Below are 72,089 nucleotides of genomic sequence, written 5' to 3'. Positions count from 1 at the left end.
TTGCTTTCAGTATCTGGTGTGACCCCCTTGTGCAGCAATAACTGCAACTAAACGTTTGCAGTAACTGTTGATCAGTCCTGCACACCGGCTTGGAGGAATTTTAGCCCGTTCCTCCGTACAGAACAGCTTCAACTCTGGGATGTTGGTGGGTTTCCTCACATGAACTGCTCGCTTCAGGTCTTTCCACAACATTTCGATTGGATTAAGGTCAGGACTTTGACTTGGCCATTCCAAAACATTAACTTTATTCTTCTTTAACCATTCTTTGGTAGAACGACTTGTGTGCTTAGGGTCGTTGTCTTGCTGCATGACCCACCTTCTCTTGAGATTCAGTTCATGGACAGATGTCCTGACATTTTCCTTTAGAATTCACTGGTATAATTCAGAATGCATTGTTCCATCAATGATGACAAACCATCCTGGTTCAGATGCAGCAAAACAGGCCCAAACCATGATACTACCACCATCATGTTTCACAGATGGGATAAGGTTCTTATGCTGGAATGCAGTGTTTTCCTTTTGCCAAACATAACGCTTCTCATTTAAACCAAAAAGTTCTATTTTGGTCTCATCCATCCACAAAACATTTTTCCAATAGCCTTCTGACTTGTCCACATGATCTTTAGCAAACTGCAGACGAGCAGCAATGTTCTTTTTGGAGAGCAGTGGCTTTCTCCTTGCGACCCTGCCATGCACACCATTGTTGTTCAGTGTTCTTCTGATGGTGGACTCATGAACATTAACATTAGCCAATGCGAGAGAGGCCTTCAGTTGCTTAGAAGTTACCCTGAGGTCCTTTGTGACCTCGCCGACTATTACACGCCTTGCTCTTGGAGTGATCTTTGTTGGTCGACCACTCCTGGGGAGGGTAACAATGGTCTTGAATTTCCTCCATTTGTACACAATCTGTCTGACTGTGGATTGATGGAGTCCAAACTCTTTAGAAATGGTTTTGTAACCTTTTCCAGCCTGATGAGCATCAGCAACACTTTTTCTGAGGTCCTCAGAAATCTCCTTTGTTTGTGCAATGATACACTTCCACAAACATGTTGTGAAGATCAGACTTTGATAGATCCCTGTTCTTTAAATAAAACAGGGTGCCCACTCACACCTGATTGTCATCCCATTGATTGAAAACACCTGACTCTAACTTCACCTTCAAATTAACTGCTAATCCTAGAGGTTCACATACTTTTGCCACTCACAGATATGTAATATTGGATCATTCTCCTCAATAAATAAATGACCAAGTATAATATTTTTGTCTGATTTGTTTAACTGGGTTATCTTTATCTACTTTTAGGACTTGTGTGAAAATTTGATGATGTTTTAGGTCATATTTATGCAGAAATATAGAAAATTCTAAAGGGTTCACAAACTTTCAAGCACCACTGTACGTTTACACACTTGCATCCTGTTTTGTTACACTACTGCTAATCTGCATTTTTTAGGCGCATGGGAAATTATGGAAACTGCGAGTTGGCCTAGTGATTAGCGTGTCAGCCTCTCGACCGGGAGACTGAGTTCTACTTGCGGTTGGGTCATACCAAAGACCATCATAAAAATGGTACCTACAGCCATCTGGCAAGGCACGCTGCAATAGACGTGAGTAGGGAAGTCAAACTCTTGTGGTTACCAGAGGACTAGACCCCCACTGTAACCCTAGCTGTATAGGCGAGAAGCCGAGGGCAATGGAAACGGAGATCGGCGCCGCACCCATACGCCTCAAAGAGCTGGTTAGTCCAGGGACAGGCAACTGCCTGGGGATACTTTGACTTTTTTGAAACTCTATGGAAGAGTAACCTGAGCACAGGATTAAACCAGGAACCCAGGACATTTTACTTTTGAGTACATGTTTTAGCTTTCATTCAAGTCTAAGTCTGATTACTTTTAATTGTGTAAAGTTTTGAGGAAACACCCCAAATTTTTCACTTGAGTATAATTTTCTGTACTTTATCTATGTCTGTAAATAGTAATAAAAAACCATGTGGGGAAACATAACACTGTACACAAGCAATTAAAGTATAAATCTAAGTTAGTTATAAGGTAGTCACACTAGAGGCGGAATGCCATCGGAATGAAAATATTCTTCGTATATTCCGGGATATTCCAAGTGCATTCTAAAAATTCTGACTGCATTCTGAGTGCATTCCAAACATTCGGGCCCATTCTTGTGGCCGGCCCGAATGTTTTGCTCAAAACATTTGAGGTGCATTCAAAGAGGAGAAATATCGAACAGCATTCAAAGTGTATTCTAACTGCATTCTGACTGCATTCTAAATATTCTTACGGCATTCCAACAGCATTCGAAACATTCTGATCGTGTTCGCGGGAAAAATCAAAATGGCAAGCCACTTCAAATCCTGCCAGAATGTCCCCAATGTGCCTCGAATGAGCCGGAATGAAAATTCTTTGTATATTCCGGGATATTCAAAGTACATTCTAAATATTCGAGCTCCATTCTCTTTGAATTCTTAGATGTTCGGAACATATTCGGCGGCTATTCCGGGAGCGTTCTGACTGCATTTGAGGTGAATTCATACAGCATTCAAGGCACCTTCCGACCAGACTTCGGGTGGTATTCGGGCAGCAATCGAACCGCACTTGTATGGCATTCGAAGTCAAATCAAATCAAATCAAGTTTATTTGTACAGCGCTTTTAACAATAAACATTGTCGCAAAGCAGCTTTACAGAATTTGAACGACTTAAAACATGAGCTAATTTTATCCCTAATCTATCCCCAGTGAGCAAGCCTGTGGTGACGGTGGCAAGGAAAAACTCCCTCAGACGACATGAGGAAGAAACCTCGAGAGGAACCAGACTCAAAAGGGAACCCATCCTCATTTGGGCAACAACAGACAGCCTGACTATAATATTAACAGTTTTAACAGGTATAACCCTCAACTGTCCTCATGGGGCCGTCCTTTACAGGAGTGGGGCGATAAAACTCCGACCAGACACAGGGCACCAGGATGGATCAAACAGGTCCGAGGGGCAGAAGAGGCCAGCATCTCAATTCCAGGATCAACATGTAACTCAGAGGGACAGATGGGGGGGGGGAAGAGAGAGAGAGAAAGAAAACACGTTGTTAGGTATGCCCTAAAAATGACAAGTATTAAATCTGTGTGGTAGGCTCGCAGAGACGAGAGTCTTTACATCAGGCATAACACACAATGGCATGTTAATATGGTAAAAAATATATCATGACCTGCTCTGGCTGGATGCTTGATTGGGTGATGGGAGCACACTCCTCAGCAATGATGAGATGCAGATGGGACCCTTAGGCCTGGCCAAGACAATTCAGTTACATTTCACCGGGTCTGGGACATGCGACAGAATGTCTGACGGCCGATTCCCTGCAGGCTACGATAGCCAGTCGAGGTCCCCACTGTCTCCACCAAAAGATTTCCTGTTGACTCCATGTAACTCAGAGGGACAGATTTGGGGTGGGGGGGAGAGAAAGAAAACACAGGTGGTTAGGTATGCCCAATGTCACCTGAATAAGTAGGAACAGTATACATATTGCACCGAGTACAAGCAGGGACTCCAGCAACTAACTAAGACAGCATAACTAAAAGGAGAGAGCCAGAAGGTAACACAGGCATGAGGGAGCCCCGGGACATAAAGCAGCCAGCCACTACACCGTCAACAAACTCGAGTGAGCAAGCGAGTGGGGACTGACAGCATCCATACATCCCAGTTTACCAAAACACTCTATGTCTGAGGACCCTCCAGATCTACTCCTTTACCTCATAAACACCATTAACAAAAGGCTTGACTAAACAGATATGTTTTCAGCCTAGACTTAAATGCTGAGACTGTGTCTGATTCCCGAACATTACTTGGAAGGCTGTTCCATAACAGTGGGGCTTTGTAAGAAAAGGCTCTGCCCCCTGATGTAGCCTTCACTATACGAGGTACCAGCAGATAGCCTGCACCTTTTGATCTAAGTAGGCGTGGCGGGTCATAGAGGAGCAGAAGTTCACTCAGGTACTGTGGTGCGAGACCATTTAGTGCTTTAAAGGTCAATAGTAGTATTTTATAATCAATACGAAATTTGATTGGGAGCCAATGCAGTGTGGATAAGACAGGCGTGATGTGGTCATATTTTCTAGTTCTAGTAAGGACTCTTGCTGCTGCATTTTGAACTAACTGGAGCTTGTTTATGCACTTATTGGAACATCCAGACAGTAAGGCATTACAATAATCCAACCTGGAGGTAACGAAAGCATGGACTAGTTTTTCTGCATCATGCAATGACATTAAATTTCTTATCTTTGCAATATTTCTGAGATGAAAGAAAGCTATCCGGGTGATGTTATCAATGTGAGTTTCGAATGAAAGACTGGGGTCAATAATCACTCCGAGGTCTTTTACTGCTGCACGTGAAGAAACAGAAAGGCCATCCAGAGTTACTGTGTAATCAGAAAACTTACTTCTAGCTGTATGTGGTCCTAGCACAAGTACTTCAGTCTTGTCAGAGTTAAGCAGAAGGAAATTTATAAGCATCCAGTGTCTAATGTCCTTCACACATTCCTCAATTCTATTAAGCTGGTGTCTCTCATCAGGTTTTGCAGAGACATACAACTGTGTGTCATCAGCATAACAGTGGAAACTAATACAATGTTTACGAATAATATCGCCCAGAGGTAACATATATAGAGAAAAAAGCAGTGGACCCAAGACAAAACCTTGTGGAACACCAAACTTTACCTCGGTATGTCTAGAAATATCTAGAAGTGCATTCTTAATGTTCTTACTGCATTCTAATAGCATTCTAGGTATTCCTACTGTGTTCCAACTACATTTGAACTGCATTCGAAAGCTAATGCACCTGGAATGTGCAAGAATCATTCGAGGCAGGTTTGAAGCACATTCTAAGTATTTGAACGGCATTCTTACAAAGCTGTAAGAATGTTGGTCAGTTTGAAATTTCTGCCCAAATGTGGCACGAATTTTGAAAAATTTTTCATTCCGGCTGGTTCTGCTTGATTCCTGCTAATTCCGAATAAGTGTGTGTGGTATTGGACCAGGTGGGTGGAGCACAGAAGCACGGCAGGCCAGAATTGAGTTCTCAATGAACTATTTATTTTTAACACTATGTGTGGCTTTTCAGCTCATTCACTCATTTCCCAGCCACGCACGCACACACACAAGTGTTCTGGTTGGGGAGAGAGGGCCCCCTTTCTCTGCTCTCCTCTCCTTTTAAAGGGCGCGGTCACTGGGGAATACACACAAACACAGATTAATCCCCATCAGGTGCAATGATTCCACCACTTACCTTCCCTGACTCTGCCCTCCATTCACAGACTGACGCTTGGCCACGCCCCCGCTGCCACATACCCCCACCACCCGGCCTGTAGCTGACTCCCCCCCCTTGATGGGAGAGGAAATCCGCCACGACCATCTGCGCCCCCGGCCTGTGGACCACCTTGAACTTAAACGGCTGGAGTGCCAGATACCAATGGGTGATCTGCGCGTTGGCATCCTTCATGCGGTGGAGCCACTGCAAGGGCGTGTGGTCCGAACAGAGGGTGAAAGGGTGCCCCAGCAGGTAGTAGTGGAGGGTGAGAACCACCCATTTGATGGCGAGGCACTCCTTTTCGATCGTACTGTACCTGCCATCGCAGACCGACAGCTTCCAGCTGATGTACAGCACTGGGTGGTCCTACAGAACAGCCCCCAGCCCTCTGTCCGATATGTCTGTCTGCAAAACAAAGGGGGAGAGAAAAGTCAGGGGAGTGTAACAGTGGCCCCCACACAGTGCAGCCTTTACCTTAGAGAAAGCCCGCTGGCATTGCTCCATCCACTGGACCGGATCTGGTGCCCCCTTTTTTGTGAGATCAGTCAGCGGGCTGGTGACGTCTGAATAATTAGGTATAAGCCTACGATAGTAGCCAGCCAGCCCCAGGAACTGTCTCACCCCCTTTTTGGTCTTGGGCCTCGGGCAGGCCACAATCGCTGTTGTCTTATTAATTTGGGGATGCACCTGCCCATTGCCCAAGTGGAAACCCAGATACCGTACTTCCACCCGCCCATTCGCACACTTCTTCGGGTTGGCTGTGAGACCCGCTTGCCTCAGCGACCTAAGGACGGCCCTTAGGTGTTCCACGTGCTGCGGCCAATCATTACTATAAATAATAATGTCGTCCAAGTAGGCGGCTGTGTAGGTGGCATGGGGGGGAGGTCCCATGTGGCAGTTCTCAATTAACTATTTATTTTTAACACTATGTGTGGCTTTTCAGCTCATTCACTCATTTCCCAGCCACGTATGCACACACACAAGTGTTCTGGTTGGGGAGAGAGCGCCCCCTTTCTCTGCTCTCCTCTCCTTTTAAAGGGCGCGGTCACTGGGGAAGACACACAAACACAGGTTAATCCCCATCAGGTGCAATGATTCCACCACTTACCTTCCCTGACTCCGCCCTCCATTCACAGACCGACGCTTGGCCACGCCCCTGCTGCCACAGTGTGACAGGGCGTTACACAGTGAACACATCTGTAATGAGAGATCCAAGCTTCTCTATGGTGTAGAAATGCTGTGGACTGTTCTTGGGGTGTTTATTTATATCTGTCTTTCTGATAACGCTGAGAAAGGAAGCATATTTTCTTATTTATTATTAAAAGCATTACTCATTGTGGCAGCAGGGGCGTGGCCAAGCAGCAGTCTGTGAATGGAGGGCGGGGTCAGGGAAGGTAAGTGGCTAAGTCATTCCACCTGCTGTCAATTAATGTGTGTGTGTGTATGTTTGTTACAGGGATGGAGCATAAAAGGAGGGAGAGAGCAGAAAAAAGGGGCTCTCTCCTGGGAGGACGATCCAGAAGCATTCCTTGCCCTCTTCGAGCAAGCAGCCGAGGCGTGGGGGTGGCCGCTGGAGCAGCGCGTGGCACGCCTCCTCCTGCTCCTGACTGGCGAGGCGCAACTCGCAGCACAGCAGCTCCCTGCTGACAGCTGACTGGTGTATGCTGACCTGAGGAAAGCCATCCTGCAGCGGGTCGGCCGCTCTTTGGAGCAACATTGCCAGCGCTTCCGGACGCTGGCACTGGAGGAGGTCAGCCGGCCATTTGCATTCGGCCGGCAACTCTGGGATGCCTGCTGGCGGTGGCTGAGGGTGGAAGACCGCGATGCCGACGAGATCATCAATCTGGTGGCACTGGAACAGTTCATCTCTTGACTTCCGGAAGGAATGGCAGAATGGGTCCAGTGTCATCACCTGGCATCACTGGAACGAGTCATTGAGCTGGCGGAGGACCATCTAGAGGAGGGTGGAATAACTTAGCCACTTACCTTCCCCGACCCCACCCTCCATTCACAGACTGCTGCTTGGCCACGCCCCTGCTGCCACATACCCCCACCACCCGACTCAGGCCGGGGAGCTGTCCGGCCTGAAGCTGACTCTAAACTCCCCCTGCCGGGACAGGAAGTCTGCCACCACCATCTGTGCTCTTGGCCTGTGGATCACCTCGAACTTAAATGGCTGGAGGTCGAGATACCAACGGGTGATCTGTGCATTGGCATCCTTCATGCGGTGGAGCCACTGGAGGGGCGCGTGGTCTGAACAGAGAGTGAAAGGGCACCCTAGCAGGTAGTATCAGAGGGCGAGGACCACCCACTTGATGGCAAGACACTCCTTCTCAATTGTGCTGTACTTACTCTCACGCATCGACAGTTTCCGGCTGATGTACAGCACAGGGTGCAGAGAAAAGGGGCTCCTCCCTTTTCCTGAAAAGCTAGTAGTAAAGGGAAATAAAGAGTTTGTGTGTGACCATCAACTGACCTGCTGTGCTTCTGTGCTCCACCCACATCAGGGACTCCCACACTCATATTATTGACCAAGTATCATTTAAAGTTTTGTCTTTTTGTTGTAAGGAGTAAACTTGTAAACTCTTCATGAGGAAAGCTCCCACTGCACCAAACCTCCCTATAATTCCCACCCAGTTTTTTTTTTCCAGGCCTTAAATGTGATACACCCCTTTTCCAAAAGTCAACACACTTCCCTGAGGTCTTAATGAAATGTCTGTGACATGCTTTGGTCCAAATACATTAATGATAAAACACCGCAGCACAGCACCTTCTCACCGTGTCTAAACAGCCCTGTATAAAAAGAAAAAAAAATGGCCAAGTTGAGGAGCGGCCTGTTCCTTTAAATGATAATGAGCCACTGTTCACCCCACCCCCACACTTCTGATGGCCAATCAGGTAGCTCACAAATATTCATTCATAAAGGCAGTTCTTAATCCATGAGTGGAGATACTCAGATAAAGGTGTGGGATTATTCTAATGCACTCCACTTGTGACATAGAAAGAGGAACCGAATCTGAACAGCTTGTTGAAGTTCATGTTTTCTGAAACAGGCAGAAAAAAAAAAAAACCTGACTGGGTCGTTTGTTATTTCAGAGTTTGTAGTTTGATAGGCTCCAGATACCCACATGTACATGCACAAGCACTGAAAAAGTGTGAGTTATATAATAAAATAATATGTTTAAATCCATCTCGAAGCAGAACGTTTCATTGTTCAGAAATATGCTCATGCTCTGTGTTTGACCCTCATTTATGATTTTCTTCAGATAAATTTAGTCACTGAGTTCTCCTCCTGTAGTTTTTGGCCTTCGCCAAACACCCCCTAGATCCACATCACGTTCAGACGAGCCAAACCGCCAGCATCGTGATCCTCAGCATCAGATCTATTGATACAGCTGTTCTTCATGAACAAGTCCGCGATGGGCCTCGACCTCTTCACAAAGAGCGGCTAAAAAAAACAAGCACAAAAGACACGGGGCAGGCCGTGGCACGGCGCTACAGCTTTTTTTTTTTTACTGGGATATTGTATTTCTATGCATGCTTGGGGTCAAACGGCGGCCCAACACTTCAGGGAATGACCAGAGAGACCTTTCAATGATCCTTTAGCATCTGTCATGCATTAATTCCAGCAGCTTTCTAGCTTTCTTATGATCCGTAGTGCTGGTGAACACTAGGGTTTATTTTATTTCCCACTTCACAGGAACTCTTCAGTGTTTCACTGACTGTAAATGGCTCAACAAAGTAGAGATTAAGGAATAATGATCTTATACACTTGAGTGCCAAAGTTTGCCCCCCCCCCCCCCCCCCCCCCCCGTTTACTAAAACACGTTTATTATAATCTGTTATAAGATGTAACAACAGAAAATATTAAAATGGAAACCATCAGCAGCAACAAACTATAATTCAGGGGGGAAGAAAGTTATTTAATGTTTACAGAAGGAGTTTCCGGCCTTTCTGTGCGGAGTCTGCATGTTCTCCCCGTGTCCGTGTGGGTTTCCTCCGGGTGCTCCGGTTTCCCCCACAGTCCAAAGACATGCAGGTTAGGTTAACTGGTGACTCTAAATTGAGCGTAGGTGTGAATGTGAGTGTGAATGGTTGTCTGTGTCTATGGCCAAGTTTACATTAGACCGTATCTGTCTCGTTTTCTTCGCAGATGCACTGTCCGTTTACATTAAAACGCCTGGAAACGCCGGGAAATGGGAATCCGCCAGGGTCCACGTATTCAATCCAGATCGTGTCTGGTCCGGTGCTGTGTAAACATTGAGAATACGCGGATACGCTGTGCTGAGCTCTAGCTGGCGTCGTCATTGGACAATGTCACTGTGACATCCACCTTCCTGATTCGCTGGCGTTGGTCATGTGACGCGACTGCTGAAAAACGGCGTGGACTTCCGCCTTGTATCACCTTTCATTAAAGCGTATAAAAGTATGAAAATACTGCAAATACTGATGCAAATACTGCCCATTGTGTAGTTATGATTGTCTTTAGGCTTGCCATCCTTCCACTTGCAAGTGGTAAGTGACGCGCTTACCCAATATGCACTGGGATCACACACACAGCGGCTCAGTCCCGAATCACTGCTCGTGCGCTTCACTCGCGCGCTCTGTGAGCTGCACAGGGCCGGAGTGCGCACCCTCCAGAGGGCACTCGCTGTTCAGGGCGGAGTGATTTGGAGCGCAGGATGCCTGCGGAGCCGAGCGTATCCGTGTATTGGCGTTGCTGTGTGCACGCGAATCGTTTTAAAAACGTTAATCTGATGATCCGCTGATACGGTCTAATGTAAACCCCACCTCTGTGTCAGCCCTGTGATGACCTGGCGACTTGTCCAGGGTGTACCCCGCCTTTCGCCCGTAGTCAGCTGGGATAGGCTCCAGCTTGCCTGCGACCCTGTAGAACAGGATAAAGCGGCTAGAGATAATGAGATGAGATGAGAAGGAGTCTCCAGTGTCAGCCGTTTGAAAAAGCCCATACACAAGGAAGTCTTCAAGACAGAAGAGTGTATTTATTTTATTTTATTTTATTTTTTAAATGAACATCAAGGAATAGAAAAAAACAGACTGGTGAATGAGTGAGTGAGTGAACTGACTGTTTCACTGATGGTCCACAACATTAAATACTAATAACTATAAATGGATGAAAAGTATGACATGTTGTTCTTTAATAGATAGATAGATAGATAGATAGATAGATAGATAGATAGATAGATAGATAGATAGATAGATAGATAGATAGATAGATAAAGCTAGCATTGGCAAATTGCCGAGGGATAAAAGTAATAAAACACTTCAGGATGTGGTGTATTTAGAAAATAATCAACTTCAGGGTAGTAACAGGAACTCCGCTTCATCACACCACAGTATCACTGATTATTTTCCGATTGCGGCATGACACCAAGTGGTTTATCCCTTGTATAGATATATATCAAATTGAACCAGCAACTCATCTTGCTGGTTTCATATCTATTCTTCAAGCGTGGACGTACAAACTTTTGCACCCGACTGTATGATATATTCAGAGAGGGTAAAAATCTCCTGTCAGCTTGTAAACTTTATACTTTGTCAGACTTTTAAATAGATCAGTGCTGTAAAGGTGTGTGTTCGAGCATGTGTGTGTGTGTGCACGAGGGAGTACAAAAGAGAGAGCACGTCGTCTCTACTGGTGCTGAATAAGGTCGTGACTCTACAACATGTGCAAGGTGAACTTTTAGCCTGCTCCTTTCCTGTGTTCTTCCTTCCTCTTGAAAAAAAAGGGAACATGTAATATAAGTAACGAAAGAATAAAGCCGCATGAACACGTGCCCTTCTGGGTTGATTCACTGGGTGTAACCATTATGTTGTTAAAGTGTGCGTGCTATAGATGTGACTCTTGTATACTCCCTTCCATGGGTCAGCACTTGTGGCAGCACTTCAATAGAATACACTCTTCTTCAATATAATCTTTACATTACATCACAGCCCTGTTGAGCCCTGGATTCTGACTGGTTGATTAATTTTCTCTTACAGCAGCCCTGACAATAGTGCAACTGCAAATCAGTGTGCTCGTTCTAATATGTTGTCGGTGCTATCATAACAATTTACACACAAGGACTTGTGATTTATTGTGGGATAAGAGGAATAAAAGACTTCAGGGTGTGCGATTAGAGGAAAATAATCAACTGCAGAGTGGTAGCTCCATTACATCACCCTGCCAATGATTATTTTCCTATAACAGCACAACAGTGAGTGTTTTATTCCTTATTATTATGTATTAGTTGTCATGGTTTAAATTTTTTAACAGTCTAGGAGTATGGATTTTTACAGCTATTAATGCCTTTTGGGCCTTTGTGTGACACTGATGTATAACCCTGTGTGTGTGTGTTTTGTGTGTGTGTGTGTGTGTGTGTGTGTGTGTGTGTGTGTGTGTGTGTGTGTGTGTGTGTGTGTCTTTTGGCTATAATAGGAAAACAGACTTATTATTGGCTGTATGATTTACACCAAGCAGGAAAGCCTGTGTCTCCGCTGCACCTCCAGGGATCCAAACAGGAACGACAGATCACAGCCCCATTTTCATTCCTTTCTCCTTTGTCTTATCTTTCTATCTTTCTGAATCACTCTCTTTGTCTCTTGTTCCCAGTCCTGTCCACTTTTTCCTCACTTTCCTTTCTTTGTGCATTATAATTTTTATTAACATTAACATTACACTTTCTCTTCGCACATTCTCACATTGCAAAGCCTTGTTTTTTTAATTTGCAGTTACACGTGACTCGCACTCAGCATATATAGATGCTTTCTCGTTAAATTGGGGAGAATTTGCTAATGCCTATGCCTTTCCCCCGTTTTGTCTAATTGGCAGGTGCCTACAGAAGGTCACCCTAGAGCAAGCCACCTAGATCATTGTTGTCCCAATGTGCAAAACGCAAGCATGGTTCACCAATTTACTAAGTCTGTTGATCGATCATCCTCGAGTTGTCCGAGTGACCAAGGGAATCCTCTCAAACCCACTGCACGGCAAGGTCCATCCACTGAGTCCCAAACTCCATCTTCTGGTATGCAGAATATCAGGAAGGAGTTCTCTAAGCACAACATACCTTCAGAAATTATCGAGGTCCTCCTATGTGCCTGGCGAGACGGAACACAGAAGCAATATAACGTCTACCTGCACAAATGGACCCAGTTTTGTTTACAAAGGAAAGTGGATTCCATGCAGCCCACTGTGAATGATGTGCTCGAGTTCTCCACGATTTGTACAAGAAGGGCTTAGCCTATTCCACTATGAACACAGCGCGTTCAGCTTTATCTAATTATTTAATGGGCACACCCTTATCTGGAACTCGTTATACTGTGACCAATCATCAATTTATTGTTCATTATTTCAGGGGTGTTTTCAATTGTCGAAAACCTTTACCCAGGTACTCTGAAACATGGGATGTTGACGTTGTGTTAGATTATATGAAGTTATTATACCCTTTGGACAAGCTTTCATTAAAAGAACTTACGTTAAAGTTAGTGGGCCTTCTTGCCCTTACCTCAGGACAGAGATGTCAAACTTTAGTTCATTTGGATATTGAATGCATGAAGAAAACACAGAATTATTATTTATTCCAACTAACGGAGCACATGAAGCAGAGTAGACCAGGAAATACGTTTGATTCCTTCTATGTAATAAAATACCAGGAACAGGAATTGTGTGTTTATACGACACTAGAACATTATCTTCAGCGAACTTTGTTACATCGTCAGCCTGGACACACAAAACTGTTGCTTTCGTATGTTAAGCCTTTTTCACCAGTTGGAACCAGCACAGCAGGTCGATGGATTAAAACACTTCTTGACTTAAGTGGCATAAACACTGCTAACTTTAAGGCACACAGCACTCGTTCCGCTAGCGTAAGTAAAGCTAGTCAAACGGTTCCAGTAGATACTATTTTGAAACATGTAGGCTGGTCTGCAGAGTCATCTCATCTCATCTCATTATCTGTAGCCGCTTTATCCTGTTCTACAGGGTCGCAGGCAAGCTGGAGCCTATCCCAGCTGACTACGGGCGAAAGGCGGGGTACACCCTGGACAAGTCGCCAGGTCATCACAGGGCTGACACATAGACACAGACAACCATTCACACTCACATTCACACCTACGCTCAATTTAGACTCACCAGTTAACCTAACCTGCATGTCTTTGGACTGTGGGGGAAACCGGAGCACCCGGAGGAAACCCACGCGGACACGGGGAGAACATGCAAACTCCACACAGAAAGGCCCTCGCCGGCCACGGGGCTCGAACCCGGACCTTCTTGCTGTGAGGTGACAGCGCTAACCACTACACCACCGTGCCGCCCGTCTGCAGAGTCAACGTTCCGCAAATTCTATGACAAACCTGTTGTAACGAATGGTGCTTTCCAAAATGTTGTCCTGGAATAAAAAATTGTTTTCTTACAAGGATGGTTGTGTCCGTAATTGTGCTTTAAAATCTCATATTAACCGGAAGTACGTCACTGCGATTTGGTAGAATTGAAAATTAAACGAGACTTACCTGTAAGTTGAAGTTCGATGATAATTCTACCAAATCCGCAGTGGTACTGAGGGTTAACATGCCCTCCCTTAATTCACCCACCCCTATTTATTCCTAACTATTATGTCCACAACCTTTGAAGTCTGACTCACGGCGGCGCGTGTGTGCATCTCATGTTAACCCTCAGTACCACTGCGGATTTGGTAGAATTATCATCGAACTTCAACTTACAGGTAAGTCTCGTTTAATTTTCAATTTTATAACACACACACACCCTAATCAGGAAGAGATCAGCTCGGTGGATGTGGCCGGTTACAGTGAACACCCACATGGGACACCCACATGTATACACTTCAATAGAATACACTCTTCTTCAATATAATCTTTACATTACATCATAGCCCTGTTGAGCCCTGGATTCTGACTGGTTGATTAATTTTCTCTTACAGCAGCCCTGACAATACAGGTAGTCATTGACTTATGACCGATCAATTTTACGACCATCTGGTTATGACTGGCAAGTGTTTCCCAGCTGAGCTAGCTGAGCATACGACAGTTTCCGCCCCAGCTCCCGGCAGCGCCTCTCACCGCGTACAACAGTTTCCACCCCAGCTCCAGGCACATGCGCAGTCTCTCTCGCGCTCCCTCGCGCACTCCATCATACAGTTTCCGCCCCAGCTCCTGGTTTATGAAACGAGCAAATCCTCCCGCCAGCCCGAGCACTGCAACAGCTGATAATGACGTAGACAACCCACAGCCAAGCACCAGTGATGCCAGCGGTCACTAAATTTTGTATTTTGCTATGTTTTACATTTGTATTTTAGTATGTTTCAAACTAAAATATTTTCTATTTTTCACACCTGTATTTCGTATTTTTTGTTTTGCACATATTAAACGAATTGTACTGTACGCAGTGTAGTACGCAGTGTTTGACTTAAACCAAATAATGAGCCAAGGGAATGAAATAAGAAAATGTTGATAAAATAAGACTTTAAGATGATTACAATATCATTACACATCACAATATACTTACGTTCATTTAACGTAGGCCGACTTACGACCAGATCGGTTTACGACCGGTCAGTCGTAACCAAACGCAGTCGTAAGTCGACGACTACCTGTAGTGCAACTGCAAATCAGTGTGCTCATTCTAATATGTTGTTGGTGCTATCATAACAATTTACACACAAGGACTTGTGATTTATTGTGGTATAAGAGGAATAAAATAATTCAGGGTGTGTGATTTGAGGAAAATAATCAACTGCAGAGTGGTAGCTCCATTACATCACCCTGCCAATGATTATTTTCCTATAACAGCACAACAGTGAGTGTTTTATTCCTTATTATTATGTATTAGTTGTCATGGGTTTCTTTACACCTATTAATGCCTTTTGGGCCTTTGTGTGACACTGATGTATAAGCCTGTGTGTGTGTGTGTGTGTGTGTGTGTGTGTGTGTGTGTGTGTGTGTGTGTGTGTGTGTGTGTGTGGTGTTTGTCTTTGTAAGCGTGCCTTTTGGCTATAATAGGAAAACAGACTTATTATTGGCTGTATGATTTACACCAAGCAGGAAAGCCTGTGTCTCCGCTGCACCTCCAGGAATCCAAACAGGAACGACAGATCACAGCCCCATTTTCATTCCTTTCTCCTTTGTCTTATCTTTCTATCTTTCTGAATCACTCTCTTTGTCTCTTGTTCCCAGTCCTGTCCACTTTTTCCTCACTTTCCTTTCTTTGTGCATTATAATTTTTATTAACATTACACTTTCTCTTCGCACATTCTCACATTGCAAAGCCTTGTTTTTTTAAATTTGCAGTTACACATGACTGCAAATCTGACATTTTATAACACACACACACACCCTAATCAGGAAGAGATCAGCTCGGTGGATGTGGCCGGTCACAGTGAACACCCACATGGGACACGTTGTAGTCTCAGCCCTCTAAAATAAATGCTAGCACACTCTAAAAGGGCTGCGTCTGCTCCGGTTCAGGCTCCCATGAGGCAACCCCTCCTCGTCCTCTCACCATGCAGCAAGGCATTGCGGGGTAAAGTGTCATCACAGTCAAAGTGTCACGTTCAGTTACAACAAAAGGTTTCATAATAACGTATTCTTGACTTTGTGTGTGTGCTTTCATAAAAATGAATAATTCAGGACGTATACAGATTCCCATATGTTTTCTTTTTAAAATCAGCTGAACTCTTTCCTAAATTATTTGCCTTACATATGCCTTGAAGCCTTTAAGCAGGCTAACATTACACTGCAAAAAACTGAAAACTGAATTTGAGGAGAAAATTCCTTAATACTCGTGAAATTATCTTGCTGCATGGACAGATAATTTTACTTGACAAGACATCTTGGAATAAGTTGGTTACAATCTAGAACTAGTTTTAATAATCTCAGAGTTGGTGTCTTGTTTTCTTCTAATAGGAAATACTAGATCATTTCAACTATATTCAAGATATTCTAACTTGTTAAGATACCATTTTTGCAGTGTAGAAGAAAACAAGACACCAACTCTGAGATTATTAAAACTAATTCTAGATTGTAACCAACTTATTCCAAGATGTCTTGTCAAGTAAAATTATCTGTCCATGCAGCAAGATAATTTCACGAGTATTCAGGAATTTTCTCCTCAAATTCAGTTTAAAATTTTTTGCAGTGTAAGAGAAACTTTTGCACTAAATTTTTGCAAAGCCACCACAATCCCCTGGAAGAGGATCCTGACATAAAATAAAGTATTTACAAAAGAAATTCAGTCATGTCTTTCTGAAACAGCCCCCATTCCCTGTTTCTACAATCAAAATTGCATTATGGGTATTCTGAATCTACTAGTTTGCATAATTTTTGCACTTCAAGTCAAGACTTTATAAGCAGATATTCTCTGATATACAGAAATACAGTGGATATAAAAAGTCTACACACCCCATTAAAATTATCGGTTTTTCTGATGTAAAAAAAAAACGATACCACGATAAATCATTTCAAAACTTTTCCCACCTTTAATGTGACCTATAACCTGTACAATTCAATTGAAAAACAAACAAATCTGTTAGGAGGAAAAACATAAATAAAAAAAAAGTACAATAAGCTGGGGGCAGGCGGCACGGTGGTGTAGTGGTTAGCGCTGTCGCCTCACAGCAAGAAGGTCCGGGTTCGAACCCCGGGGCCGGCGAGGGCCTTTCTGTGTGGAGTTTGCATGTTCTCCCCGTGTCCGCGTGGGTTTCCTCCGGGTGCTCCGGTTTCCCCCACAGTCCAAAGACATGCAGGTTAGGTTAACTGGTGACTCTAAATTGACCGTAGGTGTGAATGTGAGTGTGAATGGTTGTCTGTGTCTATGTGTCAGCCCTGTGATGACCTGGCGACTTGTCCAGGGTGTACCCCGCCTTTCGCCCATAGTCAGCTGGGATAGGCTCCAGCTTGCCTGCGACCCTGTAGAAGGATAAAGCGGCTAGAGATAATGAGATGAATGAGATGAGAAGCTGGGGGCAAGGATCACTGGAGGAGTAGTACCTTTCTGGATGGCCTCTGTCACCTTATCATCCCAGACTGGTCTCCCCATATCTAGCTTCATGTGATGCATTATGGCCAAATCATCATCAGGAAGTGGCCTTTCTATCTAGCCTCTCACATGTTTGAAGACCGTCCGTAGTGGCTCCAAGCGCTGCCCCTGGTATTGCAGAACGCGGCGGATCTAGGGGAGAAAACCCCGGAAAAAAAAACACTGTGAAACAATATGAGTATGGATAACCTAGAACCTGTGAATGACGTTAATGGGTCCCAGACCAATGGAAAGGGAACCTCGTCCAGCAGAGATGGTGTGAAAAGCCAGGCCCATCTTGGTCGTCATCATGCGACTGACATGCAGCATTATAGTGAAGTAGCCTCTTCCGGCTGTCTTGCTAATCGTTTCAAAAAAGGCAAAGAACCTTTTTTGTCCTGCACCTCCAGGAAAAGATCAAATTTTGTTGTTGGTTCTATAAACACCTTAACTTGTAAAGACGAGATGAAGCTTTTCCAGATTGTATGTCAATGTAAAATGTTGGGACAGGATTTTACCTTCATTCAAGAAACCCATATGACTGGTACCCAGGCTATATATTTCCAACACAGAGAGATCGCCGGGTGGCACGGTGGTGTAGTGGTTAGCACTGTCGCCTCACAGCAAGAAGGTCCGGGTTCGAGCCCCATGGCTGGCGAGGGCCTTTCTGTGCAGAGTTTGCATGTTCTCCCCGTGTCTGCATGGGTTTCCTCCGAGTGCTCCGGTTTCCCCCACAGTCCAAAGACATGCAGGTTAGGTTAACTGGTGACTCTAAATTGACCGTAGGTGTGAGTGTGAATGGTTGTCTGTGTCTATGTGTCAGCCCTGTGATGACCTGGCGACTTGTCCAGGATGTACCCCGTCTTTCGCCCGTAGTCAGCTGGGATAGGCTCCAGCTTGCCTGCGACCCTGTAGAACAGGATAAAGCAGCTACAGATAATGAGATGAGATGAGAGAGATCACCAAATGGTCATTTATTAATTCTGGTTTCCAAAGAAAAGCAGCTGCTGGAGTTGGAATGGTACTATCTCCTTATGCAAAGCTTCTTGAGAGTGAAGTAGTTTTGGAAGGTAGGATTTTGGTTGCAAGACTGCAGGTAAAGGGTACAAAAGTTACAGCGATATGTGCATATGCCCCTACTGATACTAGTGCTGAGTCTAGCAAAGAGCGCTTCTATCACCTTCTAGACGGTACCATTAAGAACATCAAAAAGACCTTTCCGAGTTTTAAGATAGTTATCGGTGGAGATATGAATGCCACCATCGGAAATGAGTCTGTAGGCATGTGGAATTGCCTTGGTCCGAACAATGATGATCTTATTACAAATGGTAACGGTAGACGTTTATTAACATTATGTGAGAATAACAACTTATTCATCATGAACTCAATGTTCCCAGCAAAAATCATCCATACTGCCACATGGTACATGAGGACTGGTTTTAAGAAAAGAACTGATTATATCCTGACAGAAGAATATGTTATGAAGAGATCAACTCAATGCCGTGTCTACCGTTGGGCAAGTATTCCTTTCGAGTCTGATCACCGAATGGTGGTACTATTTTCTAAACTACCAACTAAAGCTGAAAGGAAAGAACAACGGCGGAGGCATTCAACAGTGAAGAAGAAAAAAGCTGTGAACTGGAGATTGGTTGTCCGAGATAAACAGATAGCAGATAATTTCAGTCTTGCGTCTGAAGAAGTACTATTAAGAAAGGCAGATAATGTTAACATGCTAGATGTGGACGACATTGAAAAAATGATCATAGATTCTCTTTGTGAAGCAAACTGCTAGAGTTGTGCCTGAAAAATCTCTTGCTAAACAAGAGTGGGTAAATGATGAATTTCTCTTGCTTATTAAAGAACGCAGTACCTGCAAGAATCCCACAAGACTCAAAGAACTGCGATGCCAGATCAAAAAACTCTCAAGAAGTCTGAAAAATGATTTTTATACCAGAAAAGCAAACACTCTAAATGGAGCTAGTGAAGCAAAAGATGCTGAAGAGGAGTTCAAATTGTCGAAAGATTATAGTGTCACCAAGAAATTAAGTCAATCTGCAATACCATCCAAGAAACTTAAACACTTCAGTGAACATTTTGGCCGTTTGTCAGGTGATCAGCCTGATGAAGTCAGTAACCCACAAGCTTATCCGCATGTACTACCAATGTTTGAGTATGAATCGTTGGATATTGATGAAGGCCCCCCTACGGTTAAAGAGGTTGTTGGAGCTGTGAAGAGTCTAAAAAATGGAAAGTGTATGGGATCTGACGGACTGGTTGCTGAACAAATCAAGTACAATTTTTCAACAAAGCTGGTCTCTTTACTGTATGCTCTGATAGCTCTCATTTGGTCAACATATACCGTACCAAAATCGTGGCTCCACTCTCTGATAACATGCCTATACAAGAACAAAGGAGATAAGATGGATCCCAGTAATTATCGTGGTCTTTCTATTACTGCTACATGCTCTAAAATCTTTATTGCAATAATAATCGAACGTATGAATATTTGCTTCTTACAACTCAGTTTGGTTTTAGAGCAAATAAGTCTACAAATGATGTGATTTTTGTAGTCAAGGATGTTATTGATAATCATCAGGGTGAACTTTTCTGCTGTTTTATCGACCTGAAAGCAGCATATGATTGGATTGATAGAGACATTCTTTTCAAGATCCTAGAGATACGTACTGGAGCAAGAACGCTAGTAAAATTACTGAAATGCATTTATAATGGGACGACTGCAGCAATTAAACACTTAACATCATTTGAAACAATCTCTGGCTGCAGACAGGGAGGCAGAGAATCCCCATGCATTTTCAACATTTTTCTTGACTTCGTTCTTATATGTACAGTGGGGCAAAAAAGTATTTAGTCAGTCACCAATTGTGCAAGTTCTCCCACTTAAGATGAGAGAGGCCTGTAATTTTCATCATAGGTACACTTCAACTATGAGAGACAAAATGAGAAAAAAAAAAATCCAGAAAATCACATTGTCTGATTTTTAAAGAATTTATTTGCAATTTATGGTGGAAAATAAGTATTTGGTCAATAACAAAAGTTCATCTCAATACTTTGTTATATACCCTTTGTTGGCAATGACAGAGGGCAAACATTTTCGGTAAGTCTTCACAAGGTTTTCACACACTGTTGCTGGTATTTTGGCCCATTCCTCCATGCAGATCTCCTCTAGAGCAGTGATGTTTTGGGGCTGTCGCTGGGCAACACGGACTTTCAACTCCATCCAAAGATTTTCTATGGGGTTGAGATCTGGAGACTGGCTAGGCCACTCCAGGACCTTGAAATGCTTCTTACGAAGCCACTCCTTCGTTGCCTGGGCGGTGTGTTTGGGATCATTGTCATGCTGAAAGACCCAGCCACGTTTCATCTTCAATGCCCTTGCTGATGGAAGGAGGTTTTCACTCAAAATCTCACGATACATGGCCCCATTCATTCTTTTCTTTACACAAATCAGTCGTCCTGGTCCCTTTGCAGAAAGACAGCCCCAAAGCATGATGTTTCCACCCCCATGCTTCACAGTAGGTATGGTGTTCTTTGGATGCAACTCAGCATTCTTTCTCCTCCAAACACGACAAGTGGAGTTTTTACCAAAAAGTTCTATTTTGGTTTCATCTGACCATATGACATTCTCCCAATCCTCTTCTGGATCATCCAAATGCTCTCTAGCAAACTTCAGACGGGCCTGGACATGTACTGGCTTAAGCAGGGGGACACGTCTGGCACTGCAGGATTTGAGTCCCTGGCGGCGTAGTGTGTTACTGATGGTAGCCTTTGTTACTTTGGTCCCAGCTCTCTGCAGGTCATTCACTAGGTCCCCCTGTGTGGTTCTGGGATTTTTGCTCACCGTTCTTGTGATCATTTTGACCCCACGGGGTGAGATCTTGCATGGAGCCCCAGATCGAGGGAGATTATCAGTGGTCTTGTATGTCTTCCATTTTCTAATAATTGCTCCCACAGTTGATTTCTTCACACCAAGCTGCTTACCTATTGCAGATTCAGTCTTCCCAGCCTGGTGCAGGTCTACAATTTTGTTTCTGGTGTCCTTCGACAGCTCTTTGGTCTTGGCCATAGTGGAGTTTGGAGTGTGACTGTTTGAGGTTGTGGACAGGTGTCTTTTATACTGATAACGAGTTCAAACAGGTGCCATTAATACAGGTAACAAGTGGAGGACAGAGGAGCCTCTTAAAGAAGTTGTTACAGGTCTGTGAGAGCCAGAAATCTTGCATGTTTGTAGGTGACCAAATACTTATTTTACCGAGGAATTTACCAATTAATTCATTAAAAATCCTACAATGTGATTTCCTGGATTCTTTCCCCCCATTCTGTCTCTCATAGTTGAAGTGTACTTATGATGAAAATTACAGGCCTCTCTCATCTTTTTAAGTGGGAGAACTTGCACAATTGGTGGCTGACTAAATACTTTTTTGCCCCACTGTATTCTCCATCGAATTAGTAAAGAGATATGTAATCCTGGAGTACTTTTAAAGTATAGCATCCCATATACTTGTACCAACCGAAGCCAGCGTAAAGAACATCCTTGTAACGGAGAACCTCGACTTATTCAAGTTAGTTATGCAGATGACATCGTTCTCTTCTGTAAAAGTGTATCTGAGTTGAACAAAATGCTTAAAGTATTTGATGAGGAGTTCACAAGATTTGGTTTAACCATTTCGACAGAAAAAACAAAGACAATGTGTTTCAATGTTCTTCCTGAAATCAAGGCATCCAGATCTCTTATTAAAATAAGAGACACATGTATTGAGAATGTAACCAGTTTCACCTATCTTGGACATACCGTACTATCTCCAATGTAGAAGAACATTCAGCATTTACCATTCAACGCATCGTCTCAGCCCACAAGAAGTGGAACGAGATTAAGACAGTACTTACAGTACAGATCGTCGAGTTAAACTGCTGACACGAGTAAAATTTTTAACTACTTGTGTTCGCAGTCATCTTACCTACAGTATCCAAGCCTGTTTTCTTAATGAGGGTCAGCTAAAGAAACTGGAGACTACGTGGATGAATTTTCTGAGAAAACTTGTATGTAAAGGGTTTGAGCATGTAAATGTACCAGTAAGATACAGTAGGAGTAGTTGTAGAGACGTACCTGCAACGGATGAAGAGGATGTGGACTGGCGTTATAGATATTCTAACAGTAACATACTCTGTCTCACTCATTCTATACCAATCTGTAACTTCTACCTATCTCAACACCTAAAGTATATAGCCCACATAACAAGACTACCAAATTCTGCATTACAAAAACAGATCCTGTTCCGCTGTAATAAAAAACCTTACAGCCGTGATATATGGAAAAGATATGAGGGCCTTACTGGACTATTCAAAATGCAAATCCAAAGGTAGATGCAGGACAAAAAGCAGTTCATGCCAATGTTGGAGCGACTCCTTGGCACCCAACCCGCTGAAGCAGTGGATGGGGAGATATGATGATGATGATGGTTGCATAAGTGTGCACACCCTTAAACTAATACTTTGTTGAAGCACCTTTTGATTTAATTACAGCATTCAGTCTTTTTGGGTCGGAGTCTATCAGCCTGCCACGTCTAGACTTGGCAATATTTGCCCACTCTTCCTTGCAAAAGTGCTCCAAATCTGTCAGATTGCAAGGGCGTCTCTTGTGCACAGGATTTAGGTCTGGGCTCTTGCTGGGCCGTTCCAAAACTTTTTTGGAGTCATTGTCATACTGAAAGATGAAATTCCTCTTCATCTTCAGCTTTCTAGCAGACACCTGAAGGTTTTGGGCCAAAATTGACTGGTATTTAGAACTGTTGATAATTCCCTCCACCTTGACTAAAGCCCCTGTTCCAGCTGAAGAAAAACAACCCCAAAACATGATGCTGCCACCACCATGCTTAACCGTGGGTATGGGGTTCTTTTGGTGATGTGCAGTGGTGTTTTTGCACCAAACATATCTTTTGGAATTGTTGCCAAAAAGTTCAACATTGGTTTCATCAGACCATAACACATTTTCCCACATGCTTTTGGGAGAGTTGATGGTTGGTTTTTTTTTTTGCAAAATTTATCCAGGCCTGGATGTTTTTCCTTGACCCTACCTCATAATTCAGACATATGGAGAATACGGGAGACTGTTCTCATATGGAGTACACAACCAATACTTGCCAGAAATTCCTGCAGCTCCTTCAGTGTTGCTGTAGGCCTCTCGGCAGCCTCCCTGCACTGCAAAAAATGGCCTTTCAAAAATAAGAAATAAAAGATTAAAACAAAGCATATTTGCTTGAATCAGGTGAAAAAAATCTGCCAATGGAACTAGTCAAATTTGACTTGGTAAGATTTCTTAAAGTAAGATGAAAAACCTAACCTGTTTTTTGATTAAATAATTCCAAAATAAGATTGGGGAACTTATTATGCGAGATCTGATTAACTCAAAATAATCAAAATAGTTCTTATAACAAGATCGTACTTCTTATATTTAGCCATTCAAGTCATTTTTATTTATTTCATTTTAAGGGTATTTCACTTAAATTCATGACAAAGTCTTAGCAGTAAAAACTGAATTTAAGATAAATATACTAATATTAGGATTGTTAAATTCTACAACTAAGCATTGCTAGCTTAAAAGATTCTCCTTTTGTGACCTGTAATTAGTGAAATACTCTAGATATGAGACCAGAGACTATCTTGAATCAAGTTGACGACACGTGTAGCATTGCAACAAGTTTTTTTTTTTTCCCATTTCAACATTCAAACATTAAAACAGCTCTTAAGATTCCACTTCCCCAGGACCTCAGGCACAAAAAAAAAGTCTACGCATTTTGACTTACAGTGCTTACACAACGCCAAAGCAACAGTGCGTTTTGGGGGCACTGACTATTTTGAAATGTATGAATTGTGATGAAAAATTCAAAGATTTCAGTAAAGTTCATTTATTCCCAAAACAAGCATACTTTGTTTTTTTTTTCTTGAAACAAGATGAACCGCGGCGGCACGGTGGTGTAGTGGTTAGCGCTGTCGCCTCACAGCAAGAAGGTCCTGGGCTCGAGCCCCGGGGCCGGCGAGGGCCTTTCTGTGTGGAGTTTGCATGTTCTCCCCGTGTCTGCGTGGGTTTCCTCCGGGTGCTCCGGTTTCCCCCACAGTCCAAAGACATGCAGGTTAGGTTAACTGGTGACTCTAAATTGAGCGTAGGTGTGAATGTGAGTGTGAATGGTTGTCTGTGTCTATGTGTCAGCCCTGTGATGACCTGGCGACTTGTCCAGGGTGTACCCCGCCTTTCGCCCGTAGTCAGCTGGGATAGGCTCCAGCTTGCCTGTGACCCTGTAGAAGGATAAAGCGGCTAGAGATAATGAGATGAGATTTTCAAAGGTGCTCCAAATAAGACTTTTTCAAGACATTTTGTCTATACAAGATTTTCAAGATGGACTGTCTAAAAACTAGCCTTTCTAGCTAAATGAGGTTTTGCTTGTTGGGCAATTATGTCTTATAATAAGGGTGGCTAGATGTTTTGACTTGAAAATAGACAAATAAACTTCCTAAGATTTTTATTTTTTGCAGTGTGACCAGTTTTCATCTTGTCTTTTCATCAATTTTGGAGGGACGTCCAGTTCTCGATAATGACACTGTTGTCCCATATTTTCTCCACTTCTTGATGACGGGCTTCACTGTGCTCCATGGTATATCTAATGCCGTGGTGGAAATGTTTTTGTCCCCTTCTCCTGACTGATACCTTTCAACAATGAGATCCCTTTGATGCTTTGTAAGCTCTCTGTGAACCCTGACTTTTGCTGGAGGATGCAACTGAGTAAATGTCTGAACTTTATTTGGGGTTAGAGTCATTTTAATTGACGGCAGGTGTGAACCCAAAAAGACTGAATGCTGTAAATCAAAAGGTGCTTCAACAAAGTATTAGTTTAAAGGTGTTCACACCTATGCAACCAGCTTATTGTACATTTTTTTATTTTTTATGTTTTTCCCCCAACAGATTTGTTTGTTTTTCAATTGAATTGTACAGGTTATAGGTCACATTAAAGGTGGGAAAAGTTTTGAAATTATTTATTGTGGTCTCATTTTTTTTTACATCAGAAAAACCTGTCATTTTAACAGGGTGTGTACACTTTTTATATCCACTGTAGATGCTGTCTGGAATTTTTTTTAAAAAAGAGCAAAACTCCCAAAATAGTGCACTATATATTGGATAGGGTGCGATTTTATATCTCCTTCACTATATAATTTGTGAACTCTTCACTTAAACTCATAAGGTTACATGTTTTTTAGAGTTACACACCCCGACACAAACATTTATAAAGGCTTAAACAGACATTACCCAAGAGTAAATACACATAATTCTCTCATTCCAGTATTAGGTATTATAACGTTCTAACGTAAGGTCATGAAAATTGTCATAAGACAACGTTAGGTGACACAGCGTGACATTAAAATGAATGAAAGGCAGCTTTGAAATCAGCTTTTGTATTGGATTATTATGTAGCCCTCTGGACATGGAACATAATTATTATTATTAAAATATACAAAATTGTATATAATATGAAATGAAATATAAAAGTATATGATATGTGCAAAGAGAACCAAAACCAAGAAGTCAAAATGGGGGCGTCTATTAGATCCACAAGAACTCTAATTGTTTTCACTGTTAATACCTTAAAATACAAGTCAGTTCAAGTCAAGTCAGTTTATTCGTATCATGCTTTTAACAACAGACATTGTCGCAAAGCAGCTTTACAGAAAAATACAGACTTTAAACATCTCATCTCATCTCATCTCATCTCATTATCTGTAGCCGCTTTATCCTGTTCTACAGGGTCGCAGGCAAGCTGGAGCCTATCCCAGCTGACTATGGGCGAAAGGCGGGGTACACCCTGGACAAGTCGCCAGGTCATCACAGGGCGACTTTAAACATATGAGCTCATTTTATCCCTACTAAATTTATTTATCCCTGAGGAGCAAAACTCCCTCAGACGACATGAGGAAAAAACCCCAAGAGGAACCAGACTCAAAAAGGAACCCATCCTCATCTGGGTGATAAAAGATAGCATGATTATAAATAACTCGCTTCTATAACTGTGTCCTATATAGTCATAAACTACAACTGTGTGACCAGGAAATTCATTATAGTTTAGCATGAAGTCTATTTTGTTGCACTGTTCATTGATGGAGACTTGAGTGCAAAATTGTTCATGACAACTGCAGTCCTAAAGTTATTATGGTGATTGTAGTCCTCAGCCATCATAGCAAAGTGTCCAGAGCCATTTTCTAAGTGTGGCTAAGTGTAACTGTCCATATGGGGCCATCTTCCACGCCACAGGAGCGATGTGATGAGACTCTAGCCAGAAGTAGGGCATTAGGATGTATCAGACAGGCCTTCTTAATTTGGCCATAAAGGCATACAAACTTTTGCACTCAGCTGTTTTGTTTTTTTTTAATCACCTCAGTATTCGTATGTGTCTCGATTATTTCAACCTCACACAATTAGAACTGGAGCAATGTTCAAATGTATTGCACATGTCAAAATGGAAAATAAATATACAGTACCTCAAAACAAATGGGTTTCAACTGAGAAAAGTGACTGTAACAGTTCCCTGATTGTGGAGAACGCTGAGACACATGGGCAGGTGGGTTTGGGACAGTCTCTCTTTTATGCTAAGGTCTCACATAGCCAGAATCACTTCATGGTAAATGCTAGTAGACAATTTTCAGTATTCCGGGGGTCAACCGGCATACGTTCCGGGCCCTTCCATCAGAATACGTGAGTGCCGGGAGCTACCTTGACAACCGGGAAGGCGTGGAAAGTTTCATCGGGTTGAAAATTGTCATGGGTCAAGCCCTGGATGAATTTATCCATCCAAACCGTGAAGGCATATGTGAGCATCCTTGAGGCATGCATGAAGCTTACGTGGGCTACCGGGAGTTACCGTAGCATTCTGTCGCAACCATCAAGCTCAAAATGTTCACGAAACAACATTCTGCAGAAAGTGAAAAGTTTGCCTAGGGGCTATGGCATATTTTGTCTTGCCATGGCTATGCCATACTACGGCTATGAAAACCGTACACACTGCCATCATTGCCGTAAGGCCATACATTGCTATATGCCACTGCCGCCATTGGTTTTACCAGCATCGTCCATCACTACTATGGCCTCATTTGCATATTTACTCTGCCCAAATTTATGCAACGGATCACCTCCAAAATCTGCTGGATTGGCCATGGTAGGCCCCAGCCATGGCTCTCACCAATCAACCGGCTATGCATGACCTTAGCTTTATTTTCATGCACAAACCTCGCTTTTCAATGGTTGACCTCCAACAAACATAAAGCATCACACACACACACAGTCACAGCCAAGACTCTGGCTTTCCCCTTCTTCTCTCCTCTCCCTCCTTTTATCAGCTTCCCATCACTGGGAAAACCCACAATGGGGGCTCGACCATGCCCCCATTGCCACAGTGATGTTAACTGAAACAGACATGACGTCCATTGTTCATGGTCAATAAAACTGGGAGTTGTCAAATTCGAAACAATTTGAAATGATGAATTGGACTGCATCTGTTGGGTCAACAGATGTTTTGATGACGCAATCCATTACAACCCACTTTTATACAGAGGGAAAGTTGTTTATCATCGCCATCATTCTCTCGATATGCTCTTATAGGACTTGGTGAAAATTTGGAATGTACTTCAAAATCTTGACGTTTGTTCGGGCTGTTACAATTGAAGGAAGTATTTTGCTTCTGTGCATTAAGACACGTTAATATTTCAACCAGTTGTTATGTTATTCAAGAGAGGTGATAAAAGTTTTGAAATTCTTCACTCAAGTAAAAGTGCAATTGAATAAATCCTCTGATAAAAGTTGAATTAGATTTTCTTAAAGTCTGAAAGTAAAAGACTAACACGACTACTTTGGTTACAAAACATGCGCAGATTTTAGTTCCTGATGGGAAATTAATGCAGTTTCCACCAAGAAACCAAGGAAAGTGGGAAAAATGAGCTAAAGTGAACTAAAACCAGCACTCTGCCGGTTGGCCAGTATGATAATCTCATCTCATCTCATTGTCTCTAGCCGCTTTATCCTTCTACAGGGTCGCAGGCAAGCTGGAGCCTATCCCAGCTGACTACGGGCGAAAGGCGGGGTACACCCTGGACAAGTCGCCAGGTCATCACAGGGCCGACACATAGACACAGACAACCATTCACACTCACATTCACACCTACGCTCAATTTAGAGTCACCAGTTAACCTAACCTGCATGTCTTTGGACTGTGGGGGAAACCGGAGCACCCGGAGGAAACCCACGCGGACACGGGGAGAACATGCAAACTCCGCACAGAAAGGCCCTCGCCGGCCACGGGGCTCAAACCCGGACCTTCTTGCTGTGAGGCGACAGCGCTAACCACTACACCACCGTGCCGCCCAGTATGATAATACTAATGCTAATTGCTAGCTGTCACAATGCAAACAAGTGAACCTATCAGTAGATAGATTACAGTGATGGGTATTAGGTCTCATTCTGTTCATTGAAGTGGTCTAATGCTAAAAAAAAAGTCACCTTAAAAGTTGACTTTACAAATATATGATTACAGAGAAAAGTAGTGCTGTTTGAAAACACAGTGAGCAGAAAGAAGATCACTGAAATGTAGTAAAAGTCATAAGTATTTAGGTGAAGTAATTCTTGAACAGATACTTAAGCAACAAAGTAATTGTATCAGATCTGTTTAGCAGATTAGCCTTGCCACTAACCATAATATTAGGATATGTAGCCTCCACTTTGGTAATCTCCCAAATAATCAGTCCATGAACATGACTAGATGGTGTGCTTGAGGACAATACAGGAGATGAGATGTGCAGGAGTGATTCACGGCCATAACCCGGTCTCTGGACAGTCCTGGTGTGTAATCGTGTTGGGCAACACATGTGCTCTTTCACGTTTGCTTCACTGGCGCTGACGCAAATGTGTCTGTGTGTCTCATGCCTTGTTTTATAGTAGTTCCCTCATCGTCCTCAAAGTGACCTCCCATTGCAACTGAAAAACAGTGAGAAGAAGCAGATGTTGCCAGAACACACAATATGGTTCTTGGTTTATCTGGAACCGATTTGGAACTGATGCTACCTCTTCCTAGACAGCAGTGACTCTCTTCTTTTTTTCCTTTTTTTGTAAAGTTAATTACCCACGTGTGTTTGACTGCATGCTCTTCCAAGGAGCTAACAACGAAACCTGACTATTATCCCTAATATTTAAGATCATTGAATTTTACTCAACTGTTAAATGTCATTGTGAGTGTGCTAGCAATAACAATGCCTCCTGCTAACTTCTCACAGGACAACCGCTAACTGACTTCTCACTGGACAACTGCTGACTAACTTCTCACAGGACAACCGCTAACTAACTTCTCACTGGACAACCGCTAACTAACTTCTCACTGGACAACCGCTAACTAACATCTCACTGGACAACCGCTAACTAACTTCTCACAGGACAATCATTAACTATCTTTTCACAAGACAACCGCTAACTAGCTAACTTCTCAAAGGACAACCGTTAACTAACTTCTCACTGGACAACCGCTAACACGTCACAGGACAACCACTAACTATCTTCTCACAGGACAACCGCTAACTAGCTAACTTCTCAAAGGACAACCGTTAACTAACTTCTCACTGGACAATCGCTAACACGTCACAGGACAACCGCTAACTATCTTCTCACAGGACAACCACTAACTAACTTCTCAAAGGACAACTGTTAACTAACTTCTCACTGGACAACCGCTAACTAACTTCTCACTGGACAACCGCTAACTAACTTCTCACTGGACAACCGCTAACTAACATCTCACTGGACAACCGCTAACTAACTTCTCACAGGACAATCATTAACTATCTTTTCACAGGACAACCGCTAACTAGCTAACTTCTCAAAGGACAACCGTTAACTAACTTCTCACTGGACAACCGCTAACACGTCACAGGACAACCGCTAACTATCTTCTCACAGGACAACCGCTAACTAGCTAACTTCTCAAAGGACAACCGTTAACTAACTTCTCACTGGACAATCGCTAACACGTCACAGGACAACCGCTAACTATCTTCTCACAGGACAACCACTAACTAACTTCTCAAAGGACAACTGTTAACTAACTTCTCACTGGACAACCGCTAACTAACTTCTCACTGGACAGCCGCTAACTAACTTCTCACAGGACAACCGCTAACTAACTTCTCACTGGACAACCGCTAAGTAACTTCTCATTGGACAACCGCTGACTAACTTCTCACTGGACAACCACTAAGTAACTTCTCACAGGACAACCGCTAACTTACTTCTCACAGGACAACCGTTAACTAACTTCTCAAAGAACAACCGCTAACTAACTTCTCACAGGACAACCGTTAACTAACTTCTCACTGGACAACTGCTGACTAACTTCTCACTGGACAACCACTAACTAACACGTCACAGGACAACTGCTAACTATCTTCTCACAGGACAACCACTAACTAAGTTCTCGAAGGACAACCGTTAACTAACTTCTCACTGGACAGCCGCTAACTAACTTCTCACAGGACAACCGCTAACTAACTTCTCACTGGACAACCGTTAAGAAACTTCTCACGGGACAACCGCTAAGTAACTTCTCACAAGACAACCGCTAACTAACTTCTCACAGGACAACTGCTAACTAACTTCTCACAGGACAACCACTAACTAACTTCTCAAAGGACAACTGTTAACTAACTTCTCACAGGACAACCACTAAGTAACTTCTCACAGGACAACCGCTAACTAACTTCTCAAAGGACAACTGTTAACTAACTTCTCACAGGACAACCACTAAGTAACTTCTCAAAGGACAACTGTTAACTAACTTCTCACAGGACAACCACTAAGTAACTTCTCAAAGGACAACTGTTAACTAACTTCTCACAGGACAACCACTAAGTAACTTCTCAAAGGACAACCGCTAACTAACTTCTCACTGGACAACCGCTAAGTAACTTCTCACAAGACAACTGCTAACTAACTTCTCAAAGGACAACCGCTAACTAACTTCTCACTGGACAACCGCTAAGTAACTTCTCACAAGACAACTGCTAACTAACTTCTCAAAGGACAACCGCTAACTAACTTCTCACAGGACAACCGCTAACTAACTTCTCAAAGGACAACCGCTAACTAACTTCTCACTGGACAACCACTAAGTAACTTCTCACAGGACAACCGCTAACTTACTTCTCACAGGACAACCGTTAACTAACTTCACACAGGACAATCGTTAACTAACTTCTCACTGGACAACTGCTGACTAACTTCTCATGGACAACCACTAACTAACACGTCACAGGACAACTGCTAACTATCTTCTCACAGGACAACCACTAAGTAACTTCTCAAAGGACAACTGCTAACTATCTTCTCACAGGACAACCACTAACTAAGTTCTCAAAGGACAACCGTTAACTAACTTCTCACTGGACAGCCGCTAACTAACTTCTCACAGGACAACCGCTAACTAACTTCTCACTGGACAACCGTTAAGTAACTTCTCACAAGACAACCGCTAACTAACTTCTCAAAGGACAACTGTTAACTAACTTCTCACAGGACAACCACTAAGTAACTTCTCACAGGACAACCGCTAACTAACTTCTCAAAAGGACAACTGTTAACTAACTTCTCACAGGACAACCACTAAGTAACTTCTCAAAGGACAACCGCTAACTATCTTCTCACAGGACAACTGCTAAGTAACTTCTCAAAGGACAACTGTTAACTAACTTCTCACAGGACAACCACTAAGTAACTTCTCAAAGGACAACCGCTAACTAACTTCTCACAGGACAACCACTAAGTAACTTCTCAAAGGACAACCGCTAACTAACTTCTCACTGGACAACCGCTAAATAACTTCTCACAAGACAACCGCTAAGTAACTTCTCACAAGACAACTGCTAACTAACTTCTCACAGGACAACCGCTAACTAACTTCTCAAAGGACAACCGCTAACTAACTTCTCACTGGACAACCACTAAGTAACTTCTCAAAGGACAACCGTTAACTAACTTCTCACAGGACAACCACTAAGTAACTTCTCAAAGGACAACCGTTAACTAACTTCTCACAGGACAACCACTAAGTAACTTCTCAAAGGACAACCGCTAACTAACTTCTCACTGGACAACCGCTAAGTAACTTCTCACAAGACAACCGCTAACTAACTACACTGGTATTTAGAAAATATAACATTAACCAACAAATTAGCACCAGGATAACTAAACAAATCAGAAATATTTCAATAGGAGGACATGTAATGTGTTTAAGGATGGACTTTTCCTTGATGACCAATCACTTTTCAAATATCTAAATAAGAAAAACTGCAGTCTAAACGTCCATTACAACCTGAGCAAATATTGAGGTATTTCACTCACGTGACCAAGTCATGTGATGCTACCATTTTGGACGGCACGGCTCGAATCAGTTTGAATGCGAGGAAGGCGACAAACGAAAAACATAAAAGAAAGAGGAGCGAGATGCAGAAAACACCTTCACTATCCAGCGACGTAGGGCATTTACAGGGCGAGCAGAGGGAGAGGTATTTGCAAAAATTGAGGTTAGCAGGCTTAGAGAACGACGTTTACCTGCTTCCACCAGGATTGTTCACTGACGTACGGAAGTACACGAAGCCCTCGTCTTTACCTGACTTCGGCCCACATGATCTGTATACCTATGTCGTTAAAAACCCATCGCTATACACAGGTATTGATCTGAAAGCGTATAAGAGTTTGGATGCCTACAAATATTTTGTGTCAGGCTGGGTAACATGCCTACATCAGCGGGTCGTCCCCGGAGCCGGTGGTCGCCATCTGATTACAGCTAAGGTTTGTTCACATTTTCATTTACTTTCGGTCCTCAGGATAAACAAAATGTTATTAAATGGCATTGAAATAACTTCTTAGTCTGTTGAGACATGGCCCGTTATAAATTTGCTGTTACCAGGCAATGACTAAGAACTGTATTATTAGGGTCGGTGTAGTTGTAGCAGTGTATTAGCAACTAGCTGTTAGCACTAGCTAATGTCAACAACATCGTAGCTAGTATGTTACTGTAGCAATGTTTACGTTCAGTCATTTGGATGACTGTTAAAACCTTTCAGTCTCAAGTTTTTCCTTTACTGGATTTACTAGTTTACTGAGCCAGCGCGCTCGGCCAAGCCGGGAGCCATCGCGCGCTCTCCGGCCGAGCCGGGAGCCATCGCGCGCTCACTCAGTAAACTGGTAAATCCAGTAAAGGAAAAACTTGAGACTGAAAGGTTTTAACAGTCATCCAAATGACTGAACGTAAATATTGCTACAGTAACATACTAGCTACTGTTGTTGACATTAGCTAGCTTGCCGTCCAAAATGGTGGACACCGGGGCGTCACGTGACCCTGTGACGTCAGGTGAAATACCTCAATAAGACTCGTGGAGTTAGCCAACTGTTTTTGTCAAAATGCTGAAATGTGCTCTGTGTTTAATATGTGGTACTTGCTATACTAAAGCAGTATATAAGAAACAAAACTTTTCTTGTTTTTTTACTTTGTATCGTTGTTTGTTTGTTTTGCCTGAAAATCAGATTTGTATTCCACTTCCACCCAATCAACCCACAGGACAATGTTAGATAAAGTCCGCCACCTTGTGGCTCCATGCAGATTCGCGCCTGTTTGTGTGCTGTAGGGCTGAATCCCAAAATGGTTCCTGAGTTTACACAGAAGAACACTACCGAGTGGGTCACACACCGGGCTTGTGTTGACTATGTAGTGCCCTTTGTGTTAAAATGACGTCAGGGATTCGGCGTAAAAGTGTCGTCATGGCAACGGTAGTTCGAGAGATCTGTGGTAATTTGTCGACATGTTTCTCTCCTGTCAAAACACAGACTTTGGAGTATTTTTTACTGATAAAACCTTCAGGAAAGCGTGTTTGTATGTAAGTACTGGGTTAAAACTGCTAGTGAGGGGATTTTAAAGTGAGCTAACTGACGGAGGAATGTTCGGGAAAAGAGTGTGGAGAAAAGCAGCCAGTGGTGCAGTGACTGGGCATCAGGAAGAGTCCCTCAGCACAACCATGTTCCTCCTGAAAGAACTTGGGCCCACAGGGTTCCTCCTCAAAGAGGATAGAGAACCCAGAAACTACAAAGTGAGGTTTCTTTACAGGAAAACAGAAACATTTTTAGTGACTGTTATTTGTCAGTTTCACAGAGTTGTTGTTATTTTTCTTTTTAAATCATTGTAGGTGTTCCTAGGTGATCCTCACACCTGCACCTGTGGAACCTTCCAGAAAGAGAAAGACCTCTGCAAACACATCTGCTGGTAACATTGGGTCACTCCATGCCAAATCAACCAATAGTCCATGCTCCTTGGTCTTCAAAAGTCCTTCCCACGCCATGTGGCGCAGCTGAGCTTCGTTTCCGTAGCCCTCAGCCTCTCACATAGCTAGGCTTAAGGCCAATTTATGCTGACAACCCAGTCCTCGCAGATAGCGTCGCAGACAGTGTCTGCGTAGCCCCCCCGACCTTCGCAGACGCTCTGCGCGCACCTCCCAAAAATTGTGACCACCACAGAAGCCTCGCAGACAAGAGGGCTCTGATTGGTCCACTCTACATCCGCTGTACACACACTTCCGCTTCCCTACTTTCCCGGTTTGGTTTGTTTTCACGACCGCCATTTTTAAAACACGAGCGAAGATGGAGCAGCACGAAGAGCGGTTGATCAAGGAAGTGAGGAAGTACGTACATCTATACGACTCCAGTTCTAGTCATTATAAGTAACCGGAGGATAAACACTCCACTAACCACGCCCACCAACTACTCCTAGCGACTTCGCGCCCCCTTGCGTTGTGGCGGTGAATAACATCGCGCACGCCTATTACTCCCCGCTCAACGATAAATTACAACTGTCTGCGAAAAGCTATCTGCGTAAGCCTTGTCGCAAGAGCCCTTTACAGTGTGGGGCTGGTCCTCTGGTAACCGCGAGAGTTTGACTCCAAACTCGCATCTGTATTGCAGCGTACCCTGCCAGATGGCACCATTTTTATGATGGTCTTTGGTATGACCCAACCGTGAGTAGAACTCACGATCTGATTGAGAGACGGACACACTAACCACTAGGCCAACTTGTAGTTCTCTTTAGTTTTAGATTTTCTTAATTTTGCCAATGAATGTTCCTTTACCGGGCAGCACGGTGGTGTAGTGGTTAGCGCTGTCACCTCACAGCAAGAAGGTCCGGGTTCGAGCCCCGTGGCTGACGAGGGCCTTTCTGTGCAGAGTTTGCATGTTCTCCCCGTGTCCACGTGGGTTTCTTCCGGGTGCTCCGGTTTCCCCCACAGTCCAAAGACATGCAGGTTAGGTTAACTGGTGACTCTAAATTGACCGTAGGTGTGAATGTGAGTGTGAATGGTTGTGTCTATGTGTCAGCCCTGTGATGACCTGGCGACTTGTCTACTTTTCAGTAGCGTCTAGTTTATAGACAAGCATAAAAATCTGGTCTAGAAAATAAGGACCGAAAAGCAGTTTTTTCCATTATTTTTAAAGCATGAGACAATTAAAAAATGGAAAACTAAAACAATGATATATCGTTAGAGGATGAATAATATTATGGTAGTTGTTACGATCTCAGTACAATATGGCTTCCACTCTGAATATTCAGTAGCTTATAAACTAGCCCTTGATCCAGCACATCTTATTATTTTGTATTGTATTTGTATTATTTCATGCTCTGGTGATTAGTTGTATGCTCAGTGTAATGTAGTCAGGTGATACTATGTGTAGCTCTAATTTTTGGCACCTGTTATGTATGTCCCCTCAATTAATTTCATTATTGCAGGATTCTGATGCGCAAATTTAGGCTACCAAGAGATCATGAATGTGAGTTTTCTTCATTTATGATCAATGTTCTGTATTGGGGGAGAGAAGAGTCACACTGATAACGACAGAATTTATCTTATGTCTCCTCTTATCCAGACTGTTTCCAGACAGGTCTTGTAGAGAGACAGATCCTGGAGGTGTTACAGCACCCATCCAAGAAGGACAGCGTCCCGTCAGCCCCTGAAAAGCTTTGCTCTCATGAAGAAGATGATGGTTTTATCAAGCAGAAGGACATTAGGGAGGATGATATCTGTCCCATCTGTCAAGAAGAACTGCTTAGGAAGAAACTTCCAGTGGCGTATTGCAGGTTCATACCAACCAGGGCCTGACTGATATATATCGATTGGCTCAAAAATGCCATCATTTACAACTTATTTGATTATTATTAATAGTAATGCCAAGCTTATGTTTGATCTATCATTAAAGAGAAACAATTTTAAAGTGCCCTGGTCTCGTCTTATGCCAGCTTTATCATTTATAGGTTTGGATGCGGAAACAACATTCATATCTCCTGCATGAAAGTCTGGGTTGACCATCAGAGCAGGTCCGAGACAGACAGCATGGTGAAGTGTCCACTGTGCCGGGAGACCTTCAGCACATTGAAGATGCTGCTGGAAATGGTAGGACAGGCTTAAAGTAGGATTTTCCCAAATACTTAAAGCGAGACGGCCTTTCGATTTCATAAAATCGATTAAAATTTAGCTCCGTCTGAAATGTGGTCGTTGTGATATGTTTATTTCTGTAATATCTCACAAAATATCAGGCTATTTTGTTCTGTGTCTGGGAAGTTATTTAATTTGAAGGGATTAAAGCAAATAATGTGCGTGAAATCGCTCGCTTTGCGCAGTCAAGCAGACAGAAGAAGTCCATGTGTGTGTGCGCATGCGCAGGTTTCCCTTTGAGCGTGCACTGACAGTTCCATCATTCTGTCGCTAAACGAACAGCTGATCACACCGAGGTGCTCGCTGAGCGCCGATATTTATTAGTTTGGTCCTACGTTTCCTTTCCGTCGTATAGAACATAACGTCTTTTCTTCTCGCTTTCTTTCCATTACTGTAGTCAGTCTTTCACGTTTCATTCGCACACTCACGTCCTCCATTTTTGTCCCGTTTCAAATTTGTATCCCACAATGCGTTGCTCGAACGGTGAAAGCCCACCATGTGATGTGATGCATGACGTAGTATCTTGTATTGGGTCATGGTGAAGCAGGAAAAAATAGCGGAGAATTTAGGGCCATGTGGCGAGAAATTCATTAATTGTTCTTTTTTTTTTTTAACTAATAAAATTGGAAGTCTGTGATTTGAATTCAGTCACTTTTGGTCCACTAAGCAAAAATAATTGGTTGTCAGGGAAAATTCTTCTTTTTATGACCTACACTTGAAAAATCTGAAAGAAAGTCGAACTTTTAAACCTTGGAATTCTTATTTATTTCTTATGTAAGTGTAAATACCCAGCAAATGTATCGTGTGTGTGTGTGTGACTGCTTGTGTAAATTCAGGTGGGAAATGCAGGTCAGCTGCATACCCCTTCAGAGAGAGCACGTCTGGAGAAACATCTGGGGATCCCATGCAACAACTGCAGAATCTGTCCTGTTATTGGAAAATGTTTTAAGTAGGTGAAATCTTCTATTAATAAGCAAGTTAGTCATTTTTGATGATATCCATTGACTTTTTTTTTGAATAATGATTATATTAATTATAATTACTTTTGGCAGATTGAACAGATTTCTGAGTATTTTAAATTGCTGGATTGGAATAAACATTGATCTGGGTGTCATGAGTGAAAATTATAATTATAACCAAGCCCAGCGGCACGGTGGTGTAGTGTTTAGCGTTGTCGCCTCACAGCAAGAAGGTCCGAGTTCGAGCCCCGTGGCCGGCGAGGGCCTTTCTGTGCAGAGTTTGCATGTTCTCCCCGTGTCCGCGTGGGTTTCCTCCGGGTGCTCCGGTTTCCCCCACAGTCCAAAGACATGCAGGTTAGGTTAACTGGTGACTCTAAATTGAGCGTAGGTGTGAGTGTGAATGGTTGTCTGTGTCTATGTGTCAGCCCTGTGATGACCTGGCGACTTGTCCAGGGTGTACCCCGCCTTTCGCCCGTAGTCAGCTGGGATAGGCTCCAGCTTGCCTGCGACCCTGTAGAACAGGATAAAGCGGCTACAGATGATGAGATGAGATAACCAAGCCCTTGCTTATAGAACATCTACCCACAGCATTGTAGGTGGATATAAATAGTGATCCCAACAGAACTCTCTGCGTCAGTGGTGTAAATTCAGCTTATCTACCTTTTAGTTTAAAGAATTAAACTATTAAATCCATTGACACTCGTTCAGAACCTTTTCTAGTTGTTCATCTGTTCAGGTACTTTAGATAAAGCCATCACAATTCCACAGATGGGGATGCAGACTCCATCATTTGCTCAGAGGTTCTTTAAAAAGACAAACGGTCCATTGCTTGTTTAATCTTCTCTGTAATGAAGTTCTGCGTTCATGCTGTAGGTGCACAGTGTGCAGTTATTACCACCTGTGCGAGGACTGCTTTAAGAGAAGCTCTCATCCTCAACACAGCTTTGCAGTTAGAATGGTGAGGGTTTTTTTATCATTTCTGATCTCCATTTGGCCTGAATATTTGGGGTTTTGTCATTTCAGAGACTTATATTTTCTAACTGACACACGGCTTTAATATGATTCTTCAGAAAAGAAATCAGTCATGGCAACTAATGACGGAAAGCAAGAAAAGTGTAACCGACAATCAAGAGATGTACGCTAAGTAAGTAGGAATATATCATATAATAATCAACTCTATTCTAATTCTAATTGCTTAAAGTGACACAGGTTGATGTGCTGGTTCAGGAATCCTTTAATCCAAGCCCCTTTCTGAATTATTTGAGCTGATACCCATCCCCATAGCTTGTATGCATCATGTTTCAATGCATTTTATTTCCTAATGCATGCGGAGCATCCTAACCACGCGTTAAGGCCAATTTATGCTGACAACCCAGTCCTCGCAGATAGCGTCGCAGACAGCGTCTGCGTAGCCCCCCCACCTTCGCAGACGCTCTGCGTGCACCTCCCAAAAATTGTGACCACCGCAGAAGCCTCGCAGACAGCGCCGCAGACAAGAGGGCTCTGATTGGTCCACTCTACATCCGCTGTACACGCACTTCCGCTTCCCTACTTTCCCGGTTTGGTTTGTTTTCACAACCGGCATTTTTAAAAACACAAGCGAAGATGGAGCACCACGAAGAGCGGTTGACTGAGGAAGTACGTACATCTATACGACTCCAGTTCTAGTCATTATAAAAAAAAAAAAAGTTCTAGTCATTATAAGTAACCGGAGGATAAACACTCCACTAACCACACCCACCAACTACTCCTAGCGACTTCGCGCCCCCTTGCGTTGTGGCGGTGAATAACATCGCGCACGCCTATTACTCCCCGCTCAACGATAAATTACAACTGTCTGCGAAAAGCTATCTGCGAAAGCCTTGTCGCAAGAGCATGCAGAGGCCTTTAGTCCGTTTACAAACTGCTCAGTAGCCAGTTTGGAAAAGTCACATGAGGGTCAGAGGTCGTGACCCACAGCAAACATGGCGGATCGCCCAGATTGAACGAAGATTCCTAAATCGAGACAAAAAAAACCCCCGACGATTTAAAGGAAGTAGAGGCAAAACGCGCCAGAAAATAGAGGGATAAAAACATGGCAGACAAGCCGAGTAAATATTGCTAGTGAGCTTCCTCGATGGACGGCCGAAAAAAAAGGCAAAAACAAATGTGCCGTCTGATGCCAAATTGGCCACGATGCTGCTGGATAGGTGAGTGACAAAAGAGTTTCTACTTTGAGAAACATCAACTTTTATACAGGTTAGAATTGAAATATTCCAAATCTAAACGCACCCGTGAGCTCGAAGGCTCTCGAGTGCTCGCTTCTGTGTCGGAGGCTGCCAGTTCCGCCATGTTTGTTGTAACCTGGCTCATTATAATATTATAATGAGGATAAACTTCGGCCATTTCCGTACCCAAATGTAAACATTTAGCGCACGGTGTTTTTCCAGCTCATTCTCCTTCACAAGCATGAGGCAGCAGGCAATACTGCATGTGATTCAAGTGCCTAGGGGTTATTCTAGCTCCACCGGGTACTATTCATCTTTTTAATACGTCGACCTGTATCACTTTAAATATTTTTAATGGATACACCACATTTGGTGTTGCAGTGTTGAACCTGGTGTCGTGTCAGACGTGGTTCCAGAGCACGTTTTCAGGCTTTTCCCAGTAATACAGATTCACCAAAGTTCCCGACTTCTGGCACTGGGAATACAGTGTCTCCTTTGCCTTCAGAGCTTCCACGTGGGCCAGCAGGTTAAAACTCTCCCCTGTCGACACAAGGTAACTTTCCAGAAAGGAAACACATCTCTGAGTTGTGTACTGTGAAGTTTGTATAGCAGTGTGTAATGGTGCTTGTTAATCGTCTGACGACGACAAAATGAAAAGATTGGGTCAGAGAATGGCATCTACAACCCCGATTCCAAAAAAGTTGGGACAAAGTACAAATTGCAAATAAAAACGGAATGCAATGATGTGGAAGTTTCAAAATTCCATATTTTATTCAGAATAGAACATAGATAACATATCAAATGTTTAAACTGAGAAAATGTATCATTTAAAGAGAAAAATTAGGTGATTTTAAATTTCATGACAACACCACATCTCAAAAAAGTTGGGACAAGGCCATGTTTCCCACTGTGAGACATCCCCTTTTCTCTTTACAACAGTCTGTAAACGTCTGGGGACTGAGGAGACAAGTTGCTCAAGTTTAGGGATAGGAATGTTAACCCATTCTTGTCTAATGTAGGATTCTAGTTGCTCAACTGTCTTAGGTCTTTTTTGTCGTATCTTCCGTTTTATGATGCGCCAAATGTTTTCTATGGGTGAAAGATCTGGACTGCAGGCTGGCCAGTTCAGTACCCGGACCCTTCTTCTACGCAGCCATGATGCTGTAATTGATGCAGTATGTGGTTTGGCATTGTCATGTTGGAAAATGCAAGGTCTTCCCTGAAAGAGACGTCGTCTGGATGGGAGCATATGTTGCTCTAGAACCTGGATATACCTTTCAGCATTGATGGTGTCTTTCCAGATGTGTAAGCTGCCCGTGCCACACGCACTAATGCAACCCCATACCATCAGAGATGCAGGCTTCTGAACTGAGCGCTGATAACAACTTGGGTCGTCCTTCTCCTCTTTAGTCCGAATGACACGGCGTCCCTGATTTCCATAAAGAACTTCAAATTTTGATTCGTCTGACCACAGAACAGTTTTCCACTTTGCCACAGTCCATTTTAAATGAGCCTTGGCCCAGAGAAGACATCTGCGCTTCTGGATCGTGTTTAGATACGGCTTCTTCTTTGAACTATAGAGTTTTAGCTGGCAACGGCGGATTGCACGGTGAATCGTGTTCACAGATAATGTTCTCTGGAAATATTCCTGAGCCCATTTTGTGATTTCCAATACAGAAGCATGCCTGTATGTGATGCAGTGCCGTCTAAGGGCCCGAAGATCACGGTCACCCAGTATGGTTTTCCGGCCTTGACCCTTACGCACAGAGATTCTTCCAGATTCTCTGAATCTTTTGATGATATTATGCCCTGTAGATGATGATATGTTCAAACTCTTTGCAATTTTACACTGTCGAACTCCTTTCTGATATTGCTCCACTATTTGTCGGCGCAGAATTAGGGGGATTGGTGATCCTCTTCCCATCTTTACTTCTCAGAGCCGCTGCCACTCCAAGATGCTCTTTTTATACCCAGTCATGTTAATGACCTATTGCCAATTGACCTAATGAGTTGCAATTTGGTCCTCCAGCTGTTCCTTTTTTGTACCTTTAACTTTTCCAGCCTCTTATTGCCCCTGTCCCAACTTTTTTGAGATGTGTTGCTGTCATGAAATTTCAAATGAGCCAGTATTTGGCATGAAATTTCAAAACCTCTCACTTCCGACATTTGATATGTTGTCTATGTTCTATTGTGAATACAATATCACTTTTTGAGATTTGTAAATTATTGCATTCCATTTTTATTTACAATTTGTACTTTGTCCCAACTTTTTTGGAATCGGGGTTGTATACCAAACCAACCAGGATTTCCTTCTTTTTCTTTTTTTTTTTCCACCCCTGACACTGCAGTTTCATTCTGGCTGCATCAAGACATGGTTACGACAGTCTGTGTGCTGCCCCGTGGATTGGCATGTCATCTACAACCCTCTCACATTGACTGGTAATGACATGAAGGTCATTAGCACAGCACCTCCTACCAGTAGTGCCCGGATCAATCAGCAGATTACGGGGTTGTTTGTACCCGGTATTGGCTTGCAGAGGAAAGAAAGACCTGACGTATCCAAAGCAGCCATTCTGGCTCCTGTTCCTCCTGAATCCATCGTCCAGGACACCCAGGCCCTCTGTATCGACAGCGCACATACTGCAACGCTTAATTTCTGTGAATCCACGTCCATGCAGAGGCGCTTGCCTTTGGAACAAGGAAGAAAGGCTTCTTGGAAGCGAACGAGTGCAAAGACATCCTGTCCGAGCTTGTCCTTGTCTCCTGTGGTTGGGAGGATGGAAGCGTCTACGGGAACCCAACAGCAGAGCTCGTTTGTGGGGTTCAATAAGCATGGCAATAAAGCCCAATGCAAGGGAAGTTCTCTTCATGGGCAGACCAGACCAATGAGGATGGAAGGTGATGGTTTGGGAGTAGTACGAACATGGTCGAGCAGTGGAGATCAAAGCAGTCGTGATTTACGGCCATCAGGTATACCTATCAGTGCTAAACATGAAAGGAACTAAGAGTGTGGGGGGTTTCTCCCTTACTTTTATATTTATGCTGTGTTCACACTTATACCGGTACGAAAGTGGTATAACTGTATCGATACAAAGTATGCCGGTACAGTTTAGTGCATCTGTCCACACTAGCGAGAAATGTTTGCGGTTTTCTTTCACGGTAGTTGAAATGCGCGTGCGCGAAATGTTTCCGTGGTTCCCGAGTAACTTCCTTCCGAGAATATATGGCATCCGTTATTTCGAGATCTCGAGAAAACAAAACAATTATTTCATGATCTCAGCTGGATCACTGTATCTCCGTCAGTAGAGACGAAGCCGGGCCAGTCTTCTGCGGAGGTGCCGCGGACTAATTTTGAAATTATCCCTTATTAAAAGGCTTAATGCAATCTCTCCCTGTGTCAACCCCAATCAAAATATTGCCTTATTAGGTGATCGATTATTCCAGACATTCTAATGACCAAAGTTGCGTCTATACAGAATGAGAAATAGCCCCAAAGTCAGCAAGTCTCTTGGCGCACCTGAATGAACCATTTATCAGCTGTTTACTCGAGATCATGAAATAATTGTTTTGTTTTCTCGAGATCTCGAAATAACGGTTTTGTTTTCTCGAGATCTCGAATTAGTTGTGTTGTTTTCTCGAGATCCTGAATTGATTATGTCGTTATCTCAGGATAACAAGGTGAATAAAAAAAAAAAGGATTATATGAAGGGCCTCTCTCGGCTTCCGTACGGATGAAACAACGTGTGTGTGCTTTTTGTCGTCAGTGTACAGTCTGTATTTCTGGTGGTCATTTATTCAGTCGAATCGTATAAAAAGCGCGAGGCAGTTGAGAAAGAAAGAAAGAAAGAAAGAAAGAAAGAAAGAAACGAATCACCGTTCTTCACTATTTTATTCAGCGAAGACATCGATTGAGGTGTGTGACTTTGCTCATGCGCATTATATTTGTATCGATACAGAGCCGCTTCATCTGTCCACACTACGCAAAGCGCTACAGTACCAATACTGTACCGGTACGAAACCCATACATTTGTAGGTTTCGTACCGATACAGTTATACCGCTACAGTACCGGTATAGTTGCTAGTGTGGACAGGTGTTGCGGTACGAAAGTAGTTTCGTATCGGTACAAAATCCCTAGTGTGGACAGGGTATTAGACAGTCCAGGGCTTTTAAGACATCAGGAAATGCAATGGCAATAAACCACTAAAGCTATTCCAACGAACACTGGCTAGTTCCTTTATTGATGTGCACGAAAACTGCAAATCACAACCTGGTCAGCAAAGCATTCAAGAAATGAGAGAACGTCCCCATTTAAATTGGTGAGTAATTTACATAAATGATGCACAGATGAACAATATGAAAACTGACTTCACGCTATCTACAGAGAAATTTTTTTTTCAGTCATGCAGCACTGTTTTTATCAGCATAATGTCAAAATCAAGTTGCCAATCAAACCCCAGTCCATATGATTCTGCTACATGGTAACAACCTACCTGTTTGTTTCTAGGCATGAAAAAAAGTAAAAAAAAAAAAAAAAAAAGCTATTCATACTGTCGATCAGTCATACAATTCTATTGTCCACAAAAAAAAATTGCACAAAACATCATTGTTTGCTTTATCGATGGCTGTGAAATAATACAGCGTTGGTGTATTCAGGGCTAAAGCCTTGGTAAAACAAGACCCGAGGCAAAATCCTGATGTTTGTTGCTACATTCTTGAATGTAAAGTCTTTAAAAATAAAAAAACAGCATGCAAATATGAGAAATTTGAACAACTTTTAAGTGCTAGACAAATAATTATATTTTTTTTAAAAATTAGAATTGATATTTTTTCCTGAATGCCAGAATAGGGTTCATGTACAGGTTATATACTTGACATTCCTTGTTGTCTCACAACATTTCTGATATCTTTGTATTCCAGATGACAAATTTTTATAGGGTTTTATTTTTATCACTACTATTGGCACTCTGGTGGCAGTTCTTGCTTACTTCACATATCTACACCTGAATTTACAATAAAAAGGAAGTGGCCTCAAGCAAACTGTCATCCTGTTCCAAACATTCCCTGGAGTATTCAGACTCATTATCGGGTTAAAAATAGCTTTGTAGGTACAGGCATTGTGCTCACAGTGGAAAAAGAATGGAACTGAATTCATGGGATTGCAGTGCACTCTTGTAAACAGAAGACTTTGTACAAACACGACACTGACTTGTACAGGAGTGAGATGTGAAGCAGTGGTTTGATGTCATGGATGGGCAGTAGCTGGACACAGAAAACTTGCAAACACCACTACAGAAATTCATTTTAAAAAAAGCTACGCTCCAAAGGTTAAGCCAGGCCATCTTTGTGTGGCATGTCTCCCGATAACAGTACAATAAGGCAGGTTGATGAAAACCAGAAATATTTGGCAGACCCCAAAGCTCGGCGCATGGAGTAGATTCATCTAACGTTTTGATTGCGCCCTTTCCTCCCTCACATGTCGAGTCGTTTTCTTGTCAGGCCTTTTGTCCCGTACCTTGCGCAGTCTCCTGGGTGGTGGGGTGGATCTGGACTCGCTGGATGTGTCACCAGCATCATGATCCTCTGGGATGTTGGGGATAGCTGCACTGCTGCCCTCCAATGTGTTCCTCAGAGATGTATCTTCAGGACTACCGATTTCACTACTACTCAAGTCCTGTTCCTCATGGCCACGACCCCTTGCTACTTTGGGCATGTTGGTGATTGAGGGTCCTTCCTGATCGCTCTTTCGTACTAACTGCTGCAGTTCGTTCATGTCCACCCCAGAGTCCAGGCTTGTGTCATTGCTGCTGCCTGGCCGGTGCCTTCCTTGGAGTTCGATTACAGAGTGGCGTACTTGGGCTGCTGGCTTACCATCCAAAGACACAAACCATGCCCGAGGAGGAAGTGGAGAAGGCTTGGCTTTGGAAAGCTCCAGCAAGGTCTGCTCAGAAATTCCCTGTAGCTCACCATGGAAAGGACCCATTCCAGCTGCCTCGTTAAGGGTCCCTGGGACAGAGACAGACTCGAGCAAGTGACTATAGCGCCCCCAGATTCCTGGGTTGGCGGTGGAGGTCTGTGGACCTTCTAGAGCGGGCTGCACGTTGTTGTCTTGTTGTGGGACTTTTGGCAGTGTCTGGGTGAAACTGTCTTTCAGGTTTCGCTCAGTCTGTGCTCCATGCTCCATGCCATTCCGGGGAAAGGTGGCGCATCTGTTTCCGGTGGACTCTGCTTGTCCCTGGGCAGGGAAATGCTCTGGAGCTTGGACAATAGCCACAGGTTGGTTGTAGATGTGGAACAGCTTGTCTCGATATGCTGAATTATCTCCAGGAGCTTGCCGTGAGGCGCTCTTTTCAGACATCTCTCTAAGCTTTGCTACTTCATCACTGTTAACATACAAGTTTGGTACTGCAACTCTGAGGTTCTCTAGGCCTGTAGTTCCGATGTTCTCGTATAGGTTGCCTGCTGGTCGGCAAACATTATCGACATAGATGTTATAGTTGGCTTGATGTCGAGGCGACGCGGAGACACCTGCACCTCTTGCGGCTATTGAGTAAGACCTATCTCCATTATGGTCTCCATTATTGTACAAGGGCTCATGGACTTCATCTGAGCTGGTAGATGTGGTCTGGTCTTTCTTGATGATCGACAGTCTAGTGGAGTTCCATCTTTTTCTTTCAGTCTCGTGGCTCAACTCTCTGTAAAGCAAACAGCGGAAAAAAAAACATCTCGTACCATTTTTGGAAAGTCCAGATATCCAGATTTAACGACAAAAGTTGAGTGCTAACCCAGATAATGATATTATTAAGAGCTTTTACCTGCAGTGACATAAAATCACAGATAAAAATCCAATGATGATCACAAGAGTCCCGCCCAAGATGCCCACAAGAAGGTATGTATGGTATGAGATGAAATCCATTGAAGTTGCATGTCCCATGTAACCTAGATTTTCACAAACAGAAATCTTGTTACACTTCAGGCCTTGGAGTGTAAAGTATAATGGGTGATTTATACATTTCTGCTTCAAAGCAAAACATGAATGGGTCGTGAACTTTATGGAAATTGGTGTGTCTTGGTTTCAGAGTACATATAAACCAAACCAGATAGCACACCCTAGGTAGCCAATGCAAATTATGTTTCACTGATGTAATATTCTTTTCGAAAAACATATGTCCCATCTGCTACAGTGACACTGTTAAGGCTAACACAAGTTGAAATGTTTAGCTACTGATTGGATTACATTCATGGCATTTATTAGCGGACGCTTTTATCCAGAGTGACGTACGACATACCCAGAGCTGCCTGGGGAGCAGTTGGGGGTTAGATGCCTTGCTCAAGGGCACTTCAGCCATTTCTGCTGGTCTAGGGACTCAAACTGGCAACCTTTTGGTCCCAAAGTTACTTCTCTCACCATTAGGCCACGGCTAACAGTAATGAGTTCAAATTTCGGCATTGTCAAGCTGCCACTTTTGGGTGTCTGAGCAAAGCCTTTAACCCCACAACTGCTCAGCTGGATCCTGTCTCAGTTGTAATCCAAAATTATTATCCAAACGAGGTAACAATAAGCCCCCGAAAAGATAGGTTATACCAATCAATCATGGGCTAGAGCAGATTATCAGAAAAACATTATGGCAATGTGTTCCAGATCAGCAAACAGGCCGGTCGTTACTTTATTGAGATGTAAATTGCATACATTGTGCTGAAGTTTGTGTATCATCTGGGAATACATAATCTTCATACCATTAGATGTTGGAGATGGTGCTGCGATCCAGTTGCCAAGATGAGGAGCCACATAGGTCCAGACCAGACCATTTCTTTCCATCCTAACAGAGCCGATACCCTTGTTCACCCACGTACCTGGAGCCAAAGAATATGTTCAATCAAAAATAATTCTTAGCCTCAGTGAGCCAAACGTTTGTAAACGTTTTGGATAAAGGAAACAAGAACAATGAAGGAATATACTACGACAGTATTTTATATTTTCTCTGAATGCTCCTCGCCAACCTGTGGTCATGTCAAAGGTCCAAGCAGGCAGGGAGTCGGAGGCTCGGAGATGGGTGTGGTACGGTAAAGGTACAGTGAGCTGAATTGGCCCTTTGATGTCAATCTCTTTCCCGTCGGACAGCAGTTGAGAACTCAGCACTACCACAGGGCTCAATTTCACGCTCATGTATCCTGAAACGTCAGGAAAATGCAGCGTAATTTATGAATGCCAACATAGTGACCAGAGAGAAAGGAAGGCAACGTATTTCACTCGCAACACTGCTGAACCGAGGTTCAACAGCACCAGAGGTACGTATAATCCAGATGTTTACATTAATGTATCCATATATCAGCAGACCTGACACACTGTTAAATCAAATAATCAATAAAACACGGGGCTTGTACAACAGATAGATGTAGTGATGATTAATGACCTGCCCTGGCCATGAGTGAATTCATTAAACACAGAGTACATGATCAAGTATTTAAACCGAAGTGTTCGCCCAAGGTACTTTCCAAATTGATGAATGGCCAGCTCTTCATAATGTCATAACACGTATTTGTTCAGTAAGTAACATCTGGCCTGAAGGATCTCGGAATATCAGCGATTCCTGTCTCCATGGTCATTAACATTTATTCATGAGTGCTCTGCAGGTCGACTGCTCGCTCTGCTCTGTACCTCCTTTGCTGTTGAAGACCCCCATGGTACAGAAATGACCTTCTTTCTCCGGAGGCGGAGCTGGAACCGTCAGATAAGCGGTTACCGCGGAGATGGTGGCATTCTCTGGGAGCAAGAGGAGGCTCTTGGGGAATTGGATGATGGGTTGCGATGATACGTCTGCAGAAGAAATAATACAGTAAATATGTTGTATTTTAGTAAATTGTAAAATATTTATAAGAAAATGTTTATTACAATACAAGTACAAAAAGGGTCAAATGGTGTACACAGAGATATTAACAGCAAAGTTTGTTAATTTTTTTCATGGTCATCCATCTCCTATCTATCCATCTTGGCATTATTGTACTTTTGCAGGATGCACCTTCATTTCATTAGCTTGGCTGGCTATAAGGCCGATGAGCTGTTGCCATGGCGTTGCATCCGTCAGTTAAGTCGTATCTCCTCCGTCAGTTCTCCACGGATTTCTATTCTGATTGTTTTGTTTGAAAGAACTCATCACTCCACACAAAACTTGGTCGTTGTTTTGCCAATTTTTTGCTAATGAGTTACTAATTCGGCCAAATTAACGAATTTCCCAGGCCTCTCATTAGAATTGTATCTCCTCTCTCATTGCTCATCCGATTCCAGTTCTGATCGATGTTTTGAGTCGATCTTCCCTCGAGGAACAAAACTCGTTTGTTTGTTGATTTTTTCCTATTGTAAACTATTTTACAACTTTGTTTATTTTCAGTTAAATCATATCTCCTCCCTCATTCAGTTCTCAAGTGGATTTCAGTTCTGATTGTTTTACTTGAAAGAACTCGACCTTCTGCACGAAAGTTGGTCATTGTATTGTCAAATTTTTTATTTTTTTGCTAACAAATTAGTAATTAGGTCAACTGAACACATTTTCTTCTGACTAGAATTGTATCTCCTCTCATTTATCATGCGAATTCAGTTCTGATCGATGTTTTGGGTCGATCTTGCCTCAGGGAACAAAATTTAGTCCTGTGTTGATGTTCCTGTTGTAAACAGTTTGTCGTGGAGGTCGGTCCTCTCTTACATCGTCACATTTCAGTTCTGTTCGATGTTTTGGTCGTCATGGTTGTTTCGATGGCAGGCCAGATGAGCGACTACGCCCTCGACGTTCTGGCTTGAACATCTTGGAATTCCAATTTTTGGAAGGTAAATTGTACGAGTGAAATGCATTTTTCTTTTTTTCACCCAAAACCTATGAGGTTGCAAACTTTTTTGCATCCAACTCTAAAGGCCAATTTATGCTGACAACGCAGTCCTCGCAGATGGCGTCTGCGTAGCCCCCCCACCTTCGCAGACGCTCTGCGCGCACCTCCCAAAAATTGTGACCACCGCAGAAGCCTCGCAGACAGCGTCGCAGACAAGAGGGCTCTGATTGGTCCACTCTACATCCGCTGTACACGCACTTCTGCTTCCCTACTTTCCCGGCTTGGTTTGTTTTCACGACCGCCATTTTTAAAAACACGAGCGAAGATGGAGCAGCACAAAGAGCGGTTGATTGAGGAAGTGAGGAAGTACGTACATCTATACGACTCCAGTTCTAGTCATTATAAGTAACCGGAGGATAAACACTCCACTAACCACACCCACCAACTACTCCTAGCGATTTCACGACTTCGCGCCCCCTTGCGTTGTGGCGGTGAATAACATCACGCACGCCTATTACTCCCCGCTCAACGATAAATTACAACTGTCTGCGAAAAGCTATCTGCGAAAGCCTTGTCTCAAGAGCATGCAGAGGCCTTTAGTCCTGTAATGGCCCTAAATCATTTGAGCACTGACTCGGCCTATATTTGTTGAACAAATGTACAGAATTTGGCACATGCTACATATTTTATTACGTTAGCTGATATGGGTTTTTTTTTATTGGGAAAGACTGAGAAACATCTCTACTCCAATTCTGTTTTTTTATCTGGTAAAAAAAAAAAAAGTTGATTTATACAAGATGACTCAAAATACACAGATTTGGCATGTATGTGCTCACCAGATGTTTTTCGAGTTATTAACACAGTGTCTTCGAAAAGCCAGATGTTGCCTTGGGTTTGTGGGACCAGGGACATCGTAACAGCAGAAAATACTGGAAGACGACATGTAGAAATTGTATCAGGTCAGTTCATAAACTTCCACGATGTTCTAAATTATATTGCTGCTGCTCGGATGAACATCCAAGTCAAAATACGGTCGGAAAATGACACAACAGGGGAACCAGACTGACGCATATACAGTAAAATCTTTTGTTTGAAAGCCAGAAAAGTCGCTTTTGCATCAAGGATAAGCTCTAAAAAGAATGACACGTACTTTTTAACCTGTTTACAATTACGTTCCATAAGTGAAAGAAGTTATCAGTTGTGTTGCAGCAGATACAAAGTCATTACTGTACGTCACTTTCTCTTAAAGCATAAACTCGTCTGTCCTGAAAACTTAAGAATTAAAGATTACTTCTGACTTTTACAGAGTATTGACACTGGAGAATCCTTCCATAAATGCTAAATAAACAGGAGGAAACGTCACCATATCAGCAAATATTCCTTCCAAGTCTGTCCTTTCCTGCGCTTTTAATATAAACCTGCGATTTGCAGCCGCACTACCTGTGATAGAAAATTAATCAACACCTGACCAATCAGAATCCAGAGTTCAGCAGTGCTGTGGTTTTAAAATAACACGCCAGATATTTTCACCGGAGATAAGAATTTCTGAAACTCCAGGTGGGAAGGATGAATGCAGCAGACTCACTGGGCATCTTGGTGGTCTTCCAAGGCAGCTGACTGGGCACATAGGCCTCCATGCTAGCCACCAGCGTGAGGGTGACCCCCAGCTGGTAGGGTACAGTCAGAAGCACTTCTCCATTCTGCTCAGTTTGGCTCGATTCTATCAGAGATCCGTTCACAAACACCCGGACCACGGCGCCACTCAGGTACCGCTGACTGGATGCATCCTTCACCCATACCTTCAGCGTCAGAGATGAAAACAGCTCTAGAGGAGAGAAAAGAGAGCAGAGGTCGGGGCACTTTCAGTTTGGTGTAATTTCAGAAAACCAGAGCTTGGTGAATATGTATTCACTTTACAGAAGGTGAGTTCTGGTTGATTTGGAAACAGCGCAGTTTCTGCCCTCACTGTCTCTCATTCGTCTCTTCCTGCTTAATTAAAAAGAACCAAATACGAATAAAAACTTTTTAAAGCATTTGAGTATTTCACAGCGATTTGTAATTGTTGTTTATTAACGGCGCCCAGGATCCTGTTTTAACCTTATCGTCACCATGAAATAATAATGAGAAAGACACCCACGTCTCTGCCAGAGACACTTAAAAATAGATCAAAGTGCCGACTGTGTGCACTGTACGTGAGCAAGAAGAGCGGAAAGCCACAGCCGAGGCAGAACGTTCAGGAATTACGTTCTTTCTGTTCATTTTGGAGTAACGTAACCATTAACTGAGCATGGCGAGTATGGATGGTGCCTTTCCTCATGAAATTAAATTAAAAATACTGGAGATAGGATTAATGCGTAAAGCCAGACTTTCAGTAAAGTAGACCCTCACTGGCCACTTTATTAGGAAATGCAAGCCGAACTCTTGACAGCAGCACGATGCTTCAAATCGCGCAGATACAAATCACCTCAAGAGCTTCGGTTAATGTTCACAGTGTTCGAGCATCAGAATTGGCAAAAGCTGTGATCTCAAACTGTGACTTTCTTTCACTGTGGCATGGGTGTTTTGTTTGAGCCAGACGGACTGCTGGTTTGAGGATTTCAGAAACTGCTGATCTCCTGGGGTTTGCACACACAAACAACAGTCTCTAGAGTTTACACAGAATGGTGCAAAAAACATCAAGTGAATGAATGAGCGACAGTTCTGCGGGTGGAAACAAACGCCTTGTTGATAAGAGAGGGTCAGAGATCAGAAAATGGACAGATGTGAGGTGGTTCGAGCTTTTTTGCCAGGAAGGATATAGTAACTCATAGCAACTCTTTACAACCGTGGTGAGCAGAAAAGCATCTCAGCATGCAACAGCAGAAGACCACATTGGGTTTCACTCCTGCAGCCAAGAACAAGAACCTTAGAATCAACAAGTTCCTATTAAAGTGGCCAATGAATGTGTGTGTATGATCTATATAAAATCAGCCTGTTACAATTCTATACTATATAGATTCTGTAGATCAGAAAATCACCAGTTAACCTAACCTAACCTGCATGGTAGGTGTGAATGTGAGTGTGAATGGTTGTCTGTGTCTATGTGTCAGCCCTGTGATGACCTGGCGACTTGTCCAGGGTGTACCCCGCCTTTCGCCCGTAGTCAGCTGGGATAGGATCCAGCTCGCCTGCGACCCTGTAGAACAGGATAAAGCGGCTAGAGATAATGAGATGAGATCAGAAAATCTGACTCATATTTGCGGAGCAAAATGTCAACAGTGCAACGTGTAAAGAATAAAATGCAACAGGGTGTAGGGTGTGCTGTTATTGGAAAATAATCAAATCAACAATGGAGTTTTATTTTTGCAGTTTTCATTACAGCAATTTGCCTGCACAAAAAACAAACTTTTTTTTAATTAAAGAACAACACGACGTACTTTTTTTTCCGTTGAGTTAGTTCATGTTATCTACTGTGTTACTTACGTTAGCTATAAGAAGGCAGTTTCTCATATTACTAAAAATCACAAAGTGTGGTTTGTGTCCAAGTCTGCCATTTTTTTTATTAAAGAGCACTGTTATATTTTTACCTGTTTTATAATTCCGTTCAATCTGCGAAACAAGCTAACGTTCCTGTTCTCGCTTATAAACAGGCATTCCATCACTTTCTCTGAAAGCATAAAAGTTAAAGCTTTACTTCTGACTTTTAAAGAGTACTGACACTGGAGACTCCTTCCATACATGATGAACGTCTCCTGACAGAAAATAATGATCATCATGTTAGTAATTGACCGCGAGTTGGCCTAGTGGTTAGCGGGTCCGCCTCTCGACTGGGAGATCGCAAGTTTTACTCGCAGTCGGGTCATACCAAAGACCATCATAAAAATGGTACCTACTACCGTCTGGTGAGGCACGCTGCAATACAGATGTGAATGGGGAGTCAAACTCTTGCAATTACCAGAGGACCCGCCCCCACTGTAACCCTAGCGGTATAGGTGAGAGGCCGAGGGCTGTGGAAACGGAGATTGGCGCCGCACCCATACGCCTTAAAGAGCTGGTTAGTACCGGGACAGGAGACTGCCTGGGAAGACCAGATTCTGGTGTGAGAGGGACTTTGATGTTAGTTATTACAGTGTTTTTAAAAATGCATGTCTAATTTGTTACTATAGTGTGCCACACTACGGTCAGACTCACTGTTGGAGGAAATTCATCAATAAATTCTCACCAATCAGACTGGAGAATTCAACAGCAGTGGAACGTTATTACATTACAGAAATTTTAGTAGACGCTCTTATCCAGAGCGACATACAACATACCCAGAGCACGCTGAGGAGCAGTAAGGGGTTAGGTGCCTTGCTCAAGGGCATTTCAGCCATTCCCGCTGCTCCAGGGAATCGAACCGGCAACCTTTTGGCCATGGCTTCCCATGTAATGTACACCAAAACACACTTGTATAATACGAACTTTCTGACTGAAATTACAGCAGTCTTTTAAAGATTATTACTTTGTCACACAGTGTGGTTTGCTTATGTAGTTTGTAATTGTCCTGCGAGTTTCCCGTCATCTTACTCATCATCGTCCTCACACTGGAATTTTAATCCAAGTCTTCTCACACGGACAGAATGTCGTCATTGTTGCCCGTCTTTGGTCCTAATGGCACTAAACTACTAACATTATGCGTGCTACTTGTCACACTGTATGAAATGATCTCGATAAGGATTCTAATAGAGACGTTCCGATAACATGTTCTTCATATCAGATTATACGATGAACAACTTCCTAGACCTACAATTACAGGAAACGACTACATCCTTCCATACTGTTTGCATCTCTTTGACTGGAAGACATGAAATACATTCACGTTTTCATCAAAGTAAATAAACGTTTGCGTTCTGATGAGCTAGCTACACACCTGAAAGCTGGAGTTCATCCTTGCTTTCTTGCCATGTCATGACATAACAGTGATCAGACCCTGATGTAATTAAACAAAATGCTCTTCTTTTAAATCACATTTGTTTCGTTTACATTTCACCGTTGCCGCCGTCACCGCTACCATATTTGTAGCTGTCCCGTGAGTTCGGGATCATCTTGTCCCACCTTCCAATTGGTGGATTTTAGACAGGAATCGTAGTAGCGTTCAGAGATTTTAATCAAAGTTTTGTGTTGTTGGCTGTCTTTGGTTGCAGCGGCTGTAAAAACTAAAATCGTGACCATGTCACATTATACATTCTGAGATCATGTTCTGGTCTCAACTCATGACCTTTATAACATGTCGTAACGGCGCATATAATGCTGATTTTGGCTCATCCCAGAGAAAAGATGACCAATGTGAAAGAAACATGCCAATATCTTTGGTCATGGCTCCAAAATGGTGGTCCAACATCGCATTGTGTTGTCACGGTCTTTTGACCCAAGATCGTCTGGAACAAAATTGTCAGAAATTTACGATGAACATCTCAGCGTGACTGCTGTTACAACTACATGTACTAACCAAACCAACCAATAGGAATGCAGCATGAAATGATGCACTGATCAACGCGACACTGGCGCCAAACCCAAAGGCTTCACTTCACTGTTTGTTACCAGTGCAGCGCAGACGGATGATACACACTGACGTTTTATCCTTGGATATCGACTTGCATTGTCACCTACAATTCGATAGATGTTATCATTGTACATACAACCCTGATTCCAAAAAAGTTGGGACAAAGTACAAATTGTAAATAAAAACGGAATGCAATGATGTGGAATTTTCAAAACTCCATATTTTATTCAGAATGGAACATAGATGACACATCAAATGTTTAAACTGAGAAAATGTATCATTTAAAGAGAAAAATTAGGTGATTTTAAATTTCATGACAACACACCTCAAAAAAGTTGGGACAAGGCCATGTTTACCACTGTGAGACATCCCCTTTTCTCTTTACAACAGTCTGTAAACGTCTGGGGACTGAGGAGACAAGTTGCTCAAGTTTAGGGATAGGAATGTTAACCCATTCTTGTCTAATGTAGGATTCTAGTTGCTCAACTGTCTTAGGTCTTTTTTGTCGTATCTTCCGTTTTATGATGCGCCAAATGTTTTCTATGGGTGAAAGATCTGGACTGCAGCCTGGCCAGTTCAGTACCCGGACCCTTCTTCTACGCAGCCATGATGCTGTAATTGATGCAGTATGTGGTTTGGCATTGTCATGTTGGAAAATGCAAGGTCTTCCCTGAAAGAGACGTCGTCTGGATGGGAGCATATGTTGCTCTAGAACCTGGATATACCTTTCAGCATTGATGGTGTCTTTCCAGATGTGTAAGCTGCCCATGCCACACGCACTAATGCAACCCCATACCATCAGAGATGCAGGCTTCTGAACTGAGCGCTGATAACAACTCGGGTCGTCCTTCTCCTCTTTAGTCCGAATGACACGGCGTCCCTGATTTCCATAAAGAACTTCAAATTTTGATTCGTCTGACCACAGAACAGTTTTCCACTTTGCCACAGTCCATTTTAAATGAGCCTTGGCCCAGAGAAGACGTCTGCGCTTCTGGATCATGTTTAGATACGGCTTCTTCTTTGAAGTATAGAGTTTTAGCTGGCAACGGCGGATGGCACGGTGAATTGTGTTCACAGATAATGTTCTCTGGAAATATTCCTGAGCCCATTTTGTGATTTCCAATACAGAAGCATGCCTGTATGTGATGCAGTGCCGTCTAAGGGCCCGAAGATCACGGGCACCCAGTATGGTTTTCCGGCCTTGACCCTTACGCACAGAGATTCTTCCAGATTCTCTGAATCTTTTGATGATATTATGCACTGTAGATGATGATATGTTCAAACTCTTTGCAATTTTACACTGTCGAACTCCTTTCTGATATCGCTCCACTATTTGTCGGTGCAGAATTAGGGGGACTGGTGATCCTCTTCCCATCTTTACTTCTGAGAGCCGCTGCCACTCCAAGATGCTCTTTTTATACCCAGTCATGTTAATGACCTATTGCCAATTGACCTAATGAGTTGCAATTTGGTCCTCCAGCTGTTCCTTTTTTGTACCTTTAACTTTTCCAGCCTCTTATTGCCCCGTCCCAACTTTTTTGAGATGTGTTGCTGTCATGAAATTTCAAATGAGCCAATATTTGGCATGAAATTTCAAAATGTCTCACTTTTAACATTTGATATGTTGTCTATGTTCTATTGTGAATACAATATCAGTTTTTGAGATTTGTAAATTATCGCATTCCGTTTTTATTTACAATTTGTACTTTGTCCCAACTTTTTTTTGGAATCGGGGTTGTACGTATACGATATCAATCTACATACGTCAAGCTTGATATTGACGTTGTACCCAAGTTTATTAGATCCATGTTGCACACTGTGGCTTGGAATAAACTTCTACGATTGCTAAGACCACAACCAGATCTCAACTCACGACCAAAGATTTTTTTTTTAAACAGTGTGTAGTCCGTCCGCTGTAGAGACATGGAGGTATGCACTAGAGAGAAGGGGAATGAAAGTCAGTAGGAGCAATACATGTGCGTGAATGAGGGTGAGGACAGTGGAATGGTAGAGCACCAAGGAATAGAGGTGGTCCCAGTAGAGGAGCTCAAATTGTACAAAGTAATGGCGAGTGCAGAAGAGAAGTGAAGAAGAGCGTGAGTGCAAGCAGGTTGGAATGGATGGAGGAGAGCATCAGGAGGGATTTGTGACACAAGGTTGCCAGCAAGAGTGAAAGAGAAAGTGAACAAGAAAGTAGTAAGAGCAGCGATGGTGTGCAGTTAGGAGGCTGAAGATGTTGAGATTCTCATTGGGAATGACAAAGTTGGACAGGATTAGAAATGAGTAGGTATATTAGAGGGACGTGTAGGACGGCTTGGAGACAAAGTGAGAGAAGTGAGCTTGAGATGGTTTGGACACGTACAGAGGAGAGATCCAGGACATATTGGGAAAAGAATACTGGAGATGGAGTTACCAGGTAGAAGGAGCGAGGAAGACCAAAGATGAGATTTATGGATGTGTTGAAGGAGGATATGAGGAGAGCTAGTGTGACAGAAAAAGATATGGAGGACAGATGATGATGATGATGATGATGATGATGATGATAATAATGTTACATTTACACTACCGTTCAAAAGTTTGGGGTCACTTCGAAATGTCCTTATTTTTGAAAGAAAAGCACTGTTCTTTTCAATGAAGATCACTTTAAACTAATCAGAAATCCACTCTATACATTGCTAATGTGGTAAATGACTATTCTAGCTGCAAATGTCTGGTTTTTGGTGCAATATCTCCATAGGTGTATAGAGGCCCATTTCCAGCAACTCTCACTCCAGTGTTCTAATGGTACAATGTGTTTGCTCATTGCCTCAGAAGGCTAATGGATGATTAGAAAACCCTTGTACAATCATGTTAGCACAGCTGAAAACAGTTGAGCTCTTTAGAGAAGCTATAAAACTGACCTTCCTTTGAGCAGATTGAGTTTCTGGAGCATCACATTTGTGGGGTCGATTAAATGCTCAAAATGGCCAGAAAAATGTCTTGACTATATTTTCTATTCATTTTACAACTTATGGTGGTAAATAAAAGTGTGACTTTTCATGGAAAACACAAAATTGTCTGGGTGACCCCAAACTTTTGAACGATAGTGTATATAGTGCCTTTCTCAAACTCAAGGTTGCTTTACATAGGTCAAAGAAAGCAACAACACAGGGGGGGAAAAAGTCGCTAAAGAGTGGCGAGTTTATGCAGTGGTGGAGGAGGAGAAGTGTTCATGAAACAGAAAGGTTTCGAGATGAGATTTGAAGAAAGGAAGGAAGGGAAGAGCAGTCACGGAGGGAGCTTGGGGGCCATGGTGCTGAAGGACCTGCCACCCAAGGTAGAGAGATGGAGGGACATTATCTGCTGTGGCAAGAAGGAGGAAGACAAGGGAGAGGAATCTGTAGAAGTCTGTGACAAAATTAAACCCGGGTGAGAGATCTGGCGCTGTCTGTAGCCGACTCGGTCTCTGCGAAGCGGTCTGTGGTGAAGCGAGATGATGAATTATGCAGTGCTTATTCGGGTTGCTCACAGAGGCATCCATCACAAATACTGGAGCAGACATGAAACCCGAACCCGCTCTGTTCCAGTAAACTGATCAAGTCTCTGCGTGGGATTATTAGATCACATCATCATATCAGTCTAACATGCAGCTTTCCTTCATCTGTCAGATACCATGCATGCATTAAGTTATACTCTGGATAAAGATCAAAGCAAAACGTGCGCTGTATTTGATGATGGATGGATGGATGGATGGATGGATGGGAGGGGACACAAGCCATGATGATGATGATGATGATGATGGAGATCCTGATGTGATTACAGGATGTTATTGTTACCCGCAGGCGCGGTCGTCGTCTCCTCCCGACGGTCTTTGCGCGAGGGCGTCTCCGCATTGTGCTCGAGTCCCCTCAGCTCCGCGGCCTGGCTGAGCAGCAGCAGCAGCAGCAGTGAGAATGCGGAGGGATGCGGCATGGCGAGAGAGACATCACTGATTCCTCCAGCGCCACGCTCCCGTTCTCTTTAGTGATGATGTTGCTATGGGTTTTTTCCCTCCTTCTTGTCCTTTCTTCCTTCCTTTTCTCCTCCCTCCCCTTCCCTTCCCCGGTCACGTCGCGGCGGTGACGGTCAAAGCGCACGGAGGGAGGATGCGGGGATGCGACGCGTCACTGTGGTCCATTGTTACGTCATCGCGCCACCTGCTGGCCAATCATGCAGCGAGCCAGGGGTTGGTTGCCAAATTGACACACAATGCTCTGAAGATCAGTAAGGGATGAGCCTCAGCTCCACCTCTTCCCTTTCCTAAACATGATGAACTTTTTTTTTTTTAATCTACAACTATTCATAGGATCTTTTTATTGGAATACATCTTCGATACCCAAAGTCAAAACCATGCAGCTGCTACTACCGTTCAAAAGTTTGGGGTCACCCAGGCAATTTTGTGTTTTCCATGAAAAGTCACACTTTTTTATTTACAACCCCGATTCCAAAAAAGTTGGGACAAATTGCAAATAAAAACGGAATGCAATAATTTACAAATCTCAAAAACTGATATTGTATTCACAATGGAACATAGACAACATATCAAAGGTCGAAAGTGAGACATTTTGAAATTTCATGCCAAATATTGGCTCATTTGAAATTTCATGACAGCAACACATCTCAAAAAAGTTGGGACAGGGGCAATAAGAGGCTGGAAAAGTTAAAGGTACAAAAAAGGAACAGCTGGAGGACCAAATTGCAACTCATTAGGTCAATTGGCAATAGGTCATTAACATGACTGGGTATAAAAAGAGCATCTTGGAGTGACAGCGGCTCTCAGAAGTAAAGATGGGAAGAGGATCACCAATCCCCCTAATTCTGCGCCGACAAATAGTGGAGCAATATCAGAAAGGAGTCCGACAGTGTAAAATTGCAAAGAGTTTGAACATATCATCATCTACAGTGCATAATATCATCAAAAGATTCAGAGAATCTGGAAGAATCTCTGTGCGTAAGGGTCAAGGCCGGAAAACCATACTGGGTGCCCGTGATCTTCGGGCCCTTAGACGGCACTGCATCACATACAGGCACGCTTCTGTATTGGAAATCACAAAATGGGCTCAGGAATATTTCCAGAGAACATTATCTGCGAACACAATTCACCGTGCCATCCGCCGTTGCCAGCTAAAACTCTATAGTTCAAAGAAGAAGCCGTATCTAAACATGATCCAGAAGCGCAGATGTCTTCTCTGGGCCAAGGCTCATTTAAAATGGACTGTGGCAAAGTGAAAAACTGTTCTGCGGTCAGACGAACCAAAATTTGAAGTTCTTTATGGAAATCAGGGACGCCGTGTCATTCGGAGTAAAGAGGAGAAGGATGACCCAAGTTATTATCAGCGCTCAGTTCAGAAGCCTGCATCTCTGATGGTATGGGGTTACATTAGTGCGTGTGGCATGGGCAGCTTACACATCTGGAAAGACACCATCAATGCTGAAAGGTATATCCAGGTTCTAGAGCAACATATGCTCCCATCCAGACGACGTCTCTTTCAGGGAAGACCTTGCATTTTCCAACATGACAATGCCAAACCACATACTGCATCAATTACAGCATCATGGCTGCGTAGAAGAAGGGTCCGGGTACTGAACTGACCAGCCTGCAGTCCAGATCTTTCACCCATAGAAAGCATTTGGCGCATCATACGACAAAAAAGACCTAAGACAGTTGAGCAACTAGAATCCTACATTAGACAAGAATGGGTTAACATTCCTATCCCTAAACTTGAGCAACTTGTCTCCTCAGTCCCCAGACGTTTACAGACTGTTGTAAAGAGAAAAGGGGATGTCTCACAGTGGGAAACATGGCCTTGTCCCAACTTTTTTGAGATGTGTTGTTGTCATGAAATTTAAAATCACCTAATTTTTCTCTTTAAATGATACATTTTCTCAGTTTAAACATTTGATATGTCATCTATGTTCTGTTCTGAATAAAATATGGAATTTTGAAACTTCCACATCATTGCATTCCGTTTTTATTTATAATTTGTCCCAACTTTTTTGGAATCGGGGTTGTACCACCATAAGTTGTAAAATGAATAGAAAATATAGTCGAGACATTTTCCTGGCCATTTTGAGCATTTAATCGACCCCACAAATGTGATGCTCCAGAAACTCAATCTGCTCAAAGGAAGGTCAGTTTTATAGCTTCTCTAAAGAGCTCAACTGTTTTCAGCTGTGCTAACATGATTGTACAAGGGTTTTCTAATCATCCATTAGCCTTCTGAGGCAATGAGCAAACACATTGTACCATTAGAACACTGGAGTGATACAGTAGTTGCTGGAAATGGGCCTCTATACACCTATGGAGATATTGCACCAAAAACCAGACATTTGCAGCTAGAATAGTCATTTAGCACATTAGCAATGTATAGAGTGGATTTCTGATTAGTTTAAAGTGATCTTCATTGAAAAGAACAGTGCTTTTCTTTCAAAAATAAGGACATTTCAAAGTGACCCCAAACTTTTGAACGGTAGTGTACGTGTGTGAATGAGGGGATGCATGGTGCCCTGGGACAGAAGGCCTCCCATCCAGGGTGTTCTCCCACCCCACACACCCAGCATTGCCGCTGGATCCACAACAAAACGAGTACTGAAAGTGAGTGAAGGTGTGAACATTTTGCAAAACGCATCATTTTGCAGCTAGTGATGGACCTCGATCAAACATCTACTTTGTGTTTTTCAGAGATTCCTCAATAGCTAGGTGGGTTTCCATTAAGCAGTTTGGCTTTAACATAAAACCTTTAACGGAAAAACTACTCATTTCAAGTATGTGGCTGCCCCCCCAGTATAATATATATACTTACAGGTTTATTTTTATGATGGAGCTTATATTCCTGAAATTTCCACCAACAGAACAAATCAGGTTTGAGGTTTCAATTTATACAGTACCTGCTATCATGTCTTTACACGGTAGGATATACCGCAGCCACCGCACCTGGCAGGCATTAAGGCCTGCTCCTTCTGTGGGGTGGCTAGCATAGAAGTCGCTCCCCTCAGACGTCTTCAACTAAAAACAGAGCTGCACGATGAAGACCTGTAGATTTCACAGGATTTTCAAGTGGGCACCCCACCTCACTGGTGTTTCGTCAACAAGCCCACGACACCTCAGTGGGGCTTGACAGCAGAACCAGCATCTTGGAACTGCTCCCTCTGTCATTCAGGAACCTGCCATGCAACTCTGTCCCCCCTCTTCTCTGCCAGCCTGGCTTAGCCACCGGTCACTTCTTTTTAGCCACAGCCACCTGGATGCCTGATCCGCCTGCTTTGAGACGCTGTTCACCAAGTTCTTACGGGTTACACCCCTAACCCCAAGCTGTCCTAGTGCTCTCCAAAGGGACTGCCCTGGGAACCCCCTGCAACCCACCTCCACTGGTAGGTTCCAGGTTCTCCACCCCCTCTGCTGGCTCTCTACCAAAAAAAAAATAAAAAATTGCATGAAGTATTAAATGCAGGGGTGCTAATAATTGTGGCACATTCAGGAGAGTTAATCATTTCTTGAGAAGGGATTGTTTTTTCTCTGAATAACTTTCAGTTAAGGTGACACTATTTCAAAAGGTAGATCCCCCCCCCAAAAAAAACCCTTCTTCCTAAGCTTTAGAAGGGGTGCCAATAATTGTGGACAGCTCTATATATTTCTGTTATTGAGGACCGGATTAATCTAATTCAGGTGAGCAGTAGAACAGAATAGTAACTAGAACATGATAAAATACATTTTGGTAATAAAGTTATATGAACTTAATTACAGCTCCCATTTTGATTAACTCTACTTCAGGGTGTTCAGTTCAATCTTTTTTTTGTAAATAAAAGCACATTAGGATTTAATATTCGCAAGCCTAAAGACCGACAGTTTTGCCCCCCCAGTACAATTTGCTCAACTCTCAAAACTGGTAACAATCAACCATGCTCCAGCTTGAACTACACTATACTGAAGAACACAACATGAACTTCATTGGTTCTAAGAGCCCCAAACCTGTTCCAGCACGACAATGCTGCTGTGCACAAAGCTCAGAGCTCCATGAAGTCATGGTCTGACAAAGTTGGAGTAGAAAAACCTATGTGTCCTGCACAAAGCCCTGACTGAACACCTTTGGGATGAACTGGAACACCGATTGCACCCCAGACTTCCTCATGACTGAACGAGCACAAATCACACCCCAACTTCTAGTAGAAAGTCTTCTCAACAGAAGGGGAGTGGAGGGTATTCGAACAGAAAAGAGGAACGAGATGTCAAACAGGCAGTTATTGATGTGATATTCTTTCAGGTGTCCACATACTTGCGCTATACAGTGCATGTTCTTACTAAAGCTAAAAACCGCATTTATTTGCTTTAAAACAATTCAGAAAAGTAACCAATTGTGTCTGGACTCTCCGGTAGAGATCAAATTCTCATCCCAGTACATGAACACTGTTATCACAGACTCATTAGGAAAAAAAAAAAAGCAAGCAGCACAATGTGGATGGGTGACTTTAAAAACTTTTATTGTCATAATTGAGAATTATTTAATCAGGATAAATTTTTTATTTTTATTATTTTTTTTTAGAAAGCAACATTTAGACAGACAACAGAACTGCCGACCGTGCCATTTCAACTCTTCAATCAGAACACACGTCAAAGCAAATCCAGGTCATGAAACAAAAAAAAAAAAAAAAAAAAAAAAAATTAAAAGGCAATCTCCCCCCGGCCAGCTTTGATATTAAATTAAAAATCACCTTATGCAACACCTACACAGGTTTAGATTTGCCTTGCTAATAATCAGCCACAGCCTCCTTCGTGCCGCCCTCGGCCCAGTCTGCGTGAGTGCAGCACACACCACCACACCATAATGTCCTTTGCTTCCCACTTAAAGCTTTATAATGTGCTCGGCAAACTTCAGACGCAAAACCTATAAACTGAAAATTCTCAATCAAAAAAAAAACCCACACACAAAATCATAAGGGGAGGAGAGGCGAGACGAGACACACACCCCTGAGACGGGTGTATCTGCATATTGTGAAAGCCCTTCTTTAGGGCTGGGGACAGTATTTTTATGGTGCCGTCACTGAACTGATTCAAATCGTGCCACACCCAGTCAACAGGACACCAATCCGTTCTCCTGGTCACGATTAAAACTCCTCCTCCTCCTCTTCGTCATAGTCGTCATCCTCCTCCTCTAGATCACCGAATTCGATGGATGGCCTGTTCTGTGCATCGACTTCATCAAATTCAGGATAGGAGTCTGTAAGGGAACAATGCGATTCAATTCACATTTCATTCATTATTAACCTTTTCAAATATTACAGCATAAAACAAAAGCATGCAGTGAATTGTGTTTTAAAAAAAAAAAAAAAGTCTAGTATCCATGTAGCATGTGCATAGGCTCACATGCATGCCCAAACACACTTGTGTTATAGCGAGTTATACCACAGCTTTGTTGAATTCTCAAATCTAATTGGTCAGCTGCAAATCACAGGTTTATAGCGTTCTTGTTCTATGTTATTTCTATACCAACAACTCATTCACAGGGAGTCGTGCCACTTATTTATATATCTTAAATAAAAACCCTTCTCCAATCACTGATTAGCAAGTTTTCTGAAAGAGACGTCATCTATTATACATTTATGGAAGGAGTCTCTAGAGTCTGTTTTGTGGTTCCTCACCAATACAAGTGGTTAAGTTTTTGCCTTATTAATGTTCACAGCTACTATAACTGTTGACATTAATTATAAAGCAGGATATAGTGGAAGGTGTTAAGGAATAAACAACCCCGATTCCAAAAAAGTTGGGACAAAGTACAAATTGTAAATAAAAACGGAATGCAATAACTTACAAAATCTCAAACTGATATTGTATTCACAATAGAACATAGACAACATATCAAAGGTCGAAAGTGAGACATTTTGAAATTTCATGACAGCAACACATCTCAAAAAAGTTGGGACAGGGGCAATAAGAGGCTGGAAAAGTTAAAGGTACAAAAAAAGGAACAGCTGGAGGACCAAATTGCAACTCATTAGGTCAATTGGCAATAGGTCATTAACATGACTGGGTATAAAAAGAGCATCTTGGAGTGGCAGCGGCTCTCAGAAGTAAAGATGGGAAGAGGATCACCAATCCCCCTAATTCTGCGCCGACAAATAGTGGAGCAATATCAGAAAGGAGTTCGACAGTGTAAAATTGCAAAGAGTTTGAACATATCATCTACAGTGCATAATATCATCAAAAGATTCAGAGAATCTGGAAGAATCTCTGTGCGTAAGGGTCAAGGCCGGAAAACCATACTGGGTGCCCGTGATCTTCGGGCCCTTAGACGGCACTGCATCACATACAGGCACGCTTCTGTATTGGAAATCACAAAATGGGCTCAGGAATATTTCCAGAGAACATTATCTGTGAACACAATTCACCGTGCCATCCGCCGTTGCCAGCTAAAACTCTATAGTTCAAAGAAGAAGCCGTATCTAAACACGATCCAGAAGCGCAGACGTCTTCTCTGGGCCAAGGCTCATTTAAAATGGACTGTGGCAAAGTGGAAAACTGTTCTGTGGTCAGACGAATCAAAATGTGAAGTTCTTTATGGAAATCAGGGACGCCGTGTCATTCGGACTAAAGAGGAGAAGGACGACCCGAGTTGTTATCAGCGCTCAGTTCAGAAGCCTGCATCTCTGATGGTATGGGGTTGCATTAGTGCGTGTGGCATGGGCAGCTTACACATCTGGAAAGACACTATCAATGCTGAAAGGTATATCCAGGTTCCAGAGCAACATATGCTCCCATCCAGACGACGTCTCTTTCAGGGAAGACCTTGCATTTTCCAACATGACAATGCCAAACCACATACTGCATCAATTACAGCATCATGGCTGCGTAGAAGAAGGGTCCGGGTACTGAACTGGCCAGCCTGCAGTCCAGATCTTTCACCCATAGAAAACATTTGGCGCATCAGAAAACGGAAGATACGACAAAAAAAGACCTAAGACAGTTGAGCAACTAGAATCCTACATTAGACAAGAATGGGTTAACATTCCTATCCCTAAACTTGAGCAACTTGTCTCCTCAGTCCCCAGACGTTTACAGACTGTTGTAAAGAGAAAAGGGGATGTCTCACAGTGGGAAACATGGCCTTGTCCCAACTTTGAGATGTGGTGTTGTCATGAAATTTCAAGGGCTGATGACATGAACATGACTCTATGCAATTTCTTAAATAAACTATACAACATGGCAAACATGTTAGATTTCTGTTATAATTACGTGAAAAGAAGCTGTTGTTACGCAAATATCCAACTTTTAATTGCACAGCGCAAGAAAACTGGGTCCGTGGCTCGCAGCCATGTTGTGACGTCAGCGGGAGAACACGCTGCGGTTCACTGGCTGTTCTACTCTGGTTCTACTCAATGGAAATGGCGCATGAAAACACCGGTGAACTCTCTAGTGCTAGCTCTTCCTCTTCTGGGAGTCTAGAATTGTGTTGATCTCTTCCGAATAGAATCTATGATAGCCTACCCTCTTTACCCTTTGCCTCTCGTTGCTAGGCGGCAGTTACATGAAAGCCGCAAGCTTTCACAAGCAAATACATGACTGATATCACGCCGACTTTATGATTACATTTATGATTATCATGTAGAATCTATAGCTCTACGTATCTTTATCTTAAGTCGTTTCACAACACATGTTCTGACAGGAGGACTGTCTTTGGATCCAGCATAGCTACTAGTAGACCCCCTCCGGAATACTGGCAGTGTTGCCAGATTGGGGGGAATCCCACCCAGTTGGGCGGTTTCAAGTGCATTTTTGTGGGCTTTGAACATATTTTGGGCTGGAAAACTTCAGCAGTATCTGGCAACAGATACTGCTGACATTTTCCAGCCCAAAATATGTTCAAAACCCACAAAAATGCACTTGAAACCGCCCAACTGGGCACGAAACCTCCCAATCTGGCAACACTGTGTAGGCACTGCTGATGGTAGTAACACACGTTTGTGCTGAACTGAACACCCAAGAGATTCCTTTAAGCTGGGAAGGGTGTCAAAACAATCCAAATCGAAGTGTGCAGAGCACAGGACGGATGTTGGTGAGGGCTCCCACTTGTCACGAGTGCGCCTGACTTGCTTCACCCACTTCGCATGCAGCTCGGGATCTCTGGGAAACTTGAATAAACTTACCCCATCCTTGTAGGTTTTGGAGCAAAAGCCGGCAACACAACGCGAAGGCATAATAAAATACTAATAATGACAAACTGAACACCTGTCGCATCAACAACAAACTGGTAAGTGAGGAGGAAGGTTCTTTCGCTGACGTCATATAGCTCCTCCTCCTCTTTCGTCTCCTGGGTGCTGCAGCCCCGTCAAATTTGCCCAAATAGCCGCGTTTATCATAACTTGTAAAATAGGCGCCTTCGTGAATTAATATATGGATCATCGGGAATTACTTTTTATGTTATAAAACATCGCCAAAGATGTCAAAAACATGTCATCAGCACTTTAAAAATCACCTAATTTTTCTCTTTAAATGATACATTTTCTCAGTTTAAACATTTGATATGTCATCTATGTTCTATTCTGAATAAAATATGGAATTTTGAAACTTCCACATCATTGCATTCCGTTTTTATTTACAATTTGTACTTTGTTCCAACTTCTTTGGAATCGGGGTTGTATAATCGTTGACCCCCCCCCCAAAAAAAAAAAAAACACCCCCAACCACACCCTGTTACCACCCAATTGTTGATTGGTTTGTGCTGTTGTTGGAAAAATAAAGTGCTTATTCCTCATTTATGAAAAGCAAAACGTACTGTGCCAGTCAAACGTTTGGACACGCCTCCTAATTCAATGGCTTTTCTTTATTAATAAAGAGCCACTTAATGTTTTAAAGTAATGATGTCATTTCTCTTTACTTAGTCAAGTGGTTCTTGATGCAATATGGATTACTACAGTTGTGGATAGAATAGGGCTATTATTATTATTAACTAAATTCCATTAATTATCTCTTGACAAGCCACACCTGTTAATTGAAAAGCATGCTAATAGTGTTCAACGCGTCAAGCTAATCATTGGACACTTGGAAGGATCTAAATCTCAAGCATTTTCTTTTTTTATAAACACAGTTTTCCACATAATTCCAGTGTTTCTTCAGTTTTGTTCTAAAATGTAGAAAATACAAAGTCCAGAAAAACCTATGAATGATTACAGTAGGGGTGTACAAACTTTTGACTGGTCCCATCCATGTTGTATTGTCCGTGTGGTGAAGCAGTACTTACCCCCAGTCTAATCAGGTTTATTTTTTTTTAATCTGAGCAAGTCTGATAGTACCAATGTCTGAAATATATGTTGAAGAATCAAAATAATAAGGAAAGGAAAATTGTTCAAAAACGTACTTTCAAGATTGTCCATGTGTTCGTCAAGAGTTCTCGCCAAGTTGAAAAACTGAGCGAGAGAGGAGGAGAACGTGACTTTGATTCGGAAAAAACAAACATACATTTCAAAAGCTGTTAAATGTACAGTAAACAGGAGGTGCACCAAGTGCTGAGACGGAGAAGCAGCGTCTCTAGGAGCAGGAAAAGGTTCTCACCCCAGCTTCGTTGACCTCGCCCAGCACGTCGGAGAACCTCTGCTCACACAGGTGCAGCAGCACCACCAGGTAAAGGCCACAGGTGATGAACTCATACTCCGACTACAACACACACAGCAAAATTGAGATTCTTATTGAGATGTCAGTGTATACAGATGTGATGACAGTCCAGTGAAACTGTGCTCCTCTTACCCGCTCATGAGACCTGTAGAGCTCATTAATGTCAAAGTTCTCAATGTTCAGGTGCAGCTTCTCCTTGCACAGCTCACAGGTAGTGATGGCTTCCAGGGTCGAGCCTGCAGAGCCATGAGAGTTAAATAAAATGACCTGATCACAGCAGCACATCTAACTGAGAAGGAGGAAAAACAAAGAGGGAAAAAAGATGGCAGACAAAAAGACGACAGGCAGATAGAAAACCAGAGCGTCAGCGAAGCAGTCGTTCACAGCCGTATTATGAGAAACCAGACTTGTTTATAATGAGTCAAGCTGCTCTTCAGGAGAACAATTTGGTCTTCCAAACAAAACAATCCGAATCAAAATCCATTAAACTCAGGGAGGAGTTGCACCTTTTCTGAAAGTTCATTAACCAATCCAATTAGCAACTTGTTAATGAGGGGAAGGGAGGGGGGAGCCCAGGAAGTAACATTTGTGCAGACTGTTTTGTTTGATTAGACCTTCCAATCAGACTCAATCCATCAAAAACTCCGTGAGAAGCAATATTTTGAATTGTGGACAGACATAACGGACACCATGTGATGGCAATAGCTCATCACGCTATGGCTGGTGAGCTTGGTGACAGAAACAAGGTCCAAAGATACAGAGAAAGAAAAGCAGGCTATGAGTGAAGAACACAGTAGCAAAGAAAGCAGCAAAGGAAGGAAGAGAAAGAATGAACAAAAAAGAACGGGGGGGGGGGGGGGGGGGGGCCACAAGGAAGGTTATTGAGAAGGTTGGAAAGAAGGCCCAGAGAAAAGACAAACAGAACAGGTACAGAAAAAAGGAGGAAGGAGTTTTATTTATATTTCGTCCCTTTCTCAAGCTCAAGGTTACGTTCCAAAGCCCATGACATAAATCAGAAATAACAGGATTGTGACACAGTAAAGGCAAAATAAATAACTAGATAGAACCAGGAAAAGGGAGAGGGAGGACACACACTTGGATCAGAATTAATAAGCATGTTTGGGGGGGGACGACGACAGAAGAGCGTAAACTCTGAGCACGGACGGCATACCAGAACAAAAGCAAAGGACACATACGCAGGACAGCATGACCACGTTCAGACTGCACCCTGAAACGACCCATATCCGAATTTTTTGCCCATATGCGACCTGTATCCGATTTATTGAAAATCGGAACACGACAGATCCGATTTTTTTCACATGCGACCCAGGCCGCTTGGATATGTGGTCCTAAATCCGATGCATATCCGTTATTTTCACATGCGACTGCAGTCTGACCGGACAGGTCACATTCATGCGACCTACACGTCATCAACAAGAGACAAACGTCACTATTCTGCGTTGGCTAATCCCGCCTCTTTGGTGGAAAACAACAACATTTGTACAGTTTTCAGAATTTAAATAGACTTTTATAGAATTGATCAAGCTAATGGTGGATTTGGTAGGGACCTGGATGTTGATCTGTTAGCCTGATTAAATAAAACAGTTTCTATAACTGATTTATAACTTAAACCATCCTGTATTACAAGATAAGATTGTTCTGGAAATTTCCAGTAATTTGACACCTTCGGTCTCATTAGTCTGCTGCCCACATTAATCAGATTATTGTGTGAGTTCCGCCGCCGCCACAAAAACCACATCGCCAGGTCTCGCCTCATCTCCATGCTTTACTTGCAAACTTGAAGAGTGCGCTTTTTTTTTGTTTACGCATTACGTAGATGTGCTTATTACGTGTCAATTTGCGCATGAGGGACACTTTTGGGTCGTTTTCCGTTCATATTGGAGATCGCATACAAGTCTCATATAATTGGTAATGTGAACGGCCTAACAAAAAAAAATCGGATTTCATAACAAATCAGATATGGGTCGTTTCAGGTTGCAGTCTGAACGTAGTGCATGAGACGCAACCACTAATCCCAGGATGGCGATTCGGACGCAAATGAACGGAGTTGAGATGCATTTTGACATAAAAGAGAAATCCTCATTACCATCAACACATAGAAAAGAGGAGACCGCAGACACTTGAGAACTTCGGTCATATTCGTGTTTTATTTTCAGAGCAATTTTTTATTTGCCCAAATCATTACAGGAAAATGACTTCTCCTCCTCCCCCAAACTCTCCTGATTAAACCCCCCCAACCCACCTTTTAAATGGATGCATATTAACCTGGTAAACAAGTTTACCAAAAAAAAAAAAAAGTGGCATGAAGGTTGAGTAAAGGGGACAGGTGAAGTTCTCACCGGAGCTGATTTTGGAGCGGAGCCACTTCTTGATGCAGTCCTGGTGAACGTACTGCAGGCTGCCTGTACACCTGCACGGCTCGATGAGCGGGTTCAAGCTCGAGGTCTCTCCCATCTGACAGATCCTGCAAAGATCCCCTTCGTCCTCATCAGAGTCCTCCAGCAGGAGGCTACCGAGAAAAAGGGACAAATACAGCCAAAGTTATAATAAATAAGGAAGCGATAACAAACAAATGCCTCTTCTTTGGAAGCCATGTTCTGACCTCTCCTGAATCTTGCGAAGTCTCTCCGGATCTCGAGAGGGGGCGGGTTTGTCTTTCCCTTGCGCCTCGGCCCGATTCAGTCCATCCAATCCTATAATCACATGCTGGGGCAGGCGGAACAGAGGCCCAGTCATCACCCGGGAAACCCCAGGGCTCCGCCCAGGAACATGTGCAGCTTCGTGCAATAGAGAGGAGAGTCCCGAGGCTCTGGTTGGAGGAGCAGCCGTCGCTCCTTCTGACACTTCGTCATCCTCTTCCTCCTCCTCTTCATCCTCCTCTGCTGCTTCTTCCTGACTGGACGTTTTCCTCGCACCATCAGGGCTAGCGAGAGGGATGTGTACGGACGAGTGGGAGTCCATTCGAGCACTCTCGTCCCGTCCCTCTCTCCTGCGGCGGGAGAATAGCGGGTTGCAGCGGTTCCAGCTGAGCCAGGAGCTC

At 43.0% G+C, this 72,089-nt stretch overlaps 3 protein-coding genes across 6 annotated transcripts in view; 1 reads left to right on the top strand and 2 right to left on the bottom strand.

The window, feature by feature from the left end:
* The first annotated feature begins 34,362 nt into the window (after window positions 1–34,362).
* Window positions 34,363–43,071, top strand: zswim2 (zinc finger, SWIM-type containing 2). Its single transcript, XM_060918100.1, has 10 exons — window positions 34,363–34,512; window positions 34,609–34,685; window positions 36,198–36,238; window positions 36,335–36,545; window positions 36,720–36,858; window positions 37,737–37,849; window positions 38,733–38,817; window positions 38,930–39,003; window positions 40,448–40,619; window positions 42,415–43,071. The coding sequence occupies exons 1-10, from the start codon at window positions 34,363–34,365 to the stop codon at window positions 43,069–43,071; spliced, it is 1,719 nt and encodes a 572-aa protein (XP_060774083.1).
* Window positions 43,072–45,432: 2,361 nt separating this feature from the next.
* On the bottom strand, window positions 45,433–59,358 carry fam171b (family with sequence similarity 171 member B). The gene is made up of 8 exons (XM_060918099.1): window positions 59,223–59,358; window positions 51,472–51,711; window positions 50,723–50,815; window positions 48,726–48,882; window positions 48,066–48,244; window positions 47,802–47,918; window positions 46,880–47,003; window positions 45,433–46,759 (listed from the first exon to the last, which is right to left on the bottom strand). Exons 1-8 carry the CDS (start codon window positions 59,356–59,358, stop codon window positions 45,508–45,510), a joined length of 2,298 nt encoding a protein of 765 aa, XP_060774082.1. The 3' UTR covers window positions 45,433–45,507.
* A 4,524-nt stretch (window positions 59,359–63,882) lies between these two features.
* marchf7 (membrane-associated ring finger (C3HC4) 7) overlaps window positions 63,883–72,089 on the bottom strand; it is a 20,912-nt gene continuing 12,705 nt past the window's right edge. For all 4 annotated transcript variants that reach the window (XM_060918691.1, XM_060918694.1, XM_060918692.1 and 1 more), the window contains 6 exons: window positions 71,652–72,089; window positions 71,389–71,558; window positions 69,161–69,264; window positions 68,969–69,070; window positions 68,775–68,823; window positions 63,883–64,640 (listed from right to left, as the gene is read on the bottom strand). The exon at window positions 71,652–72,089 is cut by the window's right edge and continues 490 nt beyond it. In XM_060918691.1, the coding sequence (XP_060774674.1) occupies window positions 64,528–64,640; window positions 68,775–68,823; window positions 68,969–69,070; window positions 69,161–69,264; window positions 71,389–71,558; window positions 71,652–72,089 (976 nt within the window). In that variant the 3' untranslated portion in view covers window positions 63,883–64,527. The remainder of the gene's footprint in view (window positions 64,641–68,774; window positions 68,824–68,968; window positions 69,071–69,160; window positions 69,265–71,388; window positions 71,559–71,651) is intronic.

This window comes from Neoarius graeffei, chromosome 4 (assembly GCF_027579695.1).
Source record: "Neoarius graeffei isolate fNeoGra1 chromosome 4, fNeoGra1.pri, whole genome shotgun sequence".
Lineage (NCBI taxonomy): Eukaryota > Metazoa > Chordata > Actinopteri > Siluriformes > Ariidae > Neoarius > Neoarius graeffei.
Note: the sequence above shows the minus strand (reverse complement) of the source record. Positions and strands in the feature narration are given on the sequence as shown.

Excerpts from the sequence above, each read along its gene's own strand:
- zswim2 (XM_060918100.1), top strand. The coding sequence starts at position 34,363 with ATGTTCGGGAAAAGAGTGTGGAGAAAAGCAGCCAGTGGTGCAGTGACT. Across the intron at positions 37,850-38,732 it reads GTTATTGGAAAATGTTTTAA|GTGCACAGTGTGCAGTTATT; the intron begins GTAGGTGAAATC and ends TTCATGCTGTAG. Across the intron at positions 38,818-38,929 it reads ACAGCTTTGCAGTTAGAATG|AAAAGAAATCAGTCATGGCA; the intron begins GTGAGGGTTTTT and ends ATGATTCTTCAG.
- fam171b (XM_060918099.1), bottom strand. The coding sequence starts at position 59,358 with ATGCCGCATCCCTCCGCATTCTCACTGCTGCTGCTGCTGCTGCTCAGC. Across the intron at positions 48,245-48,725 it reads GGGGTCTTCAACAGCAAAGG|CGTTTCAGGATACATGAGCG; the intron begins AGGTACAGAGCA and ends GCATTTTCCTGA. Across the intron at positions 46,760-46,879 it reads GTGATTTTATGTCACTGCAG|AGAGTTGAGCCACGAGACTG; the intron begins GTAAAAGCTCTT and ends TTTGCTTTACAG.